The following is a 72089-nucleotide window of genomic DNA, read 5'->3' as shown; positions in this document are numbered from 1 at the left end:
AAAGAAGCAGTAGCAAAATAGAAGCAAGAAGATTCTTACTTTCCTTCTCAGAAAACAGTCTTAGACAATAGGATGTGAACTACTTATTTTGGACTGAGTTTTCCTTGTATTCCTTATAATAACACACTTATTCTATAAATAATCATTCAGCAGAAGTCAGTATTATTTAAATTTCAGTATCTTTAAATTTTATTAGATAATTCATGATAGTACACTGAAAGTGTTAGATAAAAATAATGAAAGAATCAAAGTAACAGTAATAAAAAGACATAATATCTATTGTTAATATATTTCCTCAGCTATTCACTAACTATGGATTTTGTTTCTGTCATTTCAATTATACTGTCTCCATTTCATTTTCCTTTTCACTAAGAGGATTACAGTTCCTTCCCAAAATTAATGTGTTGTCTACATACTGCTGCAATTTCACTAGGTCCAGTCAGTGAGGCTAATTTTACATACTGATTCATGCAGTTTAACTTAAGATGACACACTTAGATTACTCAGTCTGATCTTCTCTATCAGCTGGGCCAGATAACTGTTGCAGGCAACAAAATTATCAGCTGTGTGATATAAGTGATTCACTGAATAAGACAAAATGGTGAAACCATTTTCTTTAGCATATTGTTAATTACTTTCTCATGTTTGCAGTCACAATATAAATAAATACATACTGATTTGTAACCATTTATCATTGATTAAGAAAAAGACGTGTTATCCTCTTTCAAAACCCTCCTAAAGTCACTGACTGGGGTCATTCCTGGTAAGGCAAATAAACAAAACCCTTGATGTTTTTCTTTATTCACTTTAAGGTCTTTCTTGGGAATTAGGGAGGCTGGGGTGGCATTATCTTTAATCTGTTAATATGTTATTAAAATATTCTATATTTTCTATACTATGCTGACAGATTGCCTCCTCCTCCTATTCACTGATGACCACCATTCACATATCTTCTTTGGCCCATGTGATTTTAAAATCTATTTTAGTCTCAATTGTTTTGCTCACAGTTTCCTATCCTGTAGCTGTTTTGTCTTTCCAGTTGATAAGAGCATTTTAAAACCTAGATTATGATACTATTTTTAATATCTGAATGCTCAGTGCTTCTAAGTCAAATGCCTGGTCTTATTTCCTCTAATAATCAAACCTATAATTTTCTCAAATAATTAAACTAAACTGTTTGACAAGATGCATTTTTAGGAAAGCATATTGATTACTAGGATTTTATTTCTATTCTTTATCTTGTATCTAATATAGATCTGCATATTAATTATTTTTAAAATCTTCTATGAGAGCTCTCATTCTCCTGTGGCTGATAACCTGCTCATAATCATGAGGGTCATCCAGCATACCCTGTTTAAATGTTTGCAATTGCATACTTTATTCATTTGTAATGTCTGTCATGCCAAGGCTTAACTGAGATTGCTAATAGCGAGCCAGAAATCTCCTCTATCTATAATTTCAGTAAAATTGGGTGGTAATTTCAAAATGTTTACTCTTAGTAAAGTCTCCCCAGTTACAACTGGAAAAGCCTTGATATTATCAATTCAAATATAAAATGGAAAATCTTAATGAATATTTTTGCATCATTAGGAAAATGCAACAATCAAGCAGAGAATTACATTAAGTAGAATCTTTCAGCCCAATTCACTTTTCAAAAAGTCTCTTCTTATCCTTTGCCTTTTTCCTTTCCTCCACTATTTTAAAATCCACAGATTTCTCAGCTACTTCTGTGATTTTTCTTCTCTCTATTACATTTATGTTTCAAACTGCTGTCCACAGTTTGTTGTGAAACATAAAAGAATTTTAACCTGAAATGCCTTCCTGTAGGTTATGAATTTCAAATTTTACATGTTCTTAACCTTGTTTCTTTTAGAAATTTGCCTGTCCATAAGTACTTATGATTTTGACTCTGATCAAGAATATTGTCAATGAGGTCTTGACAGAAATTTAGCAACAAAAACAATCTAACATTAAGGCATGAATAGTTTTTATTTCATCATTCCTTCAGTTTTCAAAATACTTTCAATGCATTTTATCTGTCAAAAATAAATGTCATCTATAAACTTTAGAAAGGCATGCATTTCTACTGTGTATTGGAAATATAACATAGGAAGAGGTTTTAATTTGAAAATCTGCTATGTGAGACATCTTACTGATATAGAAGATACTTATATGAAAAATGTTATATGAAAAAACTATTTTTCTGTTTTTTTCTTGAAGGAATATGACTGTATCTCTTCTCATTTTCTACTACCAGGATGTTGTCTCAGTTAAGCAGTTCTCTATCAAAGATCCAGAAGCATAAGAAATTTCAGAATCACAGAAAAACAAGGGTTGAAAGGGATCTTCAGAGATCACCTAGTCCAACCCCCTTAGTAGAGCAGGTTCCCTACACTGAGTTGTGCAGAAAAGTGTCTAATTGGGTTTTGAGTATCTGCAGAGAAGATGCGCTTCTTCTCTGGGCAGCCTGTTCAAGTGCTTTGTCACCCTTAAAGTAAATAAGTTTTTCCTCAGTGTTTTAGTTTGTGCCTATTGCCCCTTGTCCTGTTGCTAAGCACCAGCAAGTAGAGCACGGCACCATCCACTTGAATCCCACCCTCCAGGTATTTATAAACACTGATAAGACTCTCCTCAGCAGGGAGATGCATATACAAGTGGAAATCCAGGACTATGATAAGTAAAGAGAAAATATAGAAAATATATACTAATTACCATTAATAGAGGTCTACAGAAACAAGCTATAGGAACAAGGGAAATGACAGGGATATAGTTGATCCTTCTTTGACAGAGGGATAAACTGATGAAAAATGACAGATTCTGACCTCCGATTTTCAGCCACGCTGGCTATTTTGGAAAGGATTGACATTCAGTTCAGACTTATAAATTGGGTTCAATCTTCTTACCATCAACCATGTATACATATTTTACATTTTCTGTGACGAGACTGCTAAATAAAATACAGAACACATTGTGACAGGGCATTCATGAAACTGAGGGCTGCACTGTGACTTATCTCTACTAGAAGTTTCTTCCTTTCCTTTCTTCATTTATGAAATGCAGAGATATCCTGGGTTTTACCCATTTAAAGTTAAGCAAACAGGTCAGATGGTCACAGAAATGCAGTCTACAGTGTCTTGTGGCATTTCTGAATCAAGTGCAATACAGTTCTCCATACACTACATTCAGGGAACAGATAAAATGAAATGAGAACAGTTGAAGGTAATTTATAAGCTCAGCAGAAGTATTTCTGTCTTTAAAAGTAATGCTATGTTGGAAACCTTAGAGAGGGTGCAATAGAAAAAGGTAAACAAATTACAAATCAGAAATTTTAGGAACCAAACTCAGCTCTTTAACGATGATATTTTACTCAGGTCTGACACTAGCATACTGAGCTTGCACAAAATGTTAAAGGATTATTTAAAAACCAGTGAGATCTTCCCTGCATGATAGTATAAGTGGCTTTTAATCAGATTTTACAGTCCTGGAATAGAATTTTTAGCTTTTTCATTGCTGGCTAATCCTTAAAAATATGTAGACAGTAAGATTTGACTTAAATCCTGTGTTCCTGTTAAAACAGTTACACAGGTTAGGTATATTTTCTTAACAAGTATTCAGTAAGAGCATGACAAGTTAGGCACTACTGACCTTATTTCATTCTAATCTTAGTTAATACATGCACTAATCTTCCCATTCACTTCATAATGACTTCCCCAATACCATGACCCCAATTAAAAGGAAGAAATGCGAGAGTTTATCAATACTAGTAGTTGTGGTTTAACCCAGCAGGCATCTAAGCACTTCGTAGCTGCACCACACCCCAGGCTAGTGGAATGAGGGAGATAATTGAAAAGAGCAAGAACTTATGGATTGGGATAAATGCAGTTCAATAGAAAAGAAAAAAGTATCAAGAAAAGAAAACAAGTGATGCACAGTGCAATTACTTTCCAGCTGCTGACTGGAAATATCCAGCCAATTTCCAAGCAATGGCAGCCCTCCCACCCTGACCAACTGATCCCAGCTTTTACCTCTGAGCATGACATCGCATGGTATGAGACATCCCTTTTACCAGTTTGGGTCAGCTGTTCTGGTTCCATCCTCCCCCATCTCCCCATGCACTCCCAGCCCCTTGCTAGTAAGGCAGCACCAGAAGCTGAAAGGTCCTTGACTTCATGTAAGCACTGTTCAGCAACAACTCCAACATTCACATATTGTCAACCTTACTCTCATTCTAAATCCCGACCAAGGCACTACATCAGCTACTAAGAATAAAATTTAATCTATCCCAGCTGAAACCAGAGTACCAGTGGCTATAGTCAGCCATTAAATAAAATGAAAAGCCCTAAGGAACGTACAGGTGGAATGAGGTAAAATTTGAATGCTTAAACCAAAACCAATTTTCCTTTTACTTCAATGTCTGGGAAGGCAGCAGGCATTCTCGTGACATGCCTAATATAGTGACAATATGGAGGTCTTCACAAATTACGGCATGTGGTAAGAGTACAGCTGGCTAAGTCCTCTTGTAGTTGAATTATTATTTAAAAAAACCTTGGGCTTATTATTGTTCTCCTCTTCTTAAAGATTACAGGGTGGCAGAAAACAGTTTTAGGTTGTGGTTGCTGCCTTTTGGGAGTGAACAGGTGTATGGAAAGGAGAGAAGGTGGAAATGGAAGATGACAGGAGAACACAGAGGGGAGTGACAATGCTTTCAGCAACTCCTGAATTCCAGGAATATTTCAGAATGCTTATGTTTAATTAAGTAAATACATAGTTTTGACCAAAGTAATGATTGAACCTACAAGGCTGTTCCTTTTCCTCTTCCCCCTCCCCCCACCCCCCCTCACACACTTTGATTGCTTCACAATTTCTCCACTGGTGCAAAGGGTTCTGTCTTGTGCATACACAGCTAACTTCTAAGGCAGTCTGAATATGTATGCTACTATGATAAAGCTTGAAAACAGATGTTTAATGAAAGTCTAATATTTTTTGTGTGCAAGTATAACTCTTGACTACTTTGCTATATTCACTTGTAAGCATGCAGTATTTGTTTGTACATATTACATGCTGCATTCATAATTATCTCAAATGTGAATCACAGTACTGACTACAGAAGGATTAAGGTTTATGACTCTAAAATTAGTTGGCCATTCACTCTTCCCTTCTTCAAAGTGATGAAGCTATGTACAAAGTAAATAGCCAATAACTGGGTCAAGAGGTTTCTCCAAGGGGAAAAGACTATTTATGTCAAACTTTTAGATCTTTAACCTTTTCCCTCTGCATTATTTCAAGGCTAGATGTCACTCACATCTTTAAACAAAATACTTCATCTAGTACTCCCTATGCATGGAAACTGAACATGAGTGTATATATTTTCTGAGGTCACTTCCCTCAAGAATTGTAAAGTCTTCTTTTTCCCAGCATTTTGGCTTTCAGACTGTCATTTTCATTCAGTGAACTCACAGGATGAAAACTCCCTCACCAAAAACCTGCATATCGATCAGTTACGTTGCTGCAAATACACCACTTTGCTTTGATGTTTCTCTCTGCATCTTAATCTGTATTTTGTTGATTTACTTAGCTAGGTACTTACCATCAACTACAGTAATAATCTTGTGATGGCACAGGAAATAGTCCATCAACTTATACAACAATAATGAAAATATCACACATACAAATAAAATGAACATCAAGTAAGTGCAAGTGAATCATGAAAGTCTTTGATCAGGTTACAATTTGATGAAATATCAGATCACATGTGAGTGCCACTACATATGGGTATTACTAGTGCAGCTAGACAAAAATGAATATTTCTGAGGATGTTAAATGCTCTACAACTCTTTGAAGCAATACTTGTTCTAACTATCCAACAGCTAATACAATTCTTAATTTTTAAGGAAAAAAAATGGAATTGATTATATCCTTAATTTAGTGGTTTTCTCCCAGCCTTTTACCTCCTAGCCATTTCAATTAGATAAATCTTAGAGGACTTTCCATAGTTAAAATGACTTGCCAGAATTCTTTCCTTTTTTTTTTTTAAAAAGTTTATTATTGGAATAATTGCAATTCTGATGAATTTCGCTGAATGAGGACAGACCAAAATGCAGACAGCAAACAAATACTCAAAGTATGATGATAAGTGCATAAGTCTATTCTGAGAGGCAGGCTTCATGTATACTTAGGCAAAAAGATCCAGAAGTAGACAAGCCTCTTCTTAACCTGAGGCTACATACACATATCTGATCTTGAATGGATTTTCAGCTTCTGCTCCTGGCTGTTGAATAGTTTTCACAGGCAGACTCATTGTTCTTAGGTCACTACAGATCGATCAAAACCAATTTTGGTCAAGCAGTATTGGTTTCCTGTATTAGGTTACTGTTAAGTAAATTCTCTCATTTATGTAGGTCACTCTGAAAGTAACACTTCCTGTTTATTTCCATGGAAACTACAACAAATACAAAGAGCATAATTACCCTATTTGATAGAAAAAAATTCTCAGCTACAAAAAGCTTTTCAACATAGTCATCCCCGTTAGCTATGCATTTGCTATGCTATAAACTAGTACCTGCATGCTGTGTTTGTAAAAATCTGCATGGCTATCTGGAATGTGGCTTGTATTTCACATCACTGTGGCCACTGCTTAAATTCACCACTCAGTGCCTCACCATGCTCATATCCACTGTTTGATCTGCACAAATATTCAGCAAGAGTTGCTGAATGTCAGTGGGTGCCATTTTTCCAGGTGCAGTAAGTCAGTGACACACCTTTGCTTCATACACACTTTTGTGTCAGAAGTCAAGATGTCAGAATATCCCTCTGTTACCATCTATTGCTCAGCAACAAAATGTACTGGAATATTGGTGGAAACATTCAATCTCTATTGCTATAGTACCAACATCTACCTCTGACATCATGGGCCAAAATTATAAAAGTGGCATTACTTTTTGAGCAGCCCTCATAATTTCTCTAAGGAGACTGTTCTAGATGTGGCAGTAATGGAGGAGAATGTGCATAGAGGAAACAATGAAAAATTGTCATGAAAATCAGTTTCCCAAATAAAATAATTCCAATACAGTAACACAGAAAATAATAAATCTCAAATATGACACAATTATGCTATGAGGCAAAAGTTGATGCCAATCTTCAGAGCATCCTGTGGTGACGCAAGAAATTAAGACTGATTTTTCAAATGCTGATCTACTGTTATTCGGTGTTTGTTTCACACAAAGAAAAGTGAGAGGGAAAGCTAACTGTCTGAATTTATCTCCTGCACAAATGGAATCATGAAGAATGCTGTAAGAAGGAATTGTGGTTAGTTTATGAGGGCAGAGTCATTTTAAGAATCTGTCAAAGGACTTTAATATTAAAACATTTTAGAAGAAACAGTAAAAGCTGAAGAATTATCAACTCCTAGAAAATAAAGAGAATCATCCATAAAGATTCTCCTCCCAAAACAACACAACATTCAGTAAAGAGAAATCAAAGCAAAGGAAGGAAATTATGCAAAATCAGTTCTCTCTGTAAGATACTGTTTTTACAAGATTGATCTCTAGCAAGCTGCAGTAACTATTCTTTATTTCTGTGAATAGCTATCTGTATTAACAGTGCACAGAAAAGTGTTTTAGTGTCTCTTAATTTTCCAGCTACATGAATTGAATAAGAAGAGACAATAGCAAATCTTAAGTTTACATACTCTGACCTAGTAGTGAAGGTCAGTCTTTTTAAGCAGCACAGTGGGCTGTTTTGTTCACAGTCTTAGAATCCTTTGTTTTAGGAAAAGGTTTTTCTCCTTTGAGTGTTCAAAAACCTTGCAGATGCAGACTGCAGTTCATGTCAGAGTTCTAGTTCAGTGCTGTGAGAAACAAGATAAACCAGACCCTCAGGGACAGGATGCTTTATGAATACTCAGTAGGAGTCTATTCACATGGTCATTCAAGATGGACTGAAGCCCATGCAGATGTCTATACTCACCATGGGCTTAAAAAAGTAATCATGCACTGGAAGGAGACAAGCTCTTGGTGCTAGGCCTGCCTTTTGGCTGGACCTCTGTGGGCTGTAAGCCAATAGTGGTGGGATAGATTGCTCCTCAGCCTACCTCACAAGCACTTGTTTTGAGTACTATGCACAAGTGTACATTTCAAATCAGAGCTGTAGTGAGCCATCTGCAGGGAATGAGTTGGCAAGAGAGCAAATAGGTTTGACCCTACTCTTAAGTTACCCTTCATACCTGCAGGACAGATACACCTACAGGAAAAGACTAGCAATGGAAAGCCTGAGGACATTTTATCAAATTATACTACGAGTACAAAAGATCAAGCACCACCTCTTATAAAAGTGTAACAAGCCACAGAGTATTCAGCAATATAGAAACTGTGCCTTGAAAAACAGTGTGGTATACCATAAAAATGATACTGCTGTTCCTAACAGGTAGACTTTTCAGTGTTTTTTCAGTGTTTTCTTTCCCTGCTGCTTTTTGGACTGCTTTACTGGAAATCATATTCCATTACTGCTGCAAAAATTTACAAACCTTTGTTATTTAGAATCTGACAAACCCTTCAACTTTTTTGTCCTAAATGCCTGCAAAATGAAAAAAGAGCTGCATCTCAACAAAATATTATATTTCTGTAATTTTTAAGCTGAGTATCCTAAGGGAGTGTCTACAATAGTCTTCATATAAAGAGAAAAGAAAATAGTAATAAAAACCCTTACCTGTTAAAGTTAAACTGTCCTCTATTGATCCTGTAAATACATTCATCAGAGAAATAGCGTTTAAAATGATTTCTGGGTAAAGCACCGCATACCATATTGCAACATAAATGGTCCCCAAATAGGCATCTTTAAGAAGCAGTACAGACAAATAACTCGTTAGAGGAACTATTTTAAAATAGTTTCTTTTTCTTCACTGGGGAAATGTGGTATTATTGCCCTAGAATGATTTAATTCACCCTAATTATATTCTGTTTGATATCTGCAGCTGTCTTGGAAGCAGGATTCTACTATGTAAATCCAGGAGACATTTCTCATCTCATTTGAAATCCCAACATGCTTTAATTTTCAAAGAAATTATAAGCTAGTTTCTGCATATGCTCATTGAATTTTTCAGTGGAATATCAAAAGAATTCCCAATTTTCTCAACTATCACTTGTTGAAACTCTACTCACCTTCAGTTTCCCTTCTATATGTATTCACATATTATACACTTTGTATTGACCCTGCAATATTAATTGCAAATCTTGTGCAGTAGCATAATAACGTGACCAGAAATGTCTTTACTTTGTAATTCTCATGGAAGACATTAAAGTTGCCTTCTTCTTTTGTCTCAGAGTTCCATTTTACTTCAGAACAGATGTGAATTTATCTCACATACAACTTTTCAACATTGCTAGTAAATAGCAGCATTTGGGCTGATATCAAGACGACCATAAGAGGATATATTTCTGCCAAAAATTAGTGTTGTAAATGCATCCTTCGATGTATGAACAGCGACTGCCAAATATTACAGTGCCACATTGCATAATTCACATAACAATTATGCACCAGAATTTGTAATTAAGTATTGGCTCACAGCTGGTAACCAGAAGTGACAATCAGTGATCATTGTTATTTATTGGGAATATCACCAACAATCCCAGGGAAGACAGCAAGGTGAATCAACATGGTGTGAGAAAACTCAAATGCCTGTTAAGTGTGCAAACAGCCAGTAAGTGATAGCTTCCTGCTGCTCTCTACAAATTACCAATTAACAAAATAGAACAGTTTGCCTTCTCCTACTATGAACAAGAATTTTTATTTTAGAAGTCTTAGCAAGGCTTACAAATTTTATGGAGAGAAATTAGGGGAAGTCAGATGCTTTTCTTCACATAAATTGACTTCAAAGAGTAGGGTCCTAACCAGTGATTAGAAAAATAAAATAATTGAAATTCCATGCTTTGAGGATGAAGCCAGAGTAGAATTTAAGTAGAAATTGAAAGAATATCCACCAACTTCCATCTATATTTACTACAGTTTTCACCAGATGGGCTTCATTGTGTGACAACAAAGAAAACTAGTTATCAATCTTCAAAGGAATAAGTTGTAGCAAGCTTTAACAGGAATAGGTCAAACAAGCAAGTCAGAAACTGTATCTAATCAACTAGATAGTGCTTTCCAGCTTCTGTCTTGTCTTAGTTTCAGCAGGAAGGCAAAATCTTTGGTTAAACATAGTGAAGTTTCTATGTATGATCCAACTGAATTCTGTACTATATTTTATGAGAAGGTAGCAGAAAGAATAGAAATAATTCATCTACCCTATAGTTCTTTTCATAGCTCCATCTAGAGAAGAGTATAATCTGATCATACAGCTGACCTCATGGACAAAATAGAGAGGACTTATTCATTCCCTGCTTCTACTCCTAGATCTCCTGCACAGTCATAAGCCCTTAACCTTCACTGAGGGGCAGCACCATCAAGAAATAGGAGACCTTGTAGGAGACCTTGTTCTCATTTGGAAGGAACAAGGGAAACAGTTTGCTTCATGAATCCTAATCCTGCCTAAACTTCTCATATACAAGATAATATAAGAAATTCTTTCATTGCCAGCTACCTCTTATCTGGCTTTTTCTCCAGCCTGTTGTGTCAGTTTTGTTGATCTCTGCTACAAGACTTCCAAGCCTCTTTATATATGGTTAAGGGAAAAAAAGGTTATTAACACCTGAGTAAGAGATCCAGTTTCATGTGTACATGACCGGAATTAAAAGCTGTTTTCCCAGATGCAGCACTAGGATCAAAGAAAACCTTTAGCGGAGCTAGCATGAACTGCTATAAATCCTGAAAATAATTTTTTTGGGACTGGAAACTTCCATTCACAAAAGACAACATCAGAAGTTATAAAAATATACTGTGCATCAAGAAATAAGTTATATACTGGAAAAAAGAAAAGTTAAAATAACTTTCACGTATTTTTAATAAAAGAAGCTGTATAAATTTTAAACACATGCAAGATTATTCTTTAGGTAATATTTCAAAATTATATGTAGGAATGTTATGGAAAGAAATAACACTCAAACATTTGCCAACTAGTCATAATAAAGATCTCACAACTTAGAATTATTTTTTTTCCTGTTAAATTTTAATTTGGATTTCCCTTTCCCCTAGGAAAATGGACAGAAATCATGAAGAAATATAAGTAGCCATCAAAAATTTCTACAAGTTACATACAAAGATCACAAAAATCTAGGAAAATAAGGGCATGTCTGAGGAAAATACTGAATTAAGTGGATACAGTTTATTGCATTCTCTAAAACTTGTGTATGAGTTCATTGTATATGAGTTATATGAAAGGCTGAAACTACAGCTAGATGTCACATGATCAAGAAACTTTCTGTAAGTGTCAACATGTTAAAAAGTTGTTAAACAGTAACAGTATAACAAGGTCTTCAGGTAGAAGTTCATAGTGTGATAGATATTAAATAATAGGTTAACATTCCCAGATATTACTACTACAGCAAATGTGATGAACCAGTGTTAACTCGCTTTGTGCTGCCATCAGTAGACTGAAGCCAAATGGTTAAGCTGGTGCAAGGGAAAAGTTTACCATAACATATATGTGCTCTATCATCAACCCCTTTGGTGAAAGGGGTTTTAAGTAAAGTCTTACACAAAAGAGTTGTTCCTGCATTGAGTCCCTAGGTTCTACAACTGTGTATTTGTCCATGATGGCAGCATTCCTCAAGAAAACAGCAATGGCTGATACAAGTCAGGAGGGCATTTTTATTCAACAGATGTTCAAACTGTATTTTGATGACTTTACAGTGCATCTGGAGATATATGGCATGTACTTTTTAAATCCCTGCAGCAAACAGTGCCTTGCTGAGTGGAGTAGTCTGCTTTAATCACAGGTTCAGTAATCTGCCAAGCATTGCGTGATTGAGACTGATGATAGCACCTGTAAGTAAATCAGGACTTGATGAGACTCTTGTACGTCACTTACAGTGACAAGACAAAGTGGATTTCATGCCATTTAACTAAATCCAGACACTTGAAAAACTACATAAAGCCTCTGACCATCTCTTGAAAAGTAGACTGTGCCAGTGGAGAGTGTAGTAAGCAGCATCTACATAATACAGATGTGTGGGAAAAAAGCAGGGGGAAAGACACAGATCTCCAAAGTAGTATTCCATCTTTGTCAAGTCAAAGGTAAATGAAAAACAAAATGTAAAGAGAATCTGTTTTCTGTGCATCTCCAATAGCATTACAAAGGGTATTTAATTAATTTAATGACATCCTTTAAAAATGATTCATACAGGTAGGGAGTGATAGGCTTTGAGAAAATCACGTTTCCAGGATTATACAAAAGTAATTAAAAATAAGCCTGTTTAATAGAAAAGCATGGAAAAAATAATACAGGTCAAATTAATTTGTCTTTAAAAAATAAACAAATGCAAAGAATTGGATGTTATAAACTTTGCACCATTTCTCTGTAAGACTTCATAAGTCATCCAACTTTCATAAATACATCAGTGGCATGTAAAATAGTTGTAACACAATGGAAAGCACAGCAATGACAGCAGAGTGGCAAGGCCCTAGGCTGCAGTAAATAGGAATTTGCTTAAATGCAGCAGCCACAGAAATAAAGAAAAGAAGTTGCATATCTTCAGAAGGACTCAGGTACACAGGTCTCCAGCAAGATAGCCTTGCTTCACCTGCTAGCCCTTAAATGAGGCCTGGGAAGGGGTAGATTCTCGCTGCAAGCATTCTGGTCACAATGCACCTGAGATCCCATGGATTGGCCCTGCCTTCTTACCAGGTGAAGAATCACTGTTTCAAGTTACAACTTGCATTTCTGCTACAGTAGTTTTTGTTAATGACAGTAACCAAACTTATCAGAGGTATGTGCACACAACTTAAACATGTCTGAGACACAAATAAAAGAGTTACAAATCCGCAGCCTTGCAGATTGGTGGAGAACTAAGAAATTGTGCTCAGGAAGGAACACATGTTAGCAACTGACTATACTCTTAGTTAACTCGTTTGTCATCCTACAGTGTTTGGATCACAGAACAGCCCACCCCAAAGTTATGAACTATAATGTCAACGGACACTCCTAAGAGGTTATTTGTGGAGTACCAGTATCAGTTTCTCCATATGAAAATTTTTGGACCTGCCCTCGATTCAGCCATTTGTTAATACAGCTGAAGTGATGAATGGATATTCAGTATGTATAATACACTATTTTCTACATGTATGCATGTGGCAAGACAAGTTTGTCACATAAGAAATAAATCTACTTCAGAAATAAGACAATATATACTCAGCAATAAGTGTAAATGCAAAATACCAGTTGCCTGTTACTCATCTTCTTTCCAGAATTAAGAATCTAGAATCAAGTTTTCTATACTTGACATTCAGTTTTGGCTACTAAAACCTCACTGTGCATATACACTCATTCTCAAGTTTGTTTAGTTAGTGTTACTTAGAAAATTAGTTCTTGTTTTATCCAGCTTAACATGTGAGACATTAAGTCACATTATGAAACGAAACTTTCGCTAGAAATTAGAAAACTCTTCTGTGTGCAGTTTGAATGACTGAACAGTATCAGTAGTTTATTTCTCCATTTAGTGCCTTCAAGGTATATTAGCTAGTCATAAACTTGATGCAGTTTGAAATGTGTATCTGAAGCATACTATATTGGAATATCAAAATTCTTTACACAACTGATAGTACCTTTGGTATATCTTAATAGCTTTGTTCAATTTTAATTTGTGGATATTTCTACAGAAATGTTCAGGCTTCTATTACACATTAATTCCCGTAGGCCAAGTATCTAAAAGTAGATATTCTATAGAATTTATGAGCTACTCAGAAAATGTCATTTTCTAGTTTCTGTTTCATAGTAATTTGTTTTTCTTTAATTGTAAGGTAGGACTAGGAAAAACAGAAGTTCTGTTTCACAAAATCATAGGGTTTGGAAGGAACCTCCAGAGATCACTGAGTCCAACCCCCCTGCCAAAGCAGGTTCCCTACACCAGGTTGCATAAGTAGGTGTCCAGGCAGGTCTTGAACATCTCCAGAGAAGGAGATTCTACTGAGAAAATTAATTCCTTGTCTAATTCTTCTGCCAGAAAAAGTATTAAAAGCAGCAATATAGTAAAAGATTTCCAACTTCACTGAACTGCATTGTAGGAAGATCCAAAAGAACTTCAACAGCATTATTATCACATGTAATATAAAAATATGTCTAAATATTTTAATGTAAATCTCTCTATATGTAAATATATACACTGCATATGTACATACACAAAGACATGAAAACTCAATATATCCAAGCACTCTTTCAATCCTCTTGCTTTATGAAACTCTAAGTGCAAAGTAGTATCTGCAAATCTTTCACATTGTCTCCATTTACGATTATCAATATATGGAAGAAGCCATACTATTACATTGTACACAACATGGTGCTGATAACACAGCCATCATGAACTACTCATCACATGCTCACACATTCAGCAAGCTTTCAAGGTGTTTATACTAAAATAGTTTTTAAATCAAGCTTCATTGGAAGACAAGTAGTTAAAGCAATATTCCAAATCTTACATATTTCAATTGTTATTTCATTGCACTAGTGGGTTATGGGAGCCAAGGAGACATTTCAAATGAGAACATAACTTTAATATTAAGTACACAAAACAGTACTTTTTAAAGGATGTTTTCAGTCATGCAGTTCACTGTTTTATACATTCATAAAAATAGTGACTATAATGAAACGTCATAGAGAAGTGTCTTTTCCAGGGCAACATATTTCATTGATTCAAATCAGAGAAAATCCAGGATTGCGCAGACTGTAAAGGAGACAAAAAGTAGGGGACCTGTGGCTGATACAAGAGAACAGACACTATCTGAAATAAACATTGTTTAGTATGTATATAAACTGCTATCCATTAGAAGAAAAACAATGATGATACAGATGTACAATTAACAAACATACTGTTAGAAGAGATTAGGATAGTATTTTACAGGTTTAGAGTTAGATTACTGTGGTAGAAAGAGACAATAAAAAACAAAACACTCACCCATATCCCAGGCTCACAGTAGAAAACTCCAAAAGGAAGAATCTCTAGAAAGAGAACCTTCCCCCCGTGGCAGTCAGCCCTTAAATGGGGTATAGGAGAGGTTCAGCCAGGCTCCACCTGTGACTTCCAGTCACACAGCTGAACTGCCTTCACCTGTGCTCCCATGGCTGACTCAGTCCTTGCCTCAGGTGGTCAATCAGTGGTTCAGGCCATGATTCAACAGTTCCCATACAGCAGATAAGACTGGAACTAGCGTTAACAGAGGTAAAATTCATAGCTGGTTGTGAAAATCAGAATAGAAATTACTGAACTACCAATTAATGGAGATAAAAGCTATAGTTTACTGTAGACCGTAAAGTGGGAGTGATACACAACTCATCTCAATCTGAAAGTGAGGGTAACTCAGCTTGCTAATAATACTAAAAATGTTGGTTATTTTCTTCTTAATAACTTGAAGTAATCTAGGTAATATTTGCACAATATTAAGTGGTTTTATCCCATAGCCCATCTCATGCATAATATTCACTAGTATTAAGTCTGAAAACAAAAGAATGGGTAAAAAAAAATGGTAAGAACATCATTTTGTGACAGACATACACAAAACAGGACTTAGATCAGGTACTGTGGACAAAATTCATCACTTACATAGCACAAACAAAAATCTGAGCAACCACACTTGTTTTTAAAATAAATGAAGCAAAGGCTGAAGAAAATATATCTATTTTCCCCCCTGCACAGAGGAGAATGCACAGATGTTGCTTCTTCTTCCAAAATTTCTGTTTAAAGAAACAATCTAAATTGGTCTAATCCTCTGAAGCAGAACTTTCATCACTTTTTAAAGAATAACTGATGGAACAAAGAACAGAGATTGAATGTGTGGATGTGTGCTGGTTATTTTTTCCTCATCCAGCAGCTGGTTTACTTATATAGGGCACAGGAAGAAAAGCAATGATGCAAAGGATGAAAAAGTTGTTGAAAGTATATATTACATTCTTTTCCACTAGAGAATAGTTCAATAACTCCAACATACACTTTTTATAATCTTCTGCATTCATTTCTTTTTTTTTTTTCCCTTTCTCTTTTCTCTTTGGTTATGCAAACTTGTTCTCTAGACAGAGCTAAGAAGCTAAAAAGATTTAGGTCATGATTAAGTGCTCTGGTAGCAAGCATATGCAAACCTATGTAAAGGGCTCAGATATACAGTTAACTATGGGTTTATATGATTCCACTGCTTTTAGGGACATTTAGAGAAAATAGCATAGTTGCATAGCTCTTATAACTCATAAGTGTAAAAGGACATAGTTAAATTTGCAGTATGTGAGGCATTTGTTATTTGAACATTAAATAACAGCAGTATGTTACATTTATTTTCTTACAGTATTTTCTCACAGTAAAAGATGAGGTGATCAACTAGGTTAGATTTGTCAATAAGTTGAAACAGGCATGAATTATACAAAATGCTTGTAGCTTAAATGAAGGCTAATAAAATATCTGTGTCTTAATCTCTTTCACTCATAAGGACAAACCAAAATGACCATTTACCCAGATGTGACTAGTGGGTACAATTCTTTCAATGAGCAGAGATATGCCTGCTAAAGAAACATCAGAAGCAATGCATAATTCTTTCAACTGATGTACACAGTTTTGATGGAAATCAGAAACATACTCAGCAAATTATCTAAGCTGATTAATCACATTTTCAAATATACAGAAGTTTCTAGATTAATAAATACATCCTTCATAAGGGTCCACAAGTGCACAGTAGGTAGCATATTAATACCTAGGCTACTTTTAAATTCCAGTATATGTACTTAAGCCACAACAACATATTGATGGCACTGCAAGTAGAAAAAGCAAATATAGCATCTACTTTCAGTCAGAAAACATAGACATATCTACCTTTTTCACTCTGATACTTGGGAGCACTTACAAGACAGGTAAGGATATAGTTTCTCATCTGCCTTTCATTCATTTCCCACTTCTTCTCCCTGGATAGCTGAAGCCAGGCCAGAAGATTCATGATGCCAGAGGAAGAAGGGGTGTAAGAAAAGCTGACTCCAAAGTTTCATGTGTGGGATGCTGAAAAATGTGGGTTCAGTTCCTTAAATTTGGTAAATTTTACAGCTGCTGGATTAAATATATAATAATCCTAGGAAGGGTGGTTCTGTGAACTCACAGCTCTGATTATGTTCTGCCTTATACAAGAACCACTTCTCTTAGATCTTCAAGAATTACATCAAGGAGCTGAAATATATTCACTAGCATCACCAAAGGAATGAAATCTGGACTATATGGCCTCAGCAGTTCTAGATCTGAGTGAAATAGAGTAGGGTAGTGAAGAATAAATTCACTGCCAGGATATCCTTGGGATTTGTGGCTGTTTGTTTTATACAAGACCTAGGCATTTAAACCCAGAATATTTACAATGCACTGAAGGGCATGTATGCAACATTCATGAGGACTGAAGTACAGTGCATGGCTGGTTCTTCCCAGGTAACAAGAAGTGGCTTCCAAACCCCATGAATTTTCTTTTTATTTCCAATGAGTTTCACAGGGTTTATGATGCAGCAAGGATTTTTGTCTGAATTCTGGTTGTCCCAGAAAGAACTTCTATGAGGATATTTCTGAGATGTGGTGAAAATGTCTATGAGATGCAGATGCAGCCATTTCTTAACATAGGAAACTTGAAGTTTTTCTATGGAAATCAGCTGGCTTGAACCACAGTCATGAAAATTTGTGAGTGGTGCCTAGGGACAATTCGATAAATTCCACATTATTCTATGTCCTCTAAATAAGACACTTCTAGCTAGAGCCACAGTTCTGTATATTGCAAAGCATTCCTGAATGAAAAATTTGGTCCAAATTGTTAGAGATACAGTCACAGGAGAGATTGAGTGGATCCTGGCAGTATTCTTGAATGCTGTACACTGCTACTGTGTTACTGTAAAAGAAAAGAGAAAGGAGGAAAAACAAAGAAGTGATGTGGCAGCACATATTAAAGGATATACGAAGATATTTCTTGAATCGTTTCCTTTTTCTCTCCTTGCAGGCTATGAAAATCCTACCTTTAAAACACAATTTTTTGTATCTGCTTTTCTGCATAAACTTTTTCTATGGTTTTGTATTCTTTTTATGCCTCAGCAGATGCCATCAAGGAAGCAGAGCACACATTTGTATTTGTTCTGCAATCCCAAAGCCTTTGCTTCATTTCCTCTTTTCCCACTGCTCTCAGCTCCCCTGTTTAGAAACTGTTCCTCAGAGTGCCATCTGGGTTCTGCTCAGTACCTGAGATGATTTATCAGCAATTCTAACATCTTTCAGATATAGAGAATACAGAGAAAACATACTAATAGGAGGAAAAAAGGGAGAAGGGCATAAGAAAGCATCCAGAAGCTTTGGAAAAGATTTAGGAGTAAAGCTAGTCAGACAAAATATAAAACACTTGAGGAAAAAAAAAAAACAACAACATATCTAGGAGAAAAAATTATACAGGAAGGAACACAGACAGATGTCAGCAGAGAGTCTAACTCTGATGTCCATGCCCAAGCTTTTTTCCTGCAATTTTGTGTATTAGAGGTTCTGACAAAAACATGCTCCGAATAAGTTCAGACAGAAGAGGAGGGTTGTCTAAGTCCTTGAGTGTGAAAGAAATCAAATATCTTTATTTATGGTGCCTTAACTGCCTGCCAAGTATATTCACTACTTCCCAATAATACAGAGATGGTATTTCAACTGAATGTACTGTTTGCAAATTGAATGCAAGCTTAAAAGAGTTGCTGGTTGCTGGTTAGGGTATTTGGCAAAGAACTACTTGAGCAAAGTGCACGACATGTCTGATTAAACTCACTTGTCCTTGAATCACACAAAATATGGACTCATTGCCACAATTTCTGCTCTAGGGAAAGAGCCTGAAACGAAGACTGATGCTGTCAGCATAAGGCTACTGCAATAGCTTATCCTTTCTCATTAAGCAACATGGCACTGGCTCTCTGGATTCTGCATCTTACTGGTACTTTCTGAGACATGGCACTCTGCTAGAGTAAAAAATCTAGGAGGAAGGTGATGCTTTATGTCATCTTTGGATGAACAGCAGCATTGAGAGTGGTGGTAATGTAGACTGTATGTGCCAGCCAAGAAGTTCCATGATTGTGGTGCAAGAAAAACTGGGTGATACAGAAAGCCAGTGAGTACTGGGAGACAGCACTGACTATGCCATCTCCTGGAGGGGAGCCTGGGAGGAAAGAGCAAGTCCAAAGAGCTCAACCAGCATCAACAGATGGTGGTGAGGAAAACAGCACAACTTCTCGGGGCTGTGTGACTGGGGTCTTTTGGCTGAGTTTCTGCAGCAGCACTGGCTGAAGGAAATGATGAAGAGCCAGAGAGTGAAGCAACCAGAGGATATGCACACACCCTCCCTGACTGCAGTATGGCTATTGCTGCTGGCAGCCCCCCAAATTAACACACTGCTCCCCAGACTAGTGGAATAATCTTTCTGTAAATGAGTTATTATGTTTGGTATAAGTATATAATTGCATGCAATCAGTGTCAAGGACTATTAACATTGAATTCTCACTTGGCAAAAAAAGACCGTTGAAGAGACTGATGGACATGCTATGGGTGGTCAGCTGGAACCTGAATTAAAGAGATCTCTGACACTGGTAAAATAGTCACTAACACAGCTAAAATGCTCTGTGCTTCTTTTAATTTTCTCAGCAGAATATCAGGACAGCGTAGGGTTTATAAAAACCCAGGTTCCTTTGGCTTCACTCCTTGAAGCAGCAGCATGTCCTGCTGTACCAGCCTGCACCTTCAGGGGATCTCCTTTCACTTCTGCAGCAGTCCTCCCTTTTCTGGCTACACTGAATTCAGGGGCAGAATCAATAATGTGATTAGTATATGAATAATTTATATCCACCAGGGCCATTCCCTGGTCTCTCATAGGAATTTATGAGAATGATGAAACTATTTTGTGAACTCAGCTTCCAGTTTTGTAGAGCCACTCTGCCACTTAGCAATAGCCAGAGTCACAGGACAGCCTATTTTTCTTTAAACATGTACCTCAGCTGTCCATGCTCTGTCAATCAAAATTTAATTTTGCAGGCAAGTATTATCATTCATGGATGCTACAGAGACTCTTTTTTTTATGTTATTTTACTCCCCAGTTTTTCCCCTAATTCTGTTCTAGATATAGGTGTCTAAATAATAGCTCCTGTTTTATTAAACAAAAGATATACTGGATTTAATTCTAATCACATTTCTATTGGATTTATAGCTGTTTAACTTCACTGGCTTCTGTTGAATCATTGCTGTCTTACATTACATTGAGTACAGCTTCACTAGCCATTATCCTGGATTTCGGGTAGCTCTAAAATCATGCCCAGGTATTTCTGCTAAGTTAACCTGGAGAAGTAGTCAGGTTAGACATCCTGACTCATGCTAAGAAACGCTTTTTTCCCATTTATTAACTCATCAAGTTTAAAATCCAGGTTCCTCTTTTGCTTTTTACATTTCAACCAATTCATTCTAATAACATCTCCCTGTAAAAATGAGATAACATGCTGTAAAGATAAAAGTGTACCAATGTGCACATTTCTGAATGTCCACATTATGGGGGTTCTGCATGTCATAGCTGCTGTGGTTTGGAAGATGACTTGGAATAAGCTCTCTAATTGATCTACACATCAAATGCTTGGGAAATGTAAAAGAGGGGCTTAGAATGTCAGTAGCTTGGCTAGCTTGCCATCTATTGTCCCTGGTCTCATTTCCTTAATATGTATAGTGACAACAATTGCTAAAAGGCATCTGCTGTCAGTGTTAATAAATCTCTAAGAGAACTCTAACAAAAATCATGTCTTATTGTTGGAAAGTTTCCTTGTCATATTTATTTTGTGAGTATAGGACTACTATGACAGTGCTTTAGCACAGTAATGTCTGCTGGGTCATATGTGGTGCCCATTTTCATACAAAACATGCCTTTTCACCATCTCTGGCTATCGCAGAAGTTCACAGTGGTTATAGAGGGGGAAAAGGTTGGGATACTGAAGTGTGCTGGAGGCTTTCAGAGAACAGATGTCAGCTAGACATAAAAAAAAAAAAAAATAACGGCTCAGCTGAGTTTACCTTACCTATTCCTTGAGATACTAAAAGCAAACCAAAGCAAAACAAACAAACAAACAAATCAACAAAAAAAATCCACCCTCCCAACCAAAAAAACTCAACCCAAAACATCCAAACAAGAAAAACCCGACAAACTGAAAACCCCAAACCGCAACATCTTGACTTTTGTTCCCCATCATATAGAATTAATTTGTTGCCGAATTCATGCTTGATCTAACACCCTTGCATTTAATGTCTTACACCAGGCATGAATTCAGCCCTTGGTCTTTAAAACAATCTTTCCCCTTGTGTGAAAACAAAAACACCATATGGTGAGTCCTTGGCTTGATATCCATAGCTGAGCTTGCTGTTGTTCCTTTCAGATTCTGTTGGTGGAAAAGGTTAAAGCCTGCAGAGCTGCTTCAGTCAATGCCAAACTGCCACAACAGGAGGTGAGAGAGAAGTACGTGGGGAGCTGCATGCATCTGAGCCTGCTGCTAATGCTCCAGGAGCTGTACATTACACAAACTGGGCTGTTTACACTGAGAGGAGCTGAGCCCTGGGGGGAATCAGAACAATCCTCTTCCCTAGAGCTTCTGTTCAGCTGTTCCTGTAGATCATTCTGCGAGGCATTCCTCCTTGAAAGTGCTCCAGAGAGGAGCAGTGCATGAAAGTCTCCTCACATCTCAGCCATAAAAAATGTTTGGGGAATGATGATCAGTAAAAGGGTAGCAGGAAGGCAGACCAGTGAAGTGCTTTTGTCATAGAGCATCGCATGTATTCACACAAAGTCTGAGGATCTTCACTCAGAAAATCTCCTAGTGATGCTAACTCTGTAAGCAAAGCAGCAGTGGTTATCCTCCCTTTGCATTCATCTTTGTGGTGCTCATACAGCAGTTTCCCGTCTGTCAACTGGGAGTAACAACCTTACCTTACAAGAGATCAATTGAGAAATTAGTTGCTGCACTTCCTGTGAGCATTATTCATACTAAAAATAATTCAAAAAAGTTATTCTATACATTCACACATAACGTATAGCACTGCACATTACTGATGGGCCTCTCAACAGCACAGTATTAAATACCTTCACTGAAATTCATTGTGGACTTATGAGTCTGATGATGTCACTTTCTTCAAAGCCACTCCACTATTTTCCTCTCTAACAAATACCCAGTGCCAACGCTTTGCTCAGAACTGCAAAGCTGTGGTTCTGCCTTGAAGCAGGATTTGCCCGTGGTTGGTCAGCCATGACTACTTGTGGGCAGCTGTTTGTGTCCTTTCTCAAGTGTATCTCCAGTTTCTCCACTAAGTTGCATGAAGAATGCTTTCAGGTAAAAAATGTCAGTTCACCGTTCTCTGAACAACTGAAGCTGTTGTAACAGTGCAGAAAACTTCTATTGTTGGCTAAAGACTAAATCCAGATTGCTTTCTATTTCAGAATGGTTTTGAATCTTTGGTAAGATTCAAATATCATTATATAAAAATAATGCCATTGTTTTACACGAAGTTTTAGAAGGGATTGCATTTGTTTTGCAAAGAAATTAATAAGTCTTTTAGTTGGAAATTGATCCTTTAGGAAATTTTCATGCTGTTTTAAATCATGCTCGTCCCAGCTGAGATCAGAAACAGAGGTAGCTCTTAAAACTTGAATCATTAACATTCACAGGGCATTTACAGCACAAGAACGATTAAAAGATTTATTTCAGTGTTACTGGTGTGGGGTTTTTTTCCTCTTATTTTTAATAATTGATGTCTTTTCTTTTTTCCTGCACAATGAGTTGATGCGCTCATGGTATTGCAGAGAGGAAAATTCACACAGCATAGCTCAGTTCTGAAGATACAACCTACCTTATGTCCCTCCTCAGCTGAATGAGAGAGGCAAACTTGTCTGGAGAGCAGAAGTAGAATAGACTTCTATCTTGGAGGACCTCTCAGGCAGATGACTATGGGACAGGAGGTTAAAATCTTCCATATATCCTCTGTGGATACCACTTTCCTCTCTTTCATTTTTACTGAATAATCATCTACTTTCTGTCATTATTTTGTTGTTGTTGTTGTTGTTGTTTTTTTTTCCTGCCAGCCTTGCTGTCAACCTGTGATTTTTGGTTTTATTTACTGCCAACAGTTCAGACTCTGCTTTGAGGGCAGAAAATACATGATTTTCCATTTACCTGTGAGGTGAGAATGTGGTACTGTTCTCCTTGTACTAATCAGGACATGAAGGGCAGTGAGATTTCTGTTATGAAAGAAAACAAAACTATAAGCACATTGAGCTACACACAATCCAGGATGGATTGTTCAGACAAGAGCTTTTCTTGCTGGAGTAGCTGATGGTTTTTACTCTCTGTATGAACCAACAGTGTGAGATCCAAACCTAAGAAGAGGATTTCCAAGCTTTGATGACTGATGTTTGTTTAGAACATCTGGGTATATTTCTATAACTGGAGAGATGTTTTAATGAGAAATGTGAAAAGTACTATGACTTTTTGCACAGGTTAATAAATAGACTGTATTTTGGTAAGCATTAAATAACATATATAATTCCTGAGCAAAAATAATAGTAGATTGGAAATCCTGTTCCAGAGTCTCTTGGTCTCAATGTGACACAAATAAAACACATATTAGTTCTAACTGTCATTGCTGGAAAAGACAGAATAATTTTCTAAGGAATACCTTTTCTATAAAAGAAATTCACAAAAAGTTATTCTTTCTGAAATGAACTAGCTGACATGAAAAGTTTTAGCTTCAGCAGCTGAAATTTGACAAATTGATAAGTAATTGAATGCAGAATCTTCTAGATAAAGTGTTACGTGGCAACCATTTTTGTACTCACGTACCTACCAGCTCCACTTGTAATCTGTCTTTTACTATGTAACTACTTTCTCATTACTAAAGTGACATATAGAAATAAAAATTACCCAATTTTCACCATATGCTTGCATTAATAAATAAAATAATGAAGTTATTAAATGTTTCAAATTGTTCACAGAAAACATACTGGTGATTTCTAGATATTCCTGTTTATTCCCCCCCACTCCCTGGAGGGGCCTACAGGAAAGCTGGGGAGGGACTTTTTATAAGGGCATGTAGAAGATGAGGGGAAATGGCTTTAAAGTGGAAGAGGGTAGATTTAAAGTATTAGAAAGAAATTATTTACTGTGAGGGTGGTAAGACAATGGAACAGATTGCCCAGAAAGGTTGGGGATGCCCTCTCCCTGGAAGCATTCAATGCCAGGCTGCACATGGCTTTGAGCAACCTGGTCTAGAGAGAGGTGTCCCTGCCTGTAGAAGGGGGGTTGGAACTAGAAGATCTTAAAGGTGCTTCCAGCCCGTTATATAGTTCTCTGATCTCAAAGACAATATCATAACAATGGGGACTGAAAACAACAGCATCCATAGTTATGAAAACATTTTAAGTAAGGATGGTTATTTATAATTTTTGGTATTAAGGATCTAGGCTTTTGCTACATTTTGTCTCCTTTGGTTTCCTATATACTAATGTGTCTGCACCAGTGCAGAAAATTTGTGTTAGCAGGATAATGGGGCTATTATTTTCAAGATAACAGTTTTGCTGTTTCAACATAAAAGTGCTTTCTCTGTCTCTTGACTGCTGCAACTCATATGAAGATTATGAGTCACCAAGCAGCGCTGGGACCTTTCTAAACTAAGAATAGGAAAATAGATTTATGAGTGCTTATCCATTTGGTGCTGGAGACTGTTCCAAAACTGGAAGCATAGTCCAAGCTTTCATATAACTGTTGTTTTGAAATGATGGTTGACAGAGAATGTTTAAAGGGCTATTTAGGTAGAGCAGGTGAAACAGCAAGATCTGAAAACTCCATTTACCATAGGAAGTAGCTGTTTAGCCCAAACAGCTTGCCTTCTTATTTCATTTCTTATACATAGGAAAACTAGGTCTGGAATTAAGTGATGCAGACAAGATACCTTTGGAGAAGCCCTGAGGTGCTTAAGATCAATCTTCTTTCTTTCACAAATGCAAACTGGCATCCCCAGGATGTGTGGGTACACAAAGAATACAGGCTGGGGCTTTTCCTCTGACTGTTGAAACTGTGGAGCAATCAACCGAATATTCCACTGAGCTCCTATCCATCTGCCATATTACACAATTTAATAAAATGTACTTTTTTGAATTCCCAGACAAAATTTGCACATCTGTTTGCCACATTAGCCACCTGGGTTTGTAAGAGTATTTTGGAAGTATTTTTTAAAAGATATTAAATATATTTCAAGAAAGTGCATTTCTTTGAAATAATCTATCTGAAAAATACCATCTCCAAAAGAGTGGATCTTTAAGATTTAAAACTCGTTTTACTCACCTTCAGCTGGTCACAAACAATAGAATCATGAGCACCAATACTCATTAGCTACAGGAAATAGATCTGGACAATATCTGTTTCTCCTGCCATGGTAATATCTCCTCTGATATACAGCAAAGGTTTCCAGCTACAGAGGGGGGAAAAAAGGTGCTTTCACTGCACTATGATTTGTTAGTCCTTTTAAGGAACTTTAAGTTCAGAAGCACTTACAGTTGCAGGGCAGTGCTTACTCATGATGAGAACATCAGGAAGAAAAGCTGTTGCTTTTTCATTCTGTGGCTGGGGCTAAGCAGACTACAGCCATATTCATTTTCTGGGAAACAGGCTTCTGAATCTGTACTTGTTAATGGTTAAAAATAACTGAGAGAGATCTCTTTTACTGAGAAAGAAGAAAAAAGGGCTTTGGATGTATGTTAATTTATCCTAGATAAGAGCTTTGTTCTATTTCATTTTGAATTCCAACTTCTTCCATTTAAATGAATTGAGAGGACTAGCAGAAATATTTATAAAAAAATAAGAAAAAGATCAAACAGAAGTAAAAAGAAGACCTGAAAACTAAGAAATAAAAGCCAAAACAGTGTAGCTCTAACATTCATTAAAGATCTGCTAGAATATCTAACTCTGCTTCTAACTTAATCATAGCTAAAGCAGGTAGAATGGGCTCAAATGAATTATCTACTGCAACTTTCTTGCAAATTTATAGGTTTCTAAAGATAGAAGAGATTTTATATTAAGTATACGTTGTGACCGGTATAAATAATACAGTCTAAAAGCCATCTTTTGAATCCAGTAGATTGCATTTGGATAAATATTATATATAAGTAAAATATTCTGTCTTGACTTTAAGAAAAAAAGAATGAAGAATTTGACAGTTTCTTTGTTAATTTGTTCCAAATGTTTAGTCATTACTACAAAAAAGCATATTTTTAACTTGGATTTGTCAGGCTCTGACTTGGAGCTACAGAAGTGCTTTCAATGTCATTCTTGTTCAGGACACATGTTAGTAGGCATGAATTTATTCGTAACCCCTGGGTGTAAATTCTTAGATTTGACTGTATTAAAATTATGACACTTTCTTTGAATGGTCTCATCTTAAAGATATATTTATATTATTCTGCATGCCTGCCCTGTCCTCAGCAGTGCTCACCATTTTGTCTGTTTCTTCTGCCAGTTTTATAACTGTTTCCAAAATGTTAAGAAATTGGGAGGTAAAATATAAGAGAGAAAACTGTTCCTACATGGAAGCTTGTTTTTATTTTATACCCTATTGCTGTGGAAGAGAGACTATTTTGTAATGAATTCAAGCAGAGTCAGAGGTTTGATAGGGATCTTGTAATGGAGTAGAAGTGGATTAAAATAAGAAAAGTCATATTTAATGATGAAAAAACTCAGGCATGAAGGTAAAGATGAGAGAGAGAGAGTAAAAGTAGGCCATAGGGAAAACTATGTAAATGAAAATTATATGCTAAATTTACATCTTAGGATATTATTTGATTCCTGCTGAATAAAACATTTAACTTTAAAAATACTGAAATTATAATATATAATTATATATCTGTTATTTTATCATTTTTGAATGAGGAAGAGTACTGACACTTGAACATTATAGCCCAGAGAAGTTCTCTGTGAATTGATACTTGTGAGCAATAATATAATCATAGACTCAGAGAATCATAGAATACTGGGGGAAGGAAGAGACCTTAAATCAACCAATTCTAACCCCCTGCCACGGGCAGTGTTGCCACCTACTAGATCAGACTGCCCAGGACCCCATCCAGCTTGCCTTTGAACATTCCCAGGGATGAAAGCTCCACAACTCTGAGCAACCTGTTCCAGTTCCTCACCAACCTTATATTTTTTGCTAATATCTAATCTGAATCTATCTTCTTTCAGTTTAAAACCATTATCTCTTGGCCTATCAGTACACTCCCTGAAAAAGTGTCCCTCTCCAACTTTTTTGTATGTCCCTGTTAGATACTGGAAGATCGCTAGAAGGTCTCTGCAGAGTCTTCTCTAGGCTGAACAACCCCAACCCACTCCACCTTTCTTCACAGGAGAGGTATTCCAGCCCTCTGATCATCTTCCTGTCTGGACCTCTCTGTCCTCTGAATATGCTCCAGCATCTCCATGTCTTTCTTGTTGGAGACCCCAGTCCTGGACACAGTTCTCTGGATGGGGCTTCACAAAGGCAGAGCAATCACCTCTCCCTGCTGGCCACCTCTCATTTGATGCAGCCCAGGTTATGGTGGTTTTTCTTTAGGCTGCAAGTGCATGCTTCTGGCTCATGTCCAACTTTTCATTCACCAACACACCCAAATCCTTCCCTGCAGGAATGCTCTAAAGTCCCTCACCTCATGCTGCATGACAGGGCATATGTTAGTGAAATTACCACAGAATTGGCCAAGTTTCCTAAATTTTTATGCTTATGTCTCTTTAACATGCCCAATAGTACTAACTGTAAGTATGTATTAACCAGGCATGTACAGTTAGCAAGTATACGCTTTTTACACACAACAATACTGTGCATGGGTGTAGATTACAGCAGAGTGCCCATTGGCTTATATATTTGCAGTATATAGTTTGCTACTTTAATATGTTTTATTGAGAAATAGTATTTTGCTTCTGAGGGATTATTAGGGCATAACGCTTCCCTGCTCTTTTTCAGCTCATTGAATGCAAAGAAGTAACAAAGGGTTTCCATCCAGTTTCAGTGAAATATTATTTTCCTGGGTAGTTATGTGGGGAAGTTAAATTTTATCGTTATTACATACAGTACAGAGTTTCCACAAGGGGTAAATGATTATTAATATCAGATCTTCCACATTTAATGAGCACCTGCTATGCAGAGTGGGTCAGTGTTTTTGATGAAACATTACAAAACACTTACTATAATTAGCGTAATTAGGTCTTTTAAATAGCTGCCCTATCTGTAGAAAATCAGATTCTCAAACTTACTTTGCAGGTGGTTATAATACCCACTGATTTAGATGAGTTTCTGGCTGTTCAGGCAACATTTATTAAATCCTTGGTCCTTCTGGAGACGTGCTTAGCAGTAGCAGTTACAATGACAGAAATGTTCATACTTTGTCAGGCCAGTTGCCCATTTATACTTTTGTACTGTCTTTGACAATGGCTCATGCAAAAAAAAAAAACAAAAAAAAAACATAGGGAGATGCAAAAGGCTGCCTCGAGAGAACTACAAAGATTTGTCCTTGACTGAATGTTTTTCTCTAATATTCCTCAGCTGGATGCAATTGAAACACATATCTCAGTTTTAAGATAGGTGGTTCTTGTCAAGTTTAGATCTCTACTTCTTTTCTTTTTTTTTTTCTTCATGTGAAAAGTCTGTGTTCAAACATGAATTAATTAGAACAACATGCTTCTCCTTATGTGTTTTCAGGCTTTGGTATTTCAGACAAAGCCATGACCTATTCTCTGCTTCTTTCCCACCTTGTCTTCAGGTTATCTCCTTTATTTATGATATCACTTCTGCACAGAGCACTACAGAAAGATCATCATTTATATGGAACTCTGCATTTCTATATAGCAAAAATAATTAACAACATTGCTTTTAAGTTATCTAACAAAATTAGATGACTAATATAGTGATATTTATTAATTTGTTTCTGTCAGTTATTTTCATCAATTTGGTCCCTTTCATGCAAAAGCTTTGATTTTGTCAAAGTTGTTTTTTTTTAAACCCCATCAACATGTACAAAAAATTTCTCTGGTTCTCAGAGGAAACTTCTCAGTGTTACACAAATCTGAAATGATTCATTTTACTTCTGAAATATTAAAATATTCTTTGAAATGTTCAATTAAAACATTTCTAATAGGATTTTTTTAACTTTTACTTCTGCAGAAAATGGCCATGTTTCCTTTGAAATACTCTTCAGTAATGAGTCCTGAGAAATGGCCTTCTATCTATGCTGTGGAGTTGCAATGAAAGTTTTAATATAATATTTTTTAATAACATAACATTCTTGGAATGTAACTGTGCCAATATAAAAATCACAAAATCTCAAAATAGTTTGTTTCCTGAACTCTGGTTAATTCTTTTATAAAGAAGATTAAATTACTTTAAATTTCAATTTAAAATTACTATAAATTTCCCTAAAGAAAAAAAAAAAAGTTGAATAAATTATCTGAGAGTTATTTTAACAGCATTTACTGCAACCACATTGTCTTTCATGACCTGCAGCTTTTCCACCTACTATAGCAAATATTTATTAAAAGGCTAAAATTTTTGTAAATACGTAACTGTAAAATAAATAAATACATAAATAAATGTGAAATAAATAAATAACTCAGAACAGGCAGTAAATGTTTTTAAATTTATTTATATTTATTTAGCATTAAAAGTTTTCAACCCTTCTTTTTTCTCATTTCTGCTTGAACTGGAAAAAATAGAAACTGTTTCGCACAGAGTAAAATATGTACGTTGCTCCAAAAGCAATGCCTCTTATTTATTCCTGTTTAAACTACAACAGATATAGAGAGGATAAGAAGGGCCTCTGATAGAGGAAATTCTCTGCTACAAAACAGTATCTTTCAACATAGTCACCACCATTACCTATGCACTTTCACCAGTGGTGAAAGCCATACTTGTAAAAATCTGCATGGTTATCTGTCTTGTCTTTCACATTGCTGTCACCACTGCTGAAACGCACGACTCGCTGCCTCACTGTACTCACATCCACTATTTGGTCTCCAAAAACGTTCAGCAAGCATCGAGAAATGTCAATAGGTGCAATTTTTTTCAGTACAGAGGAATTCAATACATCTTTTCTCATACGTATTTCTATGTCTGACTGTCCCTCTGTTGTCATCTCTCATATGGCAACAAAAGAGAATATTGGTGATTGGTAGTAAAGTCCAACCTCTATTGCCTTACAACCATTATCCACCTTTGACAACTTGGAGCAACACAGTAAAATAGGAGACATTACTTTCAGAGCAGCCCTCATGCTTAAAGCTGTATGATTGCTAGGGGCAAGTTGATTATTAACTTTGTAATTCAATTGGACTAACTTCCCCACAAATATTATGCAGTGTTATTTTCAGATTTGGGAGATATATCCAGCACGGGAAAATATTGATACAGAATGAATACATGGAAGGTTTTCAACAGAAACATCAAAAATTTGTTTGTAAATATGAGGGAAATTCTGCTTGTAGAGAACTCACTCAGCTTCAAAAACATAAGAACCTGAAGGGAGGAAATTAAAAAAAAATAATAATAATAATTTTAAAATATATTCATAGAACATAGAGTTCATTCTTTAGTCTTTTCTGCTCATAGTGTGATTAAAGAAGAGCTAAATCTGAAATAAAAATGTTTGCAATTTTAGTATATTACAGTTCAGTGTAATATATATAGACATTTTGCATATGCCAACATTATCGCCGTGATGTTGTCAAAAAGCTCTTTAGACAGGATGCCAGCTCAGACCAAATCATTACATTTACAATTACAGGAAACCAGTTCCACTTCAAAATTAAAAAAGAAAAGAAGTTGGATTAAACATTTACAATTGTTTGTAAGGACCATCTTTTATGTCTCTTAGGATCAAAGTACAGCAGATGAAGAAAACCTATTCCATCACCCTTTCCCAAATCCCTGTCAACAGTTCTTAATTATCATCTGCAAAATGCTAGTCAAAATATTTCATATATTGCAGGTATGTGAGCTGGGAAAAAAAAACAAATAAAAGAGTGCTTTGATCAAAGACTTTTCTTGAAGAGAAGATGCAGTTTATCTGGAGATTAATAATCCTTCAATATGTTAGACCTGCTACATTAAAGATGTCAAAATGTTTTCAATTTCAGAAGCCACGACTACAGAGAGCAAGCTCTTATTGTCATAACCATATATGACCTAGTTTCAAACAGCTTTCTTTCTTTCCTCTTTTTTCTTCTCTTTCCTCTTTTTTCCCCTTTTCCTCTTCTCTCCTTCTTTTCTCTCTTCTCCTTTTTCTTTCCCTCTTCCTATCCCTTCTCTTCTCTCTTCTCTTTCTTTCCCTTTCCCCTTTCTCCTTCTCTTTTTCCATTCTCCATCACTTTCCCTTTCTCTCTCCCTTCCCCTCTCTCTTTCTTTCTCCCTTTTCCCTTTCTACTGTCCTTTGCCTTCCTTCTCTGACTGGCATGTGTTGGCCAACACAAGTGACCTCAGGTCTGGACTGGTCTTTTACCTAAAGCTAGTATTAACAGAGGAATTTCTGTCACAGCTACAGAAACAGGACAAAAAATATTATGTTATATACATATTGTGCACAGCTGTATTCTGTTACAAGTTATATGATCAATGGGAGACAAGTACATTTTCTTTCTCAGTTCCTTCCTGGCTGATTCCAGCATGGAAGTTTCCCTAGCAATACTTACAGCCACGTACATCAAAATGAGAAAGATTTGGGATTTGACATTCCTCTGAGCCAATCACCTTCACATGCAAAATCCCAAAGCAGAAGATAAAGTTGTTCCAAACCTCAAGGATCTAAAATATATATATATATTTCTATTTTAAATGAGTGATTCTGGAATAGATTATATTTCAGGGGTTGGAAACAGCAGTAGAGATTGCTTTTATATACTATTTTCAAACTACACCTGCTCACCATGAGGCAAGATGTCAGGAAATAATGAAGCAACATTATACATATTGAAGTTGCAAGATGGGAAATCAGAATCAGATCAAAGGTCTCTTAGAAACAAACGAATTTCTGACATTGAAGACTGAATAGTCTGTCTTTGAAATCCTTTCTACAGTCATTGGAGCATGCTTAATGTTTTTGTTTTTTTTTCTTCATCATCTTTTATTAAACATCTCATATGACAGAATTAGGTATTACAGTCAAACACTTAAGTCTATCCACATACAGCTGTATATTTTCCACGAAGCAAAAAAAAAATAATAATAAAATAATAATAATAATAAAAAATTACCCTAGTAATATACATGGATGTTATTATTTGATGTATTTATTGACCTCAGTATGTGCATCAACAAGTAATCTTTTAAAGTTGTCTGGACAAAATGTTCAAAGATAAGGATTCCAAATATTAGTCTCTGGAAACTGATGCTGTAGTGGTATATTTCAGTTGTATGTCCCCTAATTCACAACACTTCCAAGTGTACCCCTCTGCATTTCTTGGCATTAGTTCCTTATGCATACTGCAAATATTGTATTCCAAACTGGTACCTGAAATTGCAAAAGAATTTTTTCCAAGGAAAATAGTTAACATTATTCAGGATATTCTCATGTTATACCACTGCAGCACACATGATAATGTGCTATCATCAGTGAAAGCAAGGAGCTGAATGTCTGAAACGATACCCTCTAATTGACATCACAGCTACCATTATCCTGCCAGGCTGATGCTTGCAGTCCTAGTAATCAACTATATATAACTGAGTAGGTACTAGAGGTGAGGAAAACAGCCCACTGCTGTGAACTAATTCACTGAACCCAGTGGAGATCTGCTGATGTACTTCAGGTGAGGGCTCAGACCCTCAGCAAATGAGCTTCACTTTGAACTGAGTTGAGTGAGCGCTCCTTTTATTTTTGACTTGTAATCTCTTTGGGTACTGTTAAATAATGACCTGCACTGGAAGTATCCCTCAATTCAGTTACTTTTCTTCTGAAATATATTAAGATCATTGAGGAGACCTTGAAAGTGGTCCCTCTTCAGCTTGTATTAAACTGCTGAAACTCTACTCATGTTTAATGTAAGAAGCAAAATATTTCCCATGAATCACTTGTCAATTACCTTTTTCAGTGTTCTCGAGTCATTTTTTTCAACAGAAACTTTAATGTTTATTGTAAAGCAAATTGTTTCACAAATCCACACTCTGTTGAAAGTCTTTGGAAAACAAGATATAATGCTGATTATGGAAAAAGAAAATATAGCAATGAGCTTACTTCCTTACTGAAAAGTCAGATCTGTGAGTCAAAGTGAATTTAAATAATTGGTTTTGGATTTAAAAAGCTTTACAAGAGAGAAGAGATACCATTGTTTCCTTTGACATAATAAAACAATTCTGAGAATAAGCAATCTTATTTGAAATGATTGTGTAGGTGCCATGCTTAGCTAATCACAAAATGTCATTTTCCAAAATATTAATGCATTTCTATTCAAATATAAAACAAAGTAACATACTTTGTAAACAAGATCACCATTCTTAAAGTCTAGAGAAATAATATTCACTGGCTGCACCATGTTTCTTCTCTTCTGGTAATAAAAGCTGTCATTTTTTCTTCTATAAAGGGCTTGAAATCTGAGGAATGGCATAATGAACAAACAATTTTAAAAACCCACACAAACAACCCCCAGAAACAAACAAAACTATTGCAAAGAAAGAACAAGGGCTTAGTAACAGATTATAGAAATGTAAATGCAACAATAGAACTGAACTTCCAGGGTATGGCACATATCCTAAGAAATTATTCTATCATTCAAGTCTTATCAAAGTCAATGGGAAAGGAGGATTTGTAGTGCTCTTTATGGAAGACAATAGCCTGGAACTTTATACTGTGCTGACATTTGACCAATTAAAGTGAGCAAAATGCAAAGATTCTTAATCTGTTGAATATATCTAATCAAACGGAAGGGCTATTCTTAACTGCACTAAGTTTGTTCTAAAGGAGAGTGATAGGGTTATTGTCAGTTCACAAGAAAAAAAAGAAATTCCCTCCCCCTTAGGCACACACATGCAATATTTTTTTTAAATTTATTTTGGATTTCAAGCAATTATGCTATTTTCTTCTTTTGTAAAGTTTGCTTCATTAATGTAAAGTAAAAATTTTCACCAGCATTTAAAGATTAGTGAATGTTAAATACTGGAGCATAGAAGCTAAAATCTCTCAGGCCTCATTTAGTTTACTTTCTGGAAAGGTTATTTATATGACAATGTTGATCATTCCGTAATTCATGCATGAACTTGTCAAAAAATCTATTTCCACTTCTCAGTAATACCGTGAAGTTTTTGACGTACATATTGGTGATAGACTGAACCTATAAACTATTTAGAAAATTTTAAAAGGTTGAAAAATAAGAAAACACTCCACACCAGCACACTGTTTAGTGTAAGCTTATAAACCAAGAGCTGCCAAAACTCACATTAATTTTGCTACATTCATTTCATATCCACTTTACCCTGTTTGCATTTTTGAAAAATAAATTTAACTGCCAAAGGACAGTATATTTCACTACTTTTAGTTTCTAAGATGTGAAATCAGAACAACTATATTTTCTTAGAAATGATAGACACACAATATTTTCTGATAAAATACAAGAAGTAATTATCACAGAATCACAGAATTACGGAGTTAACAACAATAGAGATGGGCCAAAATTCATATTTCTTGTGGTTGGGAAGCATTAATGACAGACTTCAGCATACAGTGTGCTCACCCAGGAAAAAACAATAGGGTATTTAAAGTTACCCTAAAGAACAATCTTTTTTAGTAACATATAATTTTGTCAACAGTACCTTTCATAATACTCGAAAAGCACATTTCACTCAGCCTTCTTGTTCTTAAAGTATTTTCCCATAACTGAAAGAAAATGGGAAAATAACTCAGTGATAATGGAATAAGGACAGATTATCTATCAATGACACTTTAACAATCATGCATAAAATTCTATACAAACTCTGTGACACAGCTTTAATTGTTGGTGTTTTGGGACTAATATTGTCCTTTATTATATAATAATAATAATAATAATTATATATATATATATATGCCTGCACAATTACCTAAAGTACATCCAGTCTGTTCTCAAGTGTAACAGTTTCATCTATTAACACTTCAGTGTTCATAATAATCACAGTGATGGAAACATAAAACTAATGAATCTGGAAGTGTTCAGTGTAACTCATTTGATCTATCAGCTTTCTAATTCAAACATTTATTTATTTTTTTCTCTGAAGACCAGATTTGCTATGCAGGTCCTTTATTTTTGGATCATTATGCAATTTATTTTATTTACAGGTGGCATTTTATTTCAATTTTAATTATGAAAAGAAGGGTAATCCTAACCTACATCTAACTACATCTACTAATGCAAAGTTCTTCCAGTGTGTTAGTAAGCATTGAAAAAGGTGAGAGAATAAACAATAGATATAGAAATAAAATGCCCTAGTTCCCTTGAAAAACAGGGCTCTGATACTGGGATTGAAAGATAATGACTTTTTGTTGCTTTATACTCTTTCCTTTAGGCTGATTTTAGGGTCCACCCTGTGTCTCCTCTTCTGCAAGTGGGAATTGTGTTTTTTCTGGTTAGAAACGAAATAAAGGACTCCACTCAATCTACCTCCAGCATGCAAATTCCTTGGAAAAACATTATTCTTTCAAACTTTTACTTGAATATTAAATCAAATTCTTTTATTATGGCTCTGCCTAAATTGTTGAATAAATTCAGTTTAATGCTGTCAGCAAGTCTCAGAGTCACTCCTGAATTATTCAGTGACCTCATGGGTATTCTTTTCATCTAGCAAAGTTAGAGTTAGCCCAACTAAAACCAAATTCTTCATTGATAGTCGCTAGCAATTGAGAAGTCTAATGGATCTTACTCTGATTTTCTTCTTAATAAGAATTGAGTGAACAGTAAAAAAGCAATCATTGAAAGTGAACAATTCTGAGACATTGACAGGATCAATACGCATCACCACCATGTCAGCAAACATAGCGTCTACAAACTGTCATTTTCATTTATTTTTCATACACTTTTTAATATACAGAACAGAAAAATGTGGAGGACTTAGTAGAAATTAAAGATGCCTCAAAATCACGTTTTTTACCTTTTTTTTTCTAAACACTGGAAGAATTCCTTGGGATTTTGTGCAGAGCTTTTCTTTCTTCTAGCTAGTAAAAATAGCCAAATTCTAGGTAAGTCTCTCTCTGTTTTAACCACTATTTCTGTTTATTACCCAGATAATTTTCATGTACTTATTGTTTATGTTTGTTCTCTTGCTTCTCTTTCACAGACATTTGTATTCCCTGATAGAGATACACCAATAGAACGCAGCCATGCTTTTATTCATTTTCAACCCTTCCATTCACTTTGGCAAGAAATTCACACTAGCAGTATGTGTGCCTAGCCACTTATACTAGAGACTAACAAGTGGATCTCTTTATATCTCTTGAAGGGGAGATTCAAACTTGAAACTGTCTTATCATCCTTCTAAATGTGAACTAAGAAAAATTAGGATGGCCATGCATGTATAGTTAGCACTGGTGCTACTCTACACTATTTTTAATATAGAGATAGATATTCTAAAGGCTGCATTCACTTAAATTCTCAAAATATATCTTCCAGCATATCTCCTAAGTTTTGCAGTTGGGCAAATATGTAACTGCAAAATCAGGTACATATTTCTAGGTACTTGGAAAGACGCTATCGAAGTTGAAGCAAGAAAGATGCTCTCTCCAACTTTCACATCCCACTGATCAAAAGACTCAAATGAAAAAGATTGCATTAAAAAAAAGATTGCATAATTTTCCTATTTCCTGTAACAGAAAAATACTCCTAACCTTACTCATCTATGGATTCCCATGACAGTAAAACTAAATGACTTTTCCTTGTGGAGCAATATAATATACCATGCAAACTAGAAAAATGCATGAGCACAGCTAAATCCATGCAAATTTTACATCAAAATAAGTCCTTGTAAAAACATTGTTATGCTAATTGCTTGACTCAGTATGATACCATGTCAAAATGTAATCATCCAAATTCATCACTAAATCCAAATGTGTCACCAGCTGCATATATCAGCAATTGAGTTACATGAGCCATTCATTTGGCCCAGTATGTAATTTATCTCATATTTATGTGATCTATACAAAACTCATTTTTTCCTAGGTCAGATCAGTGACACAATGTTGATTAATACTTTTGTCACTTGAGATATCGATTATTGTAATTCACTACTTATCAGCTCCCTCACTGCATGTTGCACAGACTTAGGCTTATGAAAAATGCAGTTGCATGTATCCCAGTCAAATTATAAAAGTTTAATAACATTACTCTGTTTTTAATGAAACTTCACTGCCTCACTGCTCATCCATGGAACAGGTACAGTGCTCACAACTGTCATCCTAATGTATAACCTAAACATTTCCTGGTTTACCATAGTAAGCGACCTCTGTCTTCTGTTGCATATTAGTTTCTCACGTGATAACTTATGCAGAGATTACTGATAGCAATCATGCAATAAACAAAAATACTGGTTGTTTCTTTCCTAGTGCTTTATGCAACTGATCTGCTTTTCTTTCATATTGACTTTTTTTGTCATCAACTCTAGCTATTTATTCTGATACATTATTTTTCTAGGAAAAAGGAGAATTATAAAGAAAATGGATCATAGTCTTTGCTACTTCTTTATTAACTTTAAGTGATCTCACTCAGCTTCTTAAAGTTATTGTGTCAGAAAGAAATTTCCTCCTGTTTAGTGATATACTTGCCTCTGAGAACAATACGGAAACTCTTACATTTCCCCTAAAGGCTGAAAACTAATCCATCCAACATAGTTTAAAGCAATTTAGGAAATGAGTCCATTTATACACCAAAAGTTTTCCAGTACTAGATTTCACATAAAAACTCACATTGTCTTTGAAGAAATGAGCACCATATTTTGGATATTTTGTCTACTAAATGTAGACAAAAAAAATGTAGATAGGTAGGCAGATAGTGAACAAATGAATTACAATCTGTTTTACAATAGCTACACTATAATTTGTATAATTAAAGTTATCTTTCAATACAGATAGAACATGTTTACTTTCACAAAAGGAGACAACTGAAAAGACAGATCCATAATGAAAAATTGCTCTTCTATGGAGGCTACACTCTGTATGTCTATGTTATACGACATTTTACAGAATTTCCGGAAACTGTAAACATGGAAATTCAGAATGAGGCAAACGATGAGCATATGTTACTGTTCTCTATAGATCACACAGGGTGTTACAGAATAAAGATTCCCAGGCATAAGTAATTTTGTAGTCAAAACTTGGTGAGATACTGACTGAATGTTTTAGTTTTATGCCTTTAGCATACTTTTGATTTAACTGAGCATTAATGATTATGACATTTCCTGATGATTAACAATCAAAAGAAAGAAGATGATGGCCTTAGGTTCAGCCGCTGTTAATCCCTAAATTATGTCTGTACCAAATCTGTTTTCATTATTGTGAGATGAATCCTCTTTTCTTCCTGTAATTTAGTGCGCATTGACACCTGTGAAGATTAAAACTTTCTTTTTTATCCAAAGACATAGTGGTATGGCTCAAGACCAGAAGCAGGTTGCAATATATGTGTGAAAAGTAGCCCTGGAGATGTTCTGCATTTAGTATGGGACCTGTTTCAGAGCATGGGCTGGATTGCCCTTTATAGGACAGACTCCAGTTGCCTTACTTTCAACTGTGTAAAATAAAGTATTGCTGTCTATTTAACACTAGTGCTTCCACCAAGCACAGAAAATCAGCAAGTACCACATTAGAAGCAGAATTGCACTTGAAGGTAAAAAGACATATGAGATTATGCTTTCAGCTGAAAGGACCTGTGAGTGGATTTTACTTGAACAGTCACCTCTTAGGGTTTGTTTTGTTTCTTTCTTGTTCTTCTTTGTTGTTGTTGTTTCTTTTTCTAACCTGCTTCTGTTTTTATGAATACAATTTATTTCTGATTAATTTATGGCAATAAGAGCAAAATTAGGCACTAGATCAAAATCCAAGCTGAATTTGTAGTCTGATTTCTTAATGCAAATCACCAATGGAGGAAAAGAAATAAATCAAAGGAACAAAACACTCTTCTTTCCATAGAGAGAACATATATATGTGTATATTTATCTAATACCCAGTGAATTTATCCTTCTTTTCCTTGACTTTCTATGTAGTCTTGTCTAGATTTTAAAAACATGTCTGAATTTATTAGATTACATTTACAAGTGAAATATTGGAGAGTTCCTACTGTCACTACTACAAATCTTTATTTGCACCATTGATAAAACTGCTTTGGTCTATGTACATCAGGATTTAAAAAGAAAAAGCAATACAGACGAATATTTCAGATAGAGCAGTGGGCAAATAGTGTTCTTTACTCAGTCATCATCATATATTTGAGGCTACTCTTCAATAGCCAGAGTACTGAGACTAGAAAATGTATACCATTATACTGTGGAATAGTACATAGACAGCAATATCAGAAAAATCAAAATGCATTTCAAACAACTGCATAGGCAGGATAATACAGTTTATCTTCCCTATCAACCAGAAAGAATGAATATCCCCTAGTAATTGTTTCCACATTTTACTAAGAGATCGCAGAAAAGCTACATTTAACCTGGTAAGGAAAACTGAAAAGAGTACAGAGCAGAGTAGATATTGTCTCCTGGCATTCAGACACAGTGACTATCAAGATGGGCTTTAGATAAAACATAGGTGTAAGTCAACATTCTTGGCAAATTCTATGGGCAGTAGAGTTAGAATGAAAAGGATAAGTAAGAAATCAAATACGTTATGCAACTTTCAGAGTCGCTGATGTTGGAAGGCACCTCTACACGTTATCTAGTCCAACACCTGTGCTCATACAGTCTCCCCTACAACTCATTAACACAGGACTGTGTCCAGAAGGCTTTTGAATATCTCCAGGGAAACAGACTCCACAACCTCTCTTGGCAGCCTATTCCAGTGCTCATCCATTCACACAGTGTTTGAATGTGTTTGCATGGAAACTCCTATGTCCCACTTTGAGCTATTGCCCCTTGACATCATTGAAAAGGCTTACTGTTAGAGATTTATAAGCACTGATAAGAATCCCTCAGTCTTCTCTTCTCCAGGCTGAACAGACCTGGCTCCCTCAGCCTTTCTGCATGTTGCAGGCCCCTAATCATCTTTATAGAATCATAGAATATCCAAAGTTGGGAAAAACCTCCAAGATCATATAGTCTGTCTGTCCACTTATCACCAGTATTTCCCACTAGACCATGTCCCCAAGTAGAACATCTAAACATTTCTTGAACACCTCAAGGGACAGGGATACCACCACCTTCCTGGGCAGCCTGTTCCAGCGCCTAACCACTTTTTCGAATAATGTGCAATCTGAATCTCCCCTGGTGCAACTTGAGGCCATTCCCTCTAGTGAAATTGCTAGTTACATGGGAAAAGAGGTCAACCCCCACCTTGCCACAACTTCCATTCAGGCAGTTATAGAGAATGATAAGGTCTTCCCAGAATTTCCTCTTCTCCAGACTGAACAATCCCAGTTTCCTCAACCACTCCTCATAAGACTTGTGCTCCAGACCCCTCACCAGCTTTGTTGCCCTCCTCTGGACATGCTGCACGGCCTCAATGTCTTTCTTGCATTGAGGGGCCCCAAACTGCACACAGTACTCAAGGTGTAGCCCCACCAGCACTGAGTACAGAAGGATGATCACTTCCTTGCTCCTGCTGGCTACGCTATTTCTGATATAAGCCAAGATGCTTTTGGCTGCCTTAGCCACACTACTGGCCAGTTGTTCATGAGCACTGACACTCCCAAGTCAGTTTCTTCTCAGTTTTCCATCCACTCTGACCCAAGCCTGTAGTACTGCCTGGGGTTGTTGTGGCCAACGTGCAGGACCTGGCACTTGGTCTTGTTGAACTTCATCCAACTGGTCTCAGCCAGTCCATAACCCTCTGTAAGGCCTTCTATCACCCACACTTCCTCCCAGCTTGGTGTCTTGCCCTTTTCCTGCACAGTCTGTACTTACTCCAAACTACTTTCAGAACATTCAACCTTGTGGATAGAAAGGATCTGCTAAAGTGCCCATATCAATAAATTGATGTGGTCAGGAAGCTCCTAGCAGAGAACTAACATTAAAATAACAGAGCAGCACTCATTATTGCAGCACCTGCTTACTGAAAAAGCTTTTTTCCAACAATATAAAACTATACATTACCATTTTGAAATATTTCAAAACATCCCTTAAAATTGAGACTTTCAAAGTACAGTTCAGAGGAAGTGTTCAATAAAATTGTTTCATCTTTAGAATTACAAAATGTTGTAGACTGAATAAATGTTCTTTTAGTAATTCCATATCCTAGGAAATACTAAAATTTTTATTTTGGGGAAAGAAAATAAATGAAAATGGAAAGTCCTGTCCAGCATTAAGATTCTTTTTAGGATGAATAATCATGAAATGTGTTCCTTGCAGTAATCTTCATGGTCAATCATTAAAAATATGTAAAAATAAATATGTTCTGATAAGATTAATTAATACACTCATTCACCTAAAAGAGTGAATTAGGTTCTAGATAACCCTAACCCCATTCTTTTAGTATTTTGATTGAGGGAAAAAATTTAGTAAATGAACCACGATAAAGGCTAAAGTATGTACAAAAAAATAAAATCTCTGCATACTTCACTTGGTATTTTTGTTCTAATCTTCCATGCCGTGAAAACAACACTCTTAAAAAACAGGTAGATATATATTGCATGTTCAGTAAACTCAAATATAGTCTGAACAATTGAACATACTTTGTTTCTCTAGAAAAGTATTACTATTATAAGTGATGACCTGAATCACTGGAAACCTTAGAAATAGAAGTCATGACTATAACTTGTCTGTGTTCAGGTAACTCAGTTAGATATAAATTCAGAATTACAAAGTAGTATATATTCCTTGCTTTAATATTTTAAGTGTAAAAATAGTTTCTAAAAAATCTGTCTACACTCTAGTTCATAACCAGCATTAATTAATGCTTAAGTGGTTCCAGATACATTCTTAAAAATACTCATCATATTTTTACATATTTTCTCTAAAATTTTAATGCACTGATAAGCAAATTTCTCCTAACTGAAAAATCTAGCACTAAAATAGACATGGAGATAAGGTTCAGGATTTAATTTAAAGGTGAAATGCCAAAAAGGGAACTCCATGTTTAAGGTTTTTCTTCTCTATGCCAGAAACACTACTGTTAGAACATTTAATAAGAATTAAATAAAATTTAACTTAAAAATAAAATAGCTTTCTGTGCCAGCATATAAATACCTTAAGTGTATTACGGAATACTATTTACTGGTTGAACGGATGATTCAGGAATTTGCGTTGCTCAAAATCAGATTTATCGAAATGTTAAGAAGGAATACAGATAATTGTTTGTAATTGGTCATGGCAGTCTCACGATCTAACACAAACAGAAACGTGATCATATAACATATACCAGTATTCTACAAAGAATCATAGAATGGCTTGAGTTGGAAGGGACCTCAAGAATCATCAGGTTCCAACCCCATTGCCACAGGCAGGGCCACCAACATCCAGATGTGGTACCAGGTTGCCCAAGGCCCCATCCAAACTGGTCTTGAACACCTCCAAGGATGGAGCATCCAAAGCTTCTCTGGGCACCCTGTTTCAGCACCTCACCACTTTCTCTGTAAAGAACTTCCCCTGATGTAAAAACTAAACTTTTCCTCCTTGACTTGAAAACCATTCCCCCTTGTCCTATCATTATCTACTCTTATAAAAAGTTGATTCCCCTTCTTTTTATAATCACCTTTTAAATACTAAAAGGCTGTACTGAGGTCTCCTCACAGTCTTCTCCAGGCTGAACAAGACTGGTTCCCTCAGTCTGTCTTCATAAGGGAGGTGCTCAAGCACTTTGATTAGCTTCATGGCCCTCCTCTGGACCCTCTCCATATTCAAAGATTACTTCACACAGATATATTGCCATATCACAACCAACCATAAATATCAATTAGATTCATTTTTATTGCTCTGTTTGAGGGAAAGATAACTTGTGATAGAAATCCATTAACCAAACTGTCACAGATTTACATCCCCTGATCTCCTTACTGCAGGCATCCAGGCACCCCAGTGCTACACCCAGATAATTAGCTCTGTGATTTAACCTTGGTCTACAAGACTTTTCAAGTCACTGCACTGCTTTGAAAGACATCTCCATAGGAGCCAAGAAAAGCAAGCATCTTAGAGTAGCAAAGGAAATCCTTTTGGATCTGAAATCTTTTTTGAAATCTTTCTGGATCTGAAGAACTGTAGGCAAAGAAAATGATGCAAGGGACCTAGTCATAGAGGTGCATAAAGGATACAGCCAAATTGAGACGTCTGATGTATTAAAGATGTGATGCTCTATGAGACTGCTAAAAAATAGTATCTCTAACTTGCAGAAGAAAGTAGCTGTAGAAAGAGTAACATGACATCAATTTAGGCACTGCCATTTCTGAAGCAGAATTTGAAGGTGAGAGGTTTCGAGATGGAGGAAAAGCACAATTTAGAACAGAAATTATTGAGGTAAGGGCAGTACAGTACAGATATACTTGAATTAAATAGGAGAGAATAGCATTGAGTGGCAAACACACACACACACACACAAAAAGCCAGATCTGTTACACAGCACAATGAATAGCAACTAGACTAATACATCATATATCACAGCTGGCTCACTTAGATCCTCGAGTAGCTAATCACAGAAAATGGGTCATAATTTGGGAATGACTCATTGTGACAATTTTTGGCATAGCTATGTCAAGCTCTTTATATTTACAAGCTCACACATTAACAGAAAGCTTCTACCAGCAGCAGATTTGACTTGTGCTGCCATGAACTCCAGGGCTGTATGACTGCTTTTGTGTAACAGAGACCATCTCACAGCCCTTCACTGAAACACAAATCTTCACTGTGCGGTTCTAACCCTTCTTTGTGTGGGCCTACAATAGGTAAAATGGGGCACATTATGACTTTAGGATTCCAGTGGTTATTACATTTGGCACCCTTGTTTTTATGTTTATAGTGGAAATGTTCAGGTTCTGGCAGTTTCAGGTTACAGTCTCACTCTGTAATAGTGAGGAGACAGAGAAAGCATGAGGCTGCTGGCTCATAAAATATGTGACATCAAAAGCATGGTTTGTGAGCAGGAGTGAGAATCTCTTTAGTGTTTGAGGATACCAGATGGGAGAAGCCTTGTATCAAGACAGGAATAGGTAAACAACTCATGTAATGACACATCCCTTGCCTTCCTTAGCTGACTGTTCTTTTCCCTGTAATTTATTCGCAAGCTAAAATTTGTGAAGAAATGACCTCCTTTAGTTCTAGCATGGACTACCCTTTCAAGCAGATAGGTTTGTCTAAAAACAAGCTTGCTAAGCCTTCTTTAACAAAATCGTAACAATCTCCAAAGCCAGACTTCATTCCGTTTCCTGTCTGGTTGTCTTGTAGTACTGCTGTTCTGCCTACTCTCCTTCATATGATCCAACTCATCACTCACATTTTGACTGTAAGGGAAGGAAAAAAACAGACTGCAATTTTGAATGATTTTTGACACTTCTTTTATATCTCAGATCCTCACTTCTGTCTGCAATATGGGTAATGGGTTTATTTACTTTCCAACAAAAGAAAAATGTGGGATCATGTGGAGAGTTGTTTATCAAATTAGGTAAGCAGTCTGATGTGGGTCCTATGAAGTCATCAGTAGTTTTTCACTAATATATTTTCTCTCTAAAGAACAGTTGAGAGTTTTGATTGTCATTAGTTAAATGTAACTACAACATCTGGGCCAAAGTAATGGCTTCCCTTACCCCAAAGTATAGTGAATCTCCTGAAGTTATTAATGACGTTACATTACACCAAAGCTCAAATGATGTAGGGAAAATGAGATTCATGCCCTTAATGTTAAAGGTGACCTCTGCTATGCATGCACTCTATGAAAATCTACAGCCCTCGGGCAATTTGATTTTCTGCCTGAAAATTACTGAAGAGACTTCAGTATCTGTGAGGCAGTCTCCTTTATTTTCCTCTGTAAAGGATTAGTATGAAGGGCCAAGGGAAGATATTAAAGATCAAAACTGAACTAAGAATCTGGTATTAATAGTCATTTAGCTGTAAAAACAAGGCACAGTTCAGAGGTGCAGGGGCAGCTTGTGCAAGTTTGGTGGTTTCTGATGGCACAGAATCTGCTGACTGCATTTTCCATCTCATTAACCTGAGGTTCCCTAAGGGGAGAAAGACTCTGCAGTGCTGGGGAAGTGTCAGGCACAGCTAGATCTGTCATTTGTTTGCCTTGTGAGAAAGTAAGAACATTACTTCAGTATGACTGCTGCATTTCTCCTACACTGCCTGTGGAGTATCCCCAGCAGCTATTGCAATCCCTCTACTGGTCACGTGGTTGGACACAGGAAGAAGGACCTTCCCTTTCTCAGGTGTACTTGGAGAAGATGCAGAGCTTGAAAAGTGGGAAAATAAGCCAGAAACAACATCACTGTGGTCCAGGCAACAAAATAGAAAAATTAAAGGTGAAACATAGCCTTTCCCTCTCTCATGCTACATCGACTTGTACAGAAGTGGTAATAAAGGACCACAAGGCTTTCTATGTGGCTGAACATTGAGAGACATACATAGGAACATTCGCAACAGAGCTAACATACAACACCATATCAGAGGTACCCATATGCAGTTGCTAAAATTTCCTTCAGCACAGGATATGACAAACAGACCTGGCTAGAGGTCAGCCACTGCCCAGGCATTCCTCCGGGCCAACTGCAGGTGGCAGTACAGAGTGCATGGAAGGCGGCTCACTGGTGGCTGCCAAATCATGGAAGCTCCCTGGGGTGCACCTACAAGGAAGCCAGGCAGGACAGCCACAGCTGTCACTGTGCAATGGAACTACTTAGCACCTCAGAGTAGGTCATAGGATCTTAACTGTAGGCACTCAGATTTTAAATACTTATACTAGTAAGGATCATTTATCATATTTTCTATATTATGCAAACGGTTTATTTTTTTTCCCCCAAAACTAGTTGTCAAAAAGTATCAGGAAAAAAAAAAAAAGTGTCTATGGTCTCATTATGCTGTAATTCAAATGATTTATTCAAACCAGATCTGCCAAACGTGGCTCAGTGACTCAGAAGCTAGCACATAACTCCCCAAAATCTCTCTTACTCACTCTTATTCCTGTTTTGAGTTCATGATGAAGGACAAATCTCACAAGCTCTGTTCAAATTTGTACCACTGAGACTGAGTTCAAACTGCATTCTGAATAAGTAAAATGTATCAGAAAATAATTAAAGTGTTTTTGGTGCCACAGAGCCAAGTCTTGAAGGGCTCAAAGAGGAAAGAAAACCAAACTGAGAATGTGCTGAATTGCAAAATTGTTCTTGCTTCCGATGAGGAAAAAGATACAGAGAGAACTCAGAGAGCAGAAACAACTGAACTCCAAGCAACCATGAGAAGCTTCGGATAGAACACATGGAAGTGATGAGGTGTAGCAGCTGCTCACAAAGAAGGCACAGACAGTTTCCAAAACATGACCTGGCTGACCAGAGAAGTTCAACACTGGAAAAATACATCACACGAGTAAAACATGAGATCAAAATAGAGAGGTGCATGATGAGGTTGGACTGAGAAAAAAAGAAGGTGCAGAAGTTCAGGAGACAAAAACTGCAACACTGATGAGTTGGACAGAAGGCTTGACATGTACAGCCTAAGGGGAAAATGAAAAAAAATGGAATTAGGTGAAAGAGGATAAGAGTTTTGATAAATTATCTAAACTTTAGCAGCTGAAATAGAAAGTGCATTTTATATCTTGCTCATCTTTCTGCTGAATAACTGGAGAAATTTAGCAACAGCCAGTGGGTGGGAACGGAAAAGGGGAGTCTGATTTAACATTCTTCTATCAAACTTGAGAGACTGGGAGCATGGTAGAGTTATCTCACAGTGATGAAGAATAGGGAAAGGGGAGAGACAGAAAGCAAATTAAGAAATACGATATTTGTATAATGTTCTTTTTCTGTACATATAGGAATAATTAATAAAACCAGGAATAAAGGCATATTTTATCTTCCCATTTCCTGTACCTGTCAAGCACTGACTGCAACACAGTCCAGTAACGGCAGAGCACTATCTATTCTCAATGAGCAAGGATGAGGATAATTCATTTTTGTGTCATGTATCACTCACAGCTGTCTGCTGATTGCAAAAGTCAAATTACTCCATCCTACATTCTCACTAAGCCAAATTTGTTTGGAAAGCGTGGGACCGAAAGTGGGAGTGTTAATAGCAGATAATTTGCTTCCTGAATATATTCAGGTCAAAATGGAATTTTAACAGCCTTGCCTGGTATCTTGCACTATTGTAGGTATAGGATCAATTCTCTTGTACTGCTTATTCAAAGTATAACATGCAATAGTTTAATTTTGTTATACTTTAGAACTCTATAACATCTTGTATTTTTCTCTGTTCTTTCTTCTCTTTCAGTTAACTCGGTATATTCTTAAGAAAACATCCAAATGGGTCATGTTCCTGAGCAAAATTCAGATGAAAACCAAATTTATTAAAATGCAAATAAAGGGGAATTTAAAGGATTAACCATTTGTGCCAGTTTGCCAATGCTCCCTGCTGTACTCTCAGACACTCTGGAGATTATCCAAAAGTAAATCCTTTGCAGTCTTTTGCTTTATTCAGAATTTGATTAGGTATATAATGTGAAATAAAAGTCAAAATAAAATAATATCTCATTCTTTAGTTTTGAAGAAAATTCAGTGATGATCAAATCTCTCTTTTCTTTTTCAGTTCTGACTACTGTTATGTCAGTCAAAAATGTAAGTGCTTTTTCACACATACAGTTGTGTGGCAGTAGAATTGGAATGTGTAGGACAATTAAAAAAAAAAAAAAAGATAGTGCAATCACTTTTAAAACCCTAGCCTTTTCAAAAATATATATATTTTTTCAACTCAAACAGTAAAGTCACATTTTTGAGGAATCACTGAATTTGAATCATTTAAGATCATCTAGTCCAACTGTTCACCTACCATCAACATTGCCCACTAAACCACGTCCCTAAATACCATATCTAACATTTCCTTAAATATCTCCAGGAATGGTGACCCCATCATCTCCCTGGACAGCCTGTTCCAATGCCTCGCTATTCTTTATGAGAAGGAATTCTTCCTAATATCCAATCCAACCCCCTGGCTCAGCTTGAGACTATTCCCTCTAGTCAGATCACTGTTACCTAGGAGAAGAGGCTGACCTCCATCTTGCCACAGTCTCTTTTTCAGGCAATTGTAGAGAGCAATAAGGTCTACCCTATACCTCCTCTTCTCCAGATTGAACTATCCCAGTTCCCTCAGCCACTACCCTAAGACTTCTGTTCCAAATCCTTCAACAGTTTTGTTGCCCTTATCATTTTTCTACAGACAAGCTCTGTTTGTCATCATAGGTTCTGTAGATTAACATAGCAAGTGTAGAAAGTTATCATTTCTTCTCTCCTTATAAACTGCAGTTGTACAGCATATTTTCCTTGAGTTCTGCATGTCTTCTTGCATGAAAGACTATTGTAATTGCTACTTTGTTGCTGCCCACTTAAAGGAGGCTGGAACAGGAACTGATCCACATTTCACACATTTCTTCCCAAGGAACCATTACTTGTCATGGAAATGGCTTTCCTGGAAATAGCTGAACATCTGCCTATTTCGCTTTCATTGAGTATGAGGCTTTTGCTTTACCTAATAAACTGTCTCTATATCAACTCATGTGTTCTTACATTTTCATATTTCCAACTCTCTCCTTACCCTGCTGTGGAAGGAGTGTGTAAACAGCTGCATTCCAGGCAGGAACCTCAACAGTTATTTTAATAGCTCTTCAGTCCTTCAGCAGATGAGAGCTGGTGCTCTCTTTTTAGGGACTGTCTCCTATTTCCATTAATTCTGATGCTGTCAAAACATCCTGCCAGAGTGCAAGAAAAAAATCAGAAAGATTTCCATAGAGTAGTTCATAGACCTCAATACCCTCTTGTATCAAACAGTCACCATTTCTTAGGAGTTTCATTGGCTGTGACACTGCCAATTATACCAAAACACAGCTGTACAGAAGATATTTTGTTTTTCCAGTACTATTAAGCTGACTTTATTTACAAGAATTTGAAAAACAGGGTGAAAGATGAAGGCTGTATGAAGAGTACGTTAAAATCCTATTTGGTGAACAACTACAACAGTATATTTAGACATTCTGTTTTGTAAACTTCTCCGTCTTCCTAAACATGTATTCAGAAGTACTCTATAAGGATGACTTACTTTGCTGACAGCATAAGCAGTACTTTATTTTTTCATAGCATACTTTGAATGAGATTTGATTCAAAATATGTATAAAAGTGACCAGAAAACAGAATATCTGAAGAAAAGAATCAATTATATCAATTATCAACCTGCAATAATGCCCTTTTGCTTCTTCTGAAACTCATATTTTCTGAACTTACTGTTGTTCAGTGACTCAAAAATTTTAATTGATAGTGCTATATTGCCAAACAAGTGTAAATTATCAGGAAAAAATTGAAAGTATATTTGAAAGATACAAACTTTCTTCTAAATAGGAAGTTGATCATAAAAATAAGAAGGTAACTTATATTAAATTACTCCATCATTATAAGAAAGTATAAGATAAGAATTTAAGTGAATTCTATCCTGTCGAGAAAAAAATAAGTGTTCAGCAGAAAAATTTTCTCTTGAGAGTTTTAGGACAGGAAGGTTGAAAAAAAATGTATTGGAATAGAAAAGTTTAATAAGATGCCAAGTGTAATAATTGAAATTCCATTTTCCACTGGATACACAAGAGTACAAAATAGTCAGTTACTGTTGATCATGCAATTACATTTACAGATTCCATTTCATTACAAACTGTATTTGGAATTCTAAAACCATTTAAAAAATACAAACAAATGATGCATTCCATTCCTGCTCAAATGAAAGACTACATTTGACAGTTTAATCCTCTAAAATGATATCTGACCTGTTTTTTTGTTTGTTTGTTTGTTTCTTTTGTTTTGAGGTTGTTGGGGTTTTCTTTTGTTTTTTTTTTTTGTTTGTTTGTTTGTTTTTTACATTGAGCAAGCATATGCTCGTACATGAGTTAATCCTGCAAAGCTTTAGTTTAATAGTCTTACCCATCTTTTTTTTTTTCCTTCAAGATATCCTAGTCCCATTTAATCAAGACAACAGAATGTATGAATTCATTTCTGGGTTATAACTCATTAAAGGAACGAGATGAGAACAGAAGTATCCCTTGCAGAGTACAGTTTGCACTCTGGCTCAAGCTCTTCAATTACACTCAACTTCCTAGTATGTTCCTGAGAAAAGGGGTGTTATCTCTGGTAGCCAGTGCACAAGTCATAATAGATCCAAATCAGAAATTATACTTGTAGTCTTACTGGCAACCAGAAGCACTAGTTTATTGCATTGTCAAATTGCAGATTCACTTGACAGAGTAGTTTAAAAGGTAGATTCAAAACAACCAAAAGGAAATTTTTAATCTAGAATGGAAGCTTGAGGAGTTTGCACACCAATTAGATCCATAAATGTACTTGTATCATGGAAAGAAAACTGTAGCCCTAAGAAGTCTTGGATTCTAATTCCTCCTAATTAGATTGTTCTTCATCAACAGTAAACTATTTAATACAGGTAATTTATTACTAGAACTTCACTCTCCTTTCCTTGAAATAATATTTAAATAAAGGTGACATGGATGAATTAGTATGTTAAGCAGAGGTACTTAGGATACCTAAATGTAACACAAGTGCAATAGGAAAATCCACTTCTGAACTGTTTACCTTTTTTGGTCATCAGTCTTGGATTACTTTGTTTTTCCACCCCATAGAGTTTACATTTTTCATTTTTCCTCCAATGTGTTTGATTTTGTATCACACATAATACATAATTTCATTCGTGAATGCTCACTTTTTCAGTCTAGAAAGTGTGATTTACAAAAAAGTACAACAATGTATTTTCTTCTCATGTAATGGAGGCTAAAATGTGTCGTAACAAGAAAATGGAAAGTTAAATGTAAAAAAGAACTTTTATTATATTCTACAATTCTCAGTGTTTTAATGCACCAATAAGATCAGAAGATCCAGTTTAATATTTGCTTTCTACATATTAATGTAAAGAATTAGTAGGATGGTAACATTCCCTACAAAGGACATCAAGGATTATTTAAATTATAAGATGACTTTGTTATGAAAGGTACATTTATAGACTTAGGAGTGTCCTGAAAAAGAAACAAATAAAAGGGGAGATACGAGACTGTTCTTTAAATCAAGTTATATAAAGAGGGTGAATAGCATGAGAGAGAATAGCAAAGAGTGAATCCGATCAGATATTCACTGTCTCCTCCAGTTCAGTACTAGAAGGCCTATCAAATGAAATGAGAAAGTAACTCCCAAACCAAAAATAAACAAACAGATATAAATAAATGACAATTACTTCTTATGATAAGTACCTAAGCACTGGAAGATGCAGATTCCTAGTTTCTAACAGGTGAACCAAAGTTCACTGGACAAAGATGTTAAAGAAAAATTCATAATTAATATATACAAATATACCACTGACATACCAAGGAATTCCACAAAACTCCCCCACTTCCATAACTTACAGAAATTCAAAGCGGAATCTATGGGAGAGAGCACTCAATCAAAGCTCAGAGCATTTCAGCTCCTCAGGTCTTTATATCCTTTCCAGGAAATCTTAGCCAAAAACTGCCCTTTCAGATGGTACAAAAATATGATGCTACTGAGCTTATTTTTCATGTAGTTTTATATTTAAGCTATATTACACTGTCCATTATCAGCTAAAGTAGTGTAATACAGTAATTATATAATAATTATATAATAATATAGTAATTATTATCAATTGATATAATTAAGTAATTAGCTACAATTGATCAGAAGAATTAATGTGTTTCCTACTTTCTTTGACCTGACAAGTAAAGGAAATAAAGAGAAGAAAAATTGTATGCTCATCTTAGGAGAAATAATTGATTTCTATTTCACAAAAACAATGCTTATAATAATTTGTGAAGTGACTAAGGGGATGCTTATGCCATAGAAGGAGACATTAAAATTCCCTAGTAAGATTAAAAATGAACATATGTGACAGGCATTAACATGTTACGAATGTGTGTGTGAACTTAAGAAAATTAAAAGAATGTGCTCATGCACTTATAATGTGATAAGATAGTATGTCTTAGTAATTTAAAAGTGAAAATTAAATCATAACTTTTAAACTTCAAACTAAAAGAAACTAAAGGAAATACTATTCTTAGTTGTAAATAATTTTATGTAAGGTATCCTTCTGAAAGCTAGATTAGCTGTAAGGTCTTTTTTAAAAAGCTGAAAAATTATAACATCTTCACTGAAAAAATATTTCATGTTTTCAACCCCAAAGCTCTTCAGTTAATAGTTTTTCTTTGCCAGTCTCCAGCCCCGCAGGTTTCTTACACAGGCCTGGGGTATGCAAAGTATCTTGGCTTCACAGAACACCTCAATGAATGGGGAGCTCTGATTTAGTTTCCTAAGAAGAGATATGAATTACCTTAATAACTGCTTTAGAACATGCTACCACTTCAAAGTACAAGTTACTCTTCTTTCCCTCCCACACCAGATGACATAATATAAAGGAAAACTGAAAAGTACTATTGCTGAAAGCACCATTTTATATCTCTGATTTTTTTCATTAATTTACTTTTAGACCTGGGGGACAGCTGCCTAGATCACAGCTTTTCTTAGAAACAGTGCTTTCATAACTTCAAAAGTAGTGAAGAAGCTTTGAACTGTAGAAACAGTTATTTCCTTTGCAGACCATACAAAGATGAAGAAATAAAATTAGGATCTATAACACAAACATACATCATAAAAACATTTTAATGGAGACTTAAACAACAAAAAGATTTTAGCTACATGCACACTGAGCAATTTGTTTGTTGTAGCTGTTACATCCTTTTAATTAGCCATACACAAAATGAAAACCTCACAATCTTCTTGGTTCAATGCTTCTTGCCCTTGCACTCTGTTGTACAAACCATAGAATATCCTGAGTTGGAAGGGATCCACAAGAATAATCAAATATTCATCAGCAAGGCATAACATCATCATCTACTAATCCATCCTGACTCAGTATTTTCTCCTACATCCTTGATTCATCTTTTTCTGTCTTGAGGAGTTTAGTAAAAACTACTTTAAAGTCATCTTTTTATCAAAGCAATGGTATTTCTGCAGAACATCTCATTGTTTAGAATGTTTACAATCTTTTTTTTTTTTAATCAAATTCAGGTTTGTATCTCAGAGTCGCTTCATATTTATTTGTGAAGAGTGGGATTTATTATACCTCATTTTGACTATCTGAAAGTTAATAATCTATCTATGCTAGTTACATATTTCTCTTGAAGACAGTGGAAGGAGGTGAGCTTGAGTCAGGAAATTGTTCAGGTTATGAAGTTACATATATAAGATCTGTCTCCATTGACTGAGAAAACATAGTTGTTAGATAATGGATAGCTATCTTAGATGAGAATTTTTTTGGTAGATAAAGCTAAGGGAGATGCATTTCTGTTTGTCTTTCACAGGAAGATTTCTGGATAAAAATATCAAATCTAACAAGGAACAAATTTCTTCCAGTAAGAACATGGAACTCCTGTCCAGGTTTCAGTGAATATTATCTATATGAAAAGTTCTAAGACAGAGAGAGGCAGATCAGGACACATATTTAGCTTTGAACACCATGGAGGTGTTCAAGGCCAGGTTGGATGGGGCCCTGGACAACCTGGTCCAGTATTAAATGGGGAAGTTGGTGGCCCTACCTGTGGCAGGAGGGTTGGAGATTAATGATCCTTGAGGTCCCTTCCAATCTGGGCCATTCTGTGATTCTGACTTGTTTTTAAAACATCTTTTTGGATTTGGGACAATCTTTCTAAAAACTCCACAAAAGCTCTGTCCCAGTCCTAAAGAGGACAGAGACACAAAAATAGAGCTCTGATTCTAACACATTGCCCAAATACTTGTCTTAAATGCATTCTTTTTTGATGCAAAACCCCGAGATAAATTATTGGTGTTATATTTTAAAATGTTATCACTTATTCTGTACTGAGCTGTTCCTTCATCTCTTATATATTGCGGTATACAAGGTTATTTTTTGAGGAACCTCTTACCACAGATTTTTGATTTTTTTTCCTATTTCCCTTAGTATGGGCAACAGCTATAGTTTCTTGCATGTTATTTGAAACCCAAAGAACCTCCTGGACTTCTCCCAAGAAGAACGAACAGATCCAAAGAAAGCATCAAAGTGTATAAAAATACATTCATCATGTACTTGAATTCATCTGAGGACATCCAAAGAGAAACTGGTCATCTGGGTTTATTTTTATCTAGCATGTGACCAAGTCTATACCTTATTGAAGTTAATGGTAAGTATCTGTTAACTCCTGTGACACCAGGATTTTGCTTATACAGCTCAGCATCGTATCTGAAAGTCTTCCAGTTACAGACAGCATAAAAAAGTTATTCAGAAGTATGCTTAGAAAGAAAGAAATCACTTCACAGTAACTTCTTATGATAGAATTTATACTACAATATCTTATTTGAACAAGACCCCCCCCTCCCCCCATCATGACTCACTCTCACCAAGAAGAGAAAAGATTCACTTAGAGATTTAAAATTCCCTAACACTAACATTTACTTTTTTTTTGGGGGGGGGAGAGGGGGGAGGAGCAGGGGAGAGAGTAAAATTAAAATTAGGAAAATTGCAGACATGAAAAGTAATTGTTTTGTCAATTCTTGTCAGTTTTGCACCTTCTTTTCCTGGAAAAGAATACCATTATCAGTTTAAGAAGGGATGTTCTCAATTTTTCTTTCATTACTGGTGAATTAAAATTAGCAAATAGCTATAAAGAAAAGATGTGGAGTGTTTTTTTTTTTTTACTTCAAGTCACATTGGATGAAATTTGATTTCTATAATGAAGAAGCCTCTATAAAATCATACATCATCATTAGACATTAGTTGTAAATATCCTTTTTTTACTTTATCAAATTCTCTAAATACAACATAATAGCTGTAGTAACTTTACTTGAAAACAGTGTAGTACCTATTTCTCTTCCATCCTATGCTTCCATCCATGCTAGCAGAAAAATTTGAAGTACTGGCAGTACCTAGAATGTTTCTGGTCACTGAATATGTCCTATAAAAGCCAATAAATAGTCTTGTGCACATGCGTTTGCAGCATTTAGTAGTAGTTAACATGGAATTACAGAGCCAGGAGCCTTGTGAGTCCCTTCCAAACTCTGATAGAGGAATAGTGATTCAATTGGATACTCCATGATTTCATGATTCATTCTAACTGGGATGAGAGATTACACAGATGTTGTACCTGAACTACCAGTCAAGAAATGGCAAACAAATCAAAGTTGTACCACATATATCTTTTTTTTTTTTTAATAGTTGAACACAATGGATTTTTCTAAGTTGTTTTGGAAATACATAGCTGCCTTTGCAAGTTGATTCATATCTCAACTCCAGTGGGATAAAGAGACAGAACTTTGTCTTGAATCCACATTCTCTCCCTGTATACTGTAGATGAATTTCTGCAATGGCTATGTTTGAGGATAAATCATTCAAACTGCTGTCTTTTGGCATGGTGTTCTACTGATACCTCTCTCATTACTGCATACTGACGCTAAAAATGAATAACTTCACCTTCAGTGAAGAGCAAGGAAGTTAAATTGTGCCTAAGAAAAACACTCTAAGCTTAGCGCTAGAGCACATTAATAAGAGCAGAGCAATCCTGCCAGTGGTATCAAAGGCATGATTTTAGTCACTGAAAGGGAAGTCAGAATATTCCTTACTAGCAACTGCTAATCCCTTTTAGAATTTAATATTGAATTTTGGAAGGATGTCACTCAATTATCAGGTCTCCACTGTGCTAGACATACAGTCCTGACTGGCAAAGCTAAAGTTAAAACTAAGCCTTTTGTCTTGCACAAATGAATTCTGGGTTTGATTGCTGGTGGTTATGAAACCATTGTTCAAAGTTCCATGAATAATTCAAAATATACTTTTGTTTGCAACGAGAAGCCCAGAGGAAAGAGTTCCTGAATTGCTTTTGTAATTTTCCATGAAGCACACCTGACTTTAACAGGAGATAACACAGAGATAAAACTCAGTCAAAGAGGTTTCCATGTACTCTAACTGCTACTGGGGCTGAGTATAAATCATTAAAATTCAGAATTACCTTGATTATATCATGCTTGGTTTCAGAGTTGGTGTGATCCTGCTCTATTCTTTGAACTGAAGGCATAGTCCCATTCTTTGAAAAAGCGTGTTCTAGCTTTGCTGACTAGCAACCTTAGAGAGCATCTATCAGAAAAGGTATCACCATTGTGCTGACATCTGAATTCTCCGAACAAGTCACACAAAAATCTCTCTGCATCCTATTCCAGAAGGAAGAACCAGGAAAGGTCATTGCAGTGGAGCTGGCAGTGTGTGAATAAATCCCCTTACATAAGGTGACTGCAGAAGTAAAATGACATATATTAGATATGTTCCGGGAAGAGAGGATATATTGAACAAGAACGTGCTTGCAAGAAGCTAAACTTGTTTCCCAGTGGTCTTCTGGGAATGCACATTAAAGCATGATACAAGGCAGCTCTGAAACCCATCCAGAAATAGGCTCCTTGTGCTTCTCCTTTACATTACCTCAGCCTGAAGGGAGGATAGATAGTGAGGACTAGTCTCTGACTCACACAAGGGCAGACATATGCTGGCTGTACCATACTAAAAATATTGATAAAGCTGTAAAGGTAAAATCATCCTTCAAAATGAAATTCTTTACCTGCACAAGTCAGAACTGCTTGCAAAACATTAGTGCAATTAAAACAGATATTCTCTGTACAGGTGCAGCAAATTACCATCTGTAACTTCCTGAATCATGCAAACAGGATGGTTTATGATGGTTTAACAAAATAAAAATATCCCCGCAGTGAGGCCTTTTCATTGCAAAAGGTAATAAAGGTTTGATAATAGAAAACCTGTAGGTGTACAAAATGAAAAGACTGCACAGAAGGATTATCTTGCACAAAAACCTACAAAGCTGGAATTTGATGCTTTGTCAATTGTCATATTTATTAACTCTAATATATCAACATTACCTAGTTAGAATGGAAAGAAAGATACATTAATTTAAAACATCAGTTTATAACTATTTTACATAAGTTTTCTGAGAGATCAGTAACATTCTTTTTTTTCTTTATTCTTCCACTACTAAATCAAAACTCTCTTCAGATTGTATTCCCACAACAGAAGTATTCTAGAATAAGAGAATAAGATAAGGCCTGCCCTGTTCTTTCTCAAGAAAGTGTGTCATAGAATGTTTTGGGTTGGACAGGACTTTTAAGATCATCTAGTTCCAACCCCCCTGCTGTAGCCAGGGGGGTTTGACCAGGTTGCTCAAAGCCCCATCTAGCCTGGCCTTGAATACCTCTAGAAAAGGGGCATACAACAAGGGAACAAATATTGTATGTGATATTCACAGATGCATCTGTGAATTAATTCAAGGCTCCATGAAGCTGAAGTACATATCCCAGTGAACACATTTTTCTATACATTTTGGAAAGCATAAATATTTGTCCTTTTTTGTTTAGGTCACAGCTCTTCATTAAATATTTATTGAAACAAGGATCTAAGAACCCAGTTCAGTAATGGATTTTCACTTGACTTATCTCAAAGTCATTTGAATTTTTTTTGGAGCAAAGACTTCTGCTCACTGGTAACTAGTCTGCAAGATACAAATTCATCTCCAATAACATTGATGTACTTCAATTGTTTAGGGTGTATTTTGATCTCTATAACTATCTTCCTTACATGTTGATATATTTCTCATATAGTCAGAAGAAATAATCCTACCTCAAATTTATTGAAATATGTATGGTTAGTACTTACTGTAACATATTCTTGTCACATTTTCCTTGTTTTCAGATATCAGATAAGCTTACAGTTGATTATTTTAGTGTTATAGTCAGATGTAAAATGCATGAAGGCAATGAAAATGATGTTTATATTGAGTCTGCAGAAGCGGGATGCAAATTGTTTTACAAAGATGTGGCATACACAAGAGATCTTCCTATCAGAGCCTGATCATTTTAGGCAGGCTTCTGGTGAATTTACTTTCAATCTATTTGGCTTTTTTAATTCAGCCCTGACTGCAATGTATCTAATTTCATGCAATTAACAGAAGTGTTTATGTTAAAATTACAAAAATCCTAGGTTTATTTAATAGTCAATGGAGGAAAATAAACACCTTTAGACATCCTAGTTAATCAGACTTCTCAATTTTAGTTTAAAGAGAATCATTCCTCTGTCTTCTTGGCACTGGGAAGGCTCCAAGGAGACAATATTCCTAACTCCTGTGCTTTACTGCAGTGGAATTATTTCAGTGAAGAAGTTTGAGTTTGTCCAAGCTCAGACATGGCCAAAAATAAAATTAAAGTAAATATGCTGAATCTAAAATTCAAGCTCTTTAAAAATATTTTATTTTTGTTTCTGGTTTGTACATGTACCTTTCTGAAAAAATTGATTCAGAACTGTACTGATACACTGAATTGTTACTTGGGTAATGGTTAAAGGTATAGATCCCTCTTACCATATTCCTCCTCCTCCAAACCACATTTCATGGTAGGTCTTGTCATTTGATTGCACAGTAAATATCAGGTAGTGGCAATGTAATTATATGATGATTACTGTAGACATTATGAAAGAAATAAAGCCAGCATAGTTTACACAGCAATTATTCCGCACCCTACTGAGCATTTTACCAAGTAATCTGTAAGAACATGTAATTATATTATCATGAAAGAAAATTAAATCTACCTTCTTAACTTTCACATTCTTCATGATCTCCTTATAGATTTGCTACATGCTGATCCTGTGTCTCACTCTGCTTCTGAAGCCACTCATTTCTGCCCTCTCCATTAGATTGTAAACATCAAGTAAGACTGAGTTCCCTATCTTGTCATATGAACATTTACAAATGCAAACATTTGCATTTCTTATTTTTAGGTAGCCATTCAAGCATAAACAAACTACTGCTCACATTCATGCTCTAGGAAGACACAGAACCATTAAGGAGGTTTTGTTTTCCAAATAATTTCTGTGAAGAGATTTCTGCAGCTTTACAAGAAGAGATTAGCACTTTTCTACCATAATTTCTGCTAGTGTGAGTTTTGAAAACATTTGTGTTTGCTACAGCTATACCTAGGATTTTCATAGTTCACTGTCAATATACAAGTCTTCCTCTTTGTCCTACTTTACTGGTTATTCAGTCCTTTTACATAGCAAGGAAAAAAATCACGTGGCAGAAAGATAACATTTTGCATTATATTTCATATTTCTACTACTTATCTGATAGTTAAATGTCTGGTGCTTGAGGCAAATCATTCAATATTTAGTGTAGGTGAAGGATAACAGACAAGCCAGGAAAAAAAGGAAATATTTCCCACTGAAAAATGACATCTTCCTAAATAACTGTTATCGTTACTTGTGCTCTCATTGCCTTCTCCATACCTACCCTTACATTCATCCAAATTTCCTTCTGCTTCACCATGCCTGAAATACTTGTGCAATCCAACTGCTCTTTCCAGGAAAAAGGACTAGGAAAAAGCCACTGAATAGAAAGAGAAACTGAATAGGACACCGAAATTTATCCTTTCTTGGGGTTCTCCATTCAGTACAAACTTGGTCTGTGGCTACCAACACACAGTGACTTAAACTATAGGAAAGGTTTGAGACCCTTATTTATTATCTTTTTTACTACTTCAACGTGTGTTTTTTGTTTGTTTGTTTTTACAGGATTCAAAGATCTAGCTTGCATCATTGTCAGGAAACTATTCTAGAGACCATAATCCACCAGGGTTGAAGAAGTTTTTCAGCACTTTTTCCTTTGCTAACATTTTTCTTTCAGTTAAAATAGGAATGGCAGTTGCTGAACTACTTCACTAGGATATGTATATGCTCATTTGCAGCTCATTTCCACCCCCACTAACAAGCTTTTCAGCAGCCATAAGTAGTTGGAAAGACAATATTCGCAGCTATTAACAAAGGCACTGTTTCATGACATTATAACCCATCCTGACTGGAGCCTTTTACTAGATATTGGATTGCTTGTTGAAAGTCAATTTTAAAACAAAATAAACACTGTCATGACAAATTTCACTGCTTTAGTTTTATAGATGTAGTTATATACCCTACACCCCAATGAAAAAAAACGTGTGCAAATGAATTTAGATACACATCAACTGAATTTCCAGTGGTGATACAATTAAGATTATAAAAGGAGTGCACGTACATAACAGCTACTGCGGGAGCCCCTCTCGTGCTCTTCTATGAGTGACAATATTTTTTTTCTAGCTTTGTTGTCACATTTACTTGCCTTGTTGTAAAGTAACCAAATTATTCAGTGTCTAAAAAGTTTCTAAAAGACTGAGAAACACAATAATTACACCACTCACATTCAAACTTTGCATTAGAGAGAAATAAACATTGCTGAATCAAAATGCATCCAATTTGTCCGTGTTCTCATTATATGCATATGTACCTCGTGAGAACAAAGTTTTCCAAGATGATCACCTGATGTCTGAGACAAGTGTCTATTAGAAGTTCTCTTATTTTAAGAGAAAATACTGGTCCACTTCGGCTTCACTTATGATCGGGACACCACCAAGTAGGCACAGTGCTGTACTTCTTGTATATCAAGGGAGGCTTCATTGATTTTTTTTTTTTTTTTTCTCCTCTTTACTGCTACCAAAGGAACTAACTAAATGCTGCAATTACTGGCACAATTCATCTTTCTGTTCTCTTTGTTCATCTGAGAAAACAGAAGATAAGTGATTGTGTCTCTCTGTCAGCTTTATAGCACTAGGTCAGAGAAAGGGGGCTGGTGAATGTTGTAAGCACAAGAGTAGGAGGAAAGACACCTAAACACTATGAGCTGAAATCCATCACTGATCTTAACTTTTTTTAAAACACATTTTGGAATTCATGAATAAGAACGTATAAAACCAGCAGTTTTAAATTTCATAAATATTCATATATTGAACTTCACTCTGTATTACGAAGTGAAGAACTATCTCAATAGATATTCAGAGCCACTTTTAGCTCATGTTCTGCATGTAAAATAAATCTCATAGATTTCTCTGGGAGCTTTGTTTCACTGTGGAAAAGCTCAAAATGGGAGAACTAAAACAAAAAAATAGATTTTCTGTTACACAAGAAAATGAAATTATTTCTCTTCCATCACAAACTAAGCAAGTAAGCGTGATACTTAATAGTCAAGTCAGGTCAAACATTTCACTCCTATTAAACTCAATCAGGATTAACCAGTGCATTTTTTTGTTTGTTTGTTTTGTTTTTGTTTTTTGTTTGTTTGTTTTTTGCAAAAATAACTGCTTTTAAAAGAAATGTTGATATTGTGTTAGAAAACCAAGTGGTGGAGAAATGAAACCTTTGAAGTTTTGAGAGCTCAGTATTTTCCAAGAGACAAAGAAAAAACAAACTAAGGGAAATTTTCTGCTGTGAATTATACTATTTAATCAAATTCTAGCTCATAAATCATGCAACATGTCCCACATCTTCATTAAGAGGTGATAAAGAAATGAATAATGTGAGAAGGAGCCAGAATGAAGAACCCTTCAAAACAGAAGAATGAGATTGTAAACCCCGAGCAAAAATTATAACAATGCCTTCATTTGGCAAGTGCCACCAGTTTAGAAAGAATATTTCAATATATATCAATTTTGGATTAGTTACTGAAAAATTGAACTTTTCCTCCTTAAAATTGTAAAGTATCAAAGCACTCTCAAATCTATTAAAATAATTTGCTGCATCCCTTTTTATGTAATATACATGCTCACAAGGCATCACTCTGCACAGGATATAATCTGTTCTTTATTGAAACTATTATTCCCTTGTTGCCAATTGAATTACCAACTCCACTGTTTTTGGACTCCTGCTTCACTTTCATTAGAGATGATCGTGGAGCCTCCATGGTTAAATCTCAGTTTATATCCTCATCACAGCTGTCAAACAATCAGAGGCACATTCACAGCCAATACAAGAAGTGATAAAGATCTATAATATGCTATTAAAAAATAATATGGGGCTGCAAGGGTGTCATTCAATCCATTTGTTGTACATCACTGCTATTCTTTGCAAAAAAAAAGTCATTTTGGAGGTTTTGATAAAAAGACAAGTTTTTTTTTCCTCCCCTACCTCTAATTAACCACTTAAAAGTTTGTCATAATGCCTTGTTCTCCATCAATACACCTTTAAAATAACATTAAAAATAATGATATTTCAGGTTGCAATTCCCAAATAGTCTTGAAGTCATATAATCCTATTAGATTCAGTCAGTACACAATTAAGTCTGTTGCAATATTTCCAGCCAAATGATTGAATATTTCAAAGCTTCACAAGTTCAGAAGTGAAATATATCTGCTCTTCATAGTTTTCTATTCACTTGCTACTAACTCCAAAAATTTTTGTCAGGATCAGAAAAAAAACAAATATTTTGGTGACTATTTTATCGCCCTTCAATAGAAGCATATTTGGATACTTGAGAACAGTTTACAGAATTTGGTACAAATGTTTCTCACCATTTGAAATTGACAAATAGTTGACAATGTTCCATACAATTTTAAAATACTTTAAAAAAAAAAAAAAGGAACATTCACAGTGCTTTATTGCATCATAGCCCTGAGTTGCTTCCAGTATTCTGCTTGTGATTTTTTTTTTTTAAACTGAATGTGCAGACTCATTGAAGTCTAAGTTTTGCTTCTACCCACATAAAAAAAAAAAACCAACAACAAAAGGAGTCAACTCCATAGCATGATTACAGAATCTTTCAAGTGTTCCAGACCTTTTATGATATCACATAATACAAAAGTATACTCTGATCATCCTCAGCTCCTTAACTGATTAGTTTGTTACGTGATAAAGAAATACCAAATGCTTGGACACACAAGAAAGTCTTCATTCTCAATAAAAAGTTGGTGCTCTGTGGTTCTTGTGGCATAACATCAGAAATGTAGTAGCATATTCAGAATGTGTTCCATTTTTGGCTACTGTTGCAGTACCATATGATTCCAGCAGCTCTAGACTTAACAAGCAAGCTCAGAGATTATTAGAAATTAGTTGCTTATCTGTTATGATTTTCTTCTATTTTCTCTAATGTTGTAAGCAATGGAAAGCATAAAAGAAATGCTGACTTCTGAACACCCTTAGAAGTGTAACAACTGGTGTCACAATAGTGAAGACATTTAAACATATAAGAAACTCACAGCTGCGTCTTCGGTATACCTTATTTCAAGTGCAACAGACAGTTATAAAGAGATATAAAAAGAGAATCTAAATAACATTTTGCTGAAAGTGGAGAGAGGAGGGAAACACTTCTACACACATTAACTTACCTCACAAATATTAATGTCTGCTTCTTGGCAGTTACAATCAATTTGTATTTGATACTCCTTCAAACTGTCTGAAAAACAAAAAGAGAAGAGTCATTAGATTATGCATGGTATATAATGGGTGATATGATCAATGATGTCTCATGCTTTAATATAGATATTTCATACAAACACTAACACTGCAATACTAGAAATCATCTGAATGAGGAAATATTCACAAACATGAAGAGGTACACAAGATCCTGATATATAATTTTTACCAACTTGAAAATGATAGTTTGATTCTCTACAGTAGATACAACAAAATCAGAACTTTACTACTCTTAGAAGACCACAAGATTTACTTTAGATGTTAAGGTGGATAAATACTGGAAAACACGTTAACTACAGTAAGATACAATCAATAACTATTTGTCAGCTACTGATTTAAGACAACTCATTTTTGTTATTGCTTTAAAGGGAAAAAAAGTGCAGTATTTTTAGAAGGAAGAAAAACAGATCAGGAAACAAAAAAAATAAAAAGAATATCTTTTTATGCAGAAAACTGTAAAGAAAATAAGACTAAGGAGTAAGGACTTTTTTCTTGAGAAAGGGTGACTGAGGTCTTCACATTTACAAGTGTAAACAAAATTCCCACTGAAATCCACAAAAGATGACACAGAACATTAGAAAACCACTGAGTCTACCTCCTTGTCTGAGTGGGAAAAAAAAAAAGAGATCATAAAAAGAGATCATTCATAACATTTTCAAAACTTCTAAAGAGATAAAGAATCTTAAGGCCCCCTCTTTACAAAATAAAATATTTTCCATCAGGCTCAGTGGAGTTCAAGTTGAAGTGTGTGATGCAAAACAAAGATAAACTTCCTCCTCTGGGGCTCCCAGTGCATCCCAGGGTTGGAAGCAAAGTGCTCCAGTGGAAAGTTCTGTGTGAGGTTACTCTTTTATTCAAAATTGGTTCAATTATGCTGTATAATAAACACAGAATTAATGTATTTTGAGATCCATGTGGATCTCAATTCAGATGGCAAGAGTCATTTCAAAGACAGCTTTTCAGATCTGTGTTGCTGAAGCCATATCTTTTGAGCAAAATAAATGAGTGATGGTGAGTACTTGTTTTCCAGAAATGAGAACTAGGAACTGAACCAGAGGGAGAACCAGTCTTTATCTAGTTGTTTCTATAAGAAGTCAAAATAAAATATTCAAAATACAAGTTTCACAGTGGTAAAGTTCTCACATTCCTAGTGACAGATTTCATCCCTATTTTCTATATTTATTTTCAAACAAATACATAATTCCTTGCATTATATATTTTAGTTTTTAATTTGTATCAAATAAAATGTAACAAATTATTAATTTCAAAATGAAGACTATGCTTGCAAAGGCTGAATATTGTCTTCAAAACAAGTCATTACTGGAATCACTTTCTGCTTAGAATTTTTTCCTGTGTGCATTTTGTCTGTAGAAATTTTTTAGTGTTGTTTGGAAGATAAATTACTACTGTACAGTGAAGGTAAGGACGTGGCTGCTCATTCAACCATGTAACTGATTATTCTGAATTCAGATGGTTCTGATGTTCATAGAACAAGGGATCAGCAGAGCTAAAGAGGAAAGTAAGAGCTGTAGCCTTCACTTTAGTCTACAGTATTATATTAAGATGTAATAAATGTGTTAAATATAAAATGCCACAGGTCAGTCATAGTGCTGATCAGTGGTTTATAATTGGCTTAATAGTACTCACAACCTGTTCCCACACAGTTACATAGCTTAGGCATAGCTAGGCAATAAAAGTCTACAACCACCAGAGCATGAGAAGGTCATATATATTATATTAAACAAGAGTATCAGGGACAGAAAGCAGTCACCATCTCCACCGAAAGCCAATTTAATAAATCAGTGATGAGATGATTGTTCTTGGACTTCATAACCCATCAACAAACAAAAATCATGGTAAAAGTACTGAAATTCTTTCAGTTGCATGTGAGCTATTCACCTGGAAGACACCAGATTTTTACTGTGGTGAATTTAGTGCTTCTTTGGAATTAAGCAGAGTCTTTCTTGTCCTGCAAAAGCCTCCCTACCTAGTTTTAGAATCCTCTTGGATTTGTTCACACAGTACTCATCAGTGTGTGAAATTAAAACATGAACTGATCAGGATGCAAAAGTGAGGTTCCTAGAGTTAATTATAACAGGGATACTGAACACATTTAAGACCGACTGTGCAGCTTGCTTAAATGAGCTACTACCACCTCATTGACAGCAGAAACAGGAATGATTGAAAGTGTAGGCTGGCTGATATTTAGTAATGCCAGGCAAATATTAGCAAGTTACTTAATAAAGAAAATTAATTTCATTTTGTTAGGGTGGCTGATATTAAATCGTATCTTTAAACATGAAAAGTGAGTTCATAGAAGCTCTGTTTTTACTGTAAAGATGTATAGCTTAAAGAGAATATTTTCATCTGCTGAAATTGCTTACATATAAACTGCAATTTTCTACTTAAGTTATTGAAATCAATGTTTCCATATGTAGTTATATTACCTGTGCATTAGGCATACTAGTGCTTTACCTCCTTAAAGGTATTTTGAAGCCATAAGTGGACATATCAGCTTAGGTTAGCGTGGTATGCCTAAATAAACTGTATCACTTTCATACAGTTAGCTCTCAAAGAGACCGTGAGCCACATGTGGAACCAGGAACACAATGAAATGAAAAACATAACAGTATGCAAAAATGTTGTAGCTAAATGCTCCATTAGACATTAAAACCTATGGAAACTCAAAGTCTCTGGGAAAGATTTAAGCCATAGACAGTGTACTGATAGGAAGTCAATAAGAAAGTAGCCTAATTTGCACTGAGAAAGTTCCAGTGCACTGGAGACATCTAGACAGACAATTGTGCATGCCAAACCAATTTTGCTGGAGATGTGATACCTAGCACAGTTACATTGGACTTGATTGAGAGCTTATGCTCCACTTTCCAATGAAGTGATAGGCTTTGACAGAGTAATATATAGCTACTCTACAGCACTTAGTAAGAAGTATTACATGGAATTCTGTGGATATGATGATAGGAGAAAGTAGAATGCAGACTACCACCTCATCCTCTAAAGGATTCAAAAATGCTCTCTTGCTGAGAGCAAATTTTGAGCTGTTTCACCAGTATTTGACAAGTAGAACAATGTAGGTAATAAAATTATGAAACAATGGAAAAAACTCGATGACAGGTGTTCGCGCAGAAAATTGTTTAAAAATTATTATAAGTCTGAAATTATATTTTTAAAACATGATCATATATCCACTAATACCTGTATAGAGTTAGTGATATGCACCGCACCTACAGTAGAGCTGCTGGTAAGCTGGAAGACATGCTCAAGTCTATTATTAATGAAAACTTTTTCAGATCGTATCTGTTCAGCTTGGTAATAGCCACCAAAAGGAAACATTATTCTTTAGTTTTGTACACCATAACAGCTGTGCTATTATAGTATAACAATACAGATTTGTAATTAAATAAACTAAGAGAAAAGTAAAAGCAATTATTTCTTTTTTTCTAAGTAATGGCTAAGGATGCATCACTCACTGCATCTTGTCACTGGTAGGTATGGGAAGGATGGAAGAACTTAGTTGGAATGAATTTAGGGAATTATTCTTTCCAGCATGCATTAAGGACAAGGGTAATGATATGTAAGCTAAACTCCAGTACTGAGATTATCTTTCCTCATTCTGAGAGCGGGATCATACTGATTTTCAGATTCTTCTGTGCTGTGAGATTTCCCTTTTTCATTTCTTTTTATCTACTCATGTCAGCAGACAGGATGTTTCTCTGACACAGTCACACTTATTCTCTACTGCAACAAAACTAAAGTAAAGTACACAGTTTCCAGTACTCTGCACTACTTCTTTTTTGGTTATCTTTACCAAAAGAATTGATATCAATGCAAATCTGTTCCCTGAGAATTTTACTCATTTAGCAGTAGATAGGACACTTTTCTAACACAATTCTACTTATTTAATCCCACAAAACTAAGATACTGTTCATGATTTCCAATTTTTAGTGCTTCTTTTTTTCTTCTTTTCCAAAGGAATTTATATTAATACAAACCTTCTGTTCCCTGAGCTTCATCTTGCTCTCATATTTTTTTTACTTTCTATTGTCTTACTGATCTTTATTTTTTTTGTCCTATCTCCTGTTATTAATAGCAATTTTCTTGTGCCTCTGTATGTTCCAACCTCTATGTTAATAATATCATATACCCTTCAGTGTAAGTACTTTAATTTGAAATTGAGCAAACAGTAGATATGTTATGGAGGCTATGTTCAGTTTTGAAATTTTTCTCTTCAAGTGTGGGAAATATGTTTATTCCTGGCTAATAATGTAATTTTTATATCCTCCTATAATTTCTCTAAAAATAATAAGGAGAAAAGAAATAATTGTACAACTTGTCCCACACAAGCATATACTTGCCACTCAAGTGGGATGAGGGGGAGAATTAGTAATAAAGTAAAACACCGGTAATAAAATAAAACCTATTTATAAGGCAGCAAAGGAGAAACGGAAATAAAAATGTGATAATAATGATCCACAATGAAATTACTCACCATCCAATCTCCAGCTAGCAATTCACCTATCCTTGGATAAACCAATACCTGCCCTCCTCCTCACAGCTTTATGGACTTCTGCATGTCACCTGGTATGGAAAAGCCCTAGGTCTAATTCAGGACACCTGTCCTGGCTCCACCCTGCCATAAAGGCAGTGGCTCTTGCCCAGGTGCGTGCCCATCACTCAGTAACAACCAAAGGAATTCTGTGCTATTAATACAGTTTTGACTGAAACTAGAATAAAAACCATATTTTACTGAGGGTTTTACAGAAGTTTAAATGCTTGAAATATCAAACTTGATAAAAGCATCCTCACAAATTTCACGCGTATGCGTAAGAATATGATTCCAGAAAACTGTATGTCTCCTTAAACATTTGAGCAAATCCAGGCTAAATTATTTTTGCTTAGTTAACTATTGAATTTTCTTAGAATCTTCTTTTCAGGTTAGCATCCTGAAAATGAAATTTTATTGACATAAAAGGTTTTCACAGATCTACTTAAACAAATTTTCTTTCAAAGAATACTGCACAGTAGCATTGTGATATTTTAGGAAGATGAGATTTGTATGTGCTTTTTGAAAATCAATATTTTGTTTCATTTAGAAATATATATGTGATAGAAATCAGAATATTGGCTATAAATTCACAATTGTTTATTTGTGACTATTTCAAGCAATCAGACAATTTTTTTTTTTCTAATGTTGGATGGAAACATTTTCTAAAGTGTAAATTTATGCAAAAGAAAGTAGACATTCCCATTTCAATGAAATTCTAATTTACTGTGTTTCAAGTTGAAGCCTTATAAATGATGGCATTTTTCAGAGTTCAAAATACTAAGGCATGTGGATTTAAGAAGTGCAACGAGGAGAGGATGAGATTAAAAAAATGTTATATAGAAGTAGAGAGAAGTACATGTTTAGAAGTAAAAAAAAGCCACACAAATATACCTTGTATAACAACTTCAGTGTGATTAATGGAGCTTGGTGTACTGCTGTACTGAAAATAGAAGATGTACTTCTTGTCATAATTTCTGATCTGCTAAATTCAGAATTCACGGCTAAACATATCAGATAACTCTCTCCAGTTTTTATTAATCCAATTTTTAGTTTGCTTTTGTCTGGATGCGCTCATGTCAGCTGAAAGAACACAGCCACTTTTGCTCCTGTTAGGACAACTTTTATGGTACCCTTTGCCTTTGAAGAGAAATGAAATGTTCTAAGTTTATTTAAAAGCAAACAGGTTTCTAGACATAAAAATGGAAATGTGATCACCCGTATATGTGTGAGTTGTACATAATTTACATTTTAAAAGTCTGTAATCCTCTGTGTGCTCTTATTGTTTCACGTTTAAAAGTACAACCTCATGCACAATTAAATCATACAGAGAATACATTAAGGGCTCTAATGCTGCCTTGTATGGCTTGTGAAATAATGAACATGTTCTGCTCACAGCCTTGGCCATTATAAAGTTATTACATAGTCATTAAATTGAAGCTGTTATTCCACTTCTAAAAAAACTGATCAATATCCATTACCATTCAGTGATGATGCCAAAATGCGATTATACTGCAAATGAGCCACAGACAAGGTAATGATCCCTCCACTTCAATATATTTAAAGGCATTCCCTAAAGCAGATAATTTCCATAAGAAAAAGAGCAACTTTTCTATTAAGTCTCCAGTGTAGGTGAAAAAGATATGCGTTAATTATCAATAACCTTATGTAATATGTTTGTAATGAAATAATAGTGTCCCAGGCAAAGATAACTACTGCTTGATCAATGAAATCATTTCTAGCTTCCATCGAGTTCTGTAAGCTCTGCAGTTTTACATGCTATGTAAAGAGGTTGAGCTTATACCTTACCAAATAAACTTAGCAATTGATATAGACTAGAATTCAGTGTCCCTTAAGTTTTAGTTTGTCCAAAACCAAAAATAATAATGAAGGGAGAAATGTCTTTAGAAGGATCTTTGTGTCACTTCCATATGAAACCCAGGGTAATTTTGCTGTCCCCTTTCTAATGATTTTTAAAGTTATGCTTAAATCTCTTTCAAATTGTTCTTGGATAGTTCCTTAAAAAGGCCCTCCAGTCATTGAACTGAGATATCTTCCCTATCATCTCATTGGCTTTCTAAAGTTTGTTTGTTTGTTTATTCTTCCTTTATTTTAACCTGATATCCTTACAAGACAGATGTCCTACAGTACAGCATCTTTACATTCTGCATTTCCTTAGGGTACGGGATACTGTGCCTAGTTCTGATCTCCTAGTTGGAGAAAAATAAGGACCTTCTAGGGAGAATGCAGCAGAGGGCCACAGAGATGATGAGGGGCCTGAATCATCCCCCATATGAGGAAAGGGTGGGAGACCTGGGACTATTCAGCCTCAAGAAGAGAATACTGAGAGAAGAACTTCAGAATGCTTGCAAATGTCTAAGGGATGGGTTTCAAGACAATGGGGACAAACTTATTTCAGTGTTGCCCAGCAGCAGAACAAGGAATAATGGGCACAAACTGGAACACTGGAAGTTCCATACAAAGATGAGGAAAAGCTCTGGGGGTAACAGATCACTAGAACAAGCTGCCCAGAGATCCTGTGGAGTATACTTCTCTGCAGATGTTCTAAACTCTCCTCAATGCTTTCCTGTGCAACATGCTTTAGTAGGGGGTAGGACTGGATGACCTCCAGAGGTCCTTTCCAGCCCCTACAACTCTGTGATTCAGTGATATGCAGAACAAAATATCAGCACCTTGCATCTGTTTTTATCTGATCTTATAATTTTGCTAATAAAGCAAAAAGCTTCACAATTAAACAAATTGTAAGTTTATTAATATTCTTGTGATATATAACACAGTACTATAGTACTATAGTACTATAGTAATATAGTAATATAGTAATTAATATAGTATTAATATGGTATAGTATATTAGTTCAGCATATTTTATTACTGTATCTCAAATCAGTTTTCAATTTCTCATTTGTTTTTCTTCTTTATCTACTGGACTCCATTCACATATTTTTCTGAGACTGGCTTTTGCTTTATCATATATGTACAATTCTCAACTTCTTCCAAACAGCTCTCTTAGAAACAGAATTTTTCTTTTTTCTTTTGAATTCAATCTTCTGTGACTGAATATATTCTAGAATTCTAAGAGCACTGTAACCCTCATTTATACAAAGCAGTTGAAAAAATATAGCCTTATTTTTAATACTGTATTAACTATCTGGAAGGAAAAATGACTAGCAATTATGATTGGTTTACACAGGAAATTTTACATTAAGTATAAATGTTTCCAGTGTCTAAAAGAATACTTCCAGTGGTAATGTAAAAATACTGGAAGTCTAATAACTCTTCTTTGCACACCTGCTTGTTCCTGGGAGGCTTAGTGTCTGTTACAAAGTTCAGTCAGAGTTCTGCAACAAGATCAGAAAGACTTTTGGGGTGTCCAAATGTCAATATCTCTGCAAGTGTGGTGAACTGAAGAGGCAACTTGTAACCATATATATACATTACATAGAAGCTACAAAATGGACATGTTGTCCATCTAAAGTATTAAGTAGAAAACCCCTGTTGTTTATAGGCTGAGTTCTGATAGCAGTATTTGCAATTGCTCTCTTCTTTTTTTAATGTAATGCTATAAACTCATATTTTTCACAAAGGGCATGTTTCCAGGCCATTTCTTTGAACAGGTCATCTTTAGTTTTTCCTTCATCTCACTTGTTCTTTTTTTCTTCTTATGAAGTTTTCTCT

The 72089-nt window shown here is 35.6% G+C and overlaps 1 long non-coding RNA gene across 1 annotated transcript; it reads right to left on the bottom strand.

The window, feature by feature from the left end:
* Nucleotides 1-33363: 33363 nt before the first annotated feature.
* LOC149918243 (uncharacterized) lies at nucleotides 33364-68400 on the bottom strand. Its single transcript, XR_016466468.1, has 4 exons — nucleotides 68341-68400; nucleotides 63746-63813; nucleotides 34965-35028; nucleotides 33364-33749 (listed from the first exon to the last, which is right to left on the bottom strand). It is a non-coding gene; the product is annotated as an uncharacterized LOC149918243 (long non-coding RNA).
* Nucleotides 68401-72089: the final 3689 nt, after the last annotated feature.

This window comes from Phasianus colchicus, chromosome 4 (assembly GCF_987193195.1).
Source record: "Phasianus colchicus chromosome 4, bPhaCol1.hap1.1, whole genome shotgun sequence".
Classification (NCBI taxonomy): domain Eukaryota; kingdom Metazoa; phylum Chordata; class Aves; order Galliformes; family Phasianidae; genus Phasianus; species Phasianus colchicus.
This window is presented reverse-complemented; position numbering and strand designations above follow the sequence as displayed.